General features: G+C 39.8%; 4 protein-coding genes across 8 annotated transcripts in view; 1 reads left to right on the top strand and 3 right to left on the bottom strand.

Moving 5' to 3' along the window:
- The first annotated feature begins 1,833 nt into the window (after positions 1-1,833).
- spcs3 (signal peptidase complex subunit 3) lies at positions 1,834-13,558 on the top strand. The gene is made up of 5 exons (XM_028450104.1): positions 1,834-2,048; positions 2,181-2,254; positions 2,838-2,914; positions 3,924-4,039; positions 13,367-13,558. The coding sequence occupies exons 1-5, from the start codon at positions 1,906-1,908 to the stop codon at positions 13,497-13,499; spliced, it is 543 nt and encodes a 180-aa protein (XP_028305905.1). The 5' UTR covers positions 1,834-1,905; the 3' UTR covers positions 13,500-13,558.
- A 650-nt stretch (positions 13,559-14,208) lies between these two features.
- kdm2aa (lysine (K)-specific demethylase 2Aa) lies at positions 14,209-60,184 on the bottom strand. 4 transcript variants are annotated; one of them, XM_028453258.1, is made up of 26 exons: positions 59,611-59,650; positions 59,263-59,311; positions 58,711-58,849; positions 57,239-57,317; positions 57,109-57,155; positions 50,137-50,315; positions 49,383-49,489; positions 49,219-49,312; positions 48,121-48,274; positions 47,133-47,248; positions 46,056-46,182; positions 44,691-44,908; positions 44,546-44,623; positions 43,195-43,325; positions 42,961-43,084; positions 41,918-42,046; positions 41,057-41,140; positions 28,255-28,287; positions 27,289-27,394; positions 26,618-27,190; positions 25,635-25,737; positions 21,572-21,808; positions 18,624-18,787; positions 18,404-18,550; positions 17,449-17,667; positions 14,211-16,529 (listed from the first exon to the last, which is right to left on the bottom strand). In XM_028453258.1, the coding sequence occupies exons 2-26, from the start codon at positions 59,296-59,298 to the stop codon at positions 16,348-16,350; spliced, it is 3,606 nt and encodes a 1,201-aa protein (XP_028309059.1). In that variant the 5' UTR covers positions 59,299-59,311; positions 59,611-59,650; the 3' UTR covers positions 14,211-16,347. The 4 variants fall into 4 exon arrangements, with proteins under 4 accessions (XP_028309226.1, XP_028309301.1, XP_028309059.1 ...); XM_028453340.1 differs by lacking the exons at positions 59,263-59,311; positions 59,611-59,650 and adding an exon at positions 60,006-60,184 and having other exon boundaries at positions 14,216-16,529; XM_028453425.1 differs by lacking the exons at positions 58,711-58,849; positions 59,263-59,311; positions 59,611-59,650 and having other exon boundaries at positions 14,209-16,529; positions 50,137-50,311; positions 57,239-57,319.
- On the bottom strand, positions 51,365-54,421 carry LOC114467421 (uncharacterized). 2 transcript variants are annotated; one of them, XM_028453751.1, is made up of 6 exons: positions 54,302-54,421; positions 53,821-54,123; positions 52,773-52,936; positions 52,449-52,592; positions 51,702-52,000; positions 51,365-51,576 (listed from the first exon to the last, which is right to left on the bottom strand). In XM_028453751.1, exons 1-5 carry the CDS (start codon positions 54,408-54,410, stop codon positions 51,770-51,772), a joined length of 951 nt encoding a protein of 316 aa, XP_028309552.1. In that variant the 5' UTR covers positions 54,411-54,421; the 3' UTR covers positions 51,365-51,576; positions 51,702-51,769. The 2 variants fall into 2 exon arrangements, with proteins under 2 accessions (XP_028309552.1, XP_028309628.1); XM_028453827.1 differs by lacking the exons at positions 51,365-51,576; positions 51,702-52,000 and adding an exon at positions 52,173-52,343.
- A 10,331-nt stretch (positions 60,185-70,515) lies between the features above and the next one.
- Positions 70,516-72,089, bottom strand: part of stx3a (syntaxin 3a) — a 13,849-nt gene continuing 12,275 nt past the window's right edge. Inside the window, exon 10 of the mRNA XM_028453959.1 lies at positions 70,516-70,593. Coding sequence (XP_028309760.1) covers positions 70,516-70,593 — 78 coding nt within the window. The remainder of the gene's footprint in view (positions 70,594-72,089) is intronic.

Genomic DNA, 72,089 nt, shown 5'->3' on the forward strand with positions numbered 1-72,089 from the left:
AAAAAACTATCAAAAATATACAGATCACGCTTGAACACTAAGTTTAATCACTTATCAATCACTAAATGGAAAGCTGAACTCTCAATCACCACGAACACCGATTTCTGGACAGAAACGTGTTGTAATACTTTTAAGATGTCATCTTCCTGGGGATCGTGCTACCTTGGATGGGGTGGGGCACGCTGTCCTCCGTGCTGTGCTGGGGGGGCGTCTCTGCTGGCAGCATTGGCATGGGGTGGTGGTGCCTGGCTGGGGGTCCTTATGTTCGTCTGCTTATTGGTCTGTGGCTGGCAGGGTGGCCCTTCTTGGGCAGTTGATGGTGTCCTCTCTCATCGGGGGCCAGGGCCACCTCTCTGTGGAGGGCGTTGTATCGTTGTTTCCAATTGACATAAGTCACATTTGTAATCAATATCTAACTGGGTTAGAGTTATTATTGGGAAGTCCAAATATTGTTCTTTTGATTGTTTCTTTAGACGCCATCGTTACTACCTTTGCTTTCACATCAGCTCATGTCTCTCTATCTCTTCAGTTTGACACAAACCATTTTAGTTGATCCTCATATTGTTTCCTCTGATGAATTCAATTGTACTTTAACTGTTGATTTATGTTTGTTTTGTTGATGTTAATCAGGTTATGGATCAGCCTTTGTTTGTTTGTTATTGATGTTTTCTGATTATATATTGTTGTAGCCCTGGCTGCCTCCGTCTGCTCATTGATATGAATACGTATTCCTTTCATTGAGTGGGTACTAAACATGATTTTTTTTCTCATACTTTGAAAAGAAACTACATCTCAAAAGTATCTTACCTAATTCTGTTAAAAATATATGTATGAGATAATTGCATTTGCCCTTAGCTCCAAAGGCTAAATAAATTAATTTTAAAGTGTTTTATAATTTGTCTCTGTATGTTTTCTTACATCAAGCATTTCAAATTCATTTGAGAAATTGATAGTTTTGTGATTTTCATAGTGAGACCTTGAACATTTATTTATTTATTTTACACAAATGTTTAGTTTTCATTACAAGATTGGATCTTGGTTTGAAAATACATGATTAAAGTAAAGATCAATTTTAATTTTGGCAAAAACGTTCTTTTACAAATGTACAATTTTAAAATCATGTAAAATTTGTTAAATCTTTCTTAAAACTTTATAGAACTATTGCATCATAAAGACGCGTAAAAAAACAAAACCTCGTTAAATAATAATGAATAAAGGTTTAAAAAAAAAAAAAAGACACTGCTTCTGCTTATTCAGCGTTGATCGTTTTCCGGCTGCGGCTGTTTTCCGGGAACACATCAGTGAAGCCACCTTGACCCTTCACAATAAGATGACGACTGATACAAGTGTTTGTAGTCCAGATTAGAAAGCCACAGGTCAGATGGATCAGATGGGTTCAATCCCTGGGGTGGACATTTGGGTCTTTTCTGTGTGGAGTTTGCATGCTTTCTCTAAAAACATGATGTTAGTTTGATTTGTCTGTAGATTTACAGTAGGATAGATGTGAGTGTGTGAATGTGTTGCTCTGTGATGGACTGGCGCCCTGTCCAGGGTGTACCCTTACCTAGCGCCGAGTGTGAGCTGGAGATAGGCACCAGGAGACCCCCACTACCCTGAAAAACAGGAACAAGCAGGTCTGAAAATGGATGGATGGATACCGCTGGCAATAACAAAGTTCTGAGATGAACCGGAATACGAATAAGTGAGTTTAGTTTAGTTTAGTTTAGCTAGGCTGGCTCTTTGTGGGGACATGGGACTCCTCTACAGAGAGAAGAAGAACGCTTTGGTTTCAAATGACTTTTGTTTTGAAAAGTGTGAAAGGGAAGTGACTCTTGTCGTGCGTCAGTCTTTACTTCCGTGACATAGCGCTGTGTGTGTGTGGCTAAATCTCGTGTGATCCTGAAGATGAACACGGTTCTGTCCAGAGCGAACTCTCTGTTCGCCTTCTCTCTCAGTGTCATGGCGGCGCTGACGTTCGGCTGCTTCATTACCACGGCCTTCAAGGACCGGAGAGTGCCCGTGCGCGTGCACGTTTCTAAAGTCATGCTGTGAGTCAGCGTTAGCTTACACACACACACACACACACACACACACAGTGAGCAGGTGTGCTGTTACCATGGTCACCATGGTCCTATCTTTGTGTCATGGCTCTGAATGTGTTTGTTTTTTCTTTCCAACAGGAAGAACGTTGATGACTTCACAGGACCAAGAGAACGGAGTGACCTGGGCTTCATCACATTTGACCTCTCAGCTGATATCCTTTACCATATATATAATATATAGGCCTTTATCATAGATATCTACAATAATATAGGCTTTTACCATAGATATCTATGTCTCTTACACCAGGGGTCACCAACATGGTGCCCGCGGGCCCCAGGTAGCCCACATGCACCATGTAAGGGGCCCTCAGGCCTCTTCTAACAGAGCACTATATTAACCAATGAGCTTTGTCTAAAATCTGATTTATTTGTCAAACTTCTCAAACTCAGAGATAAATACAGGTCAGAGCAGTAATAGAGTACATACTGCACTTAATACGTTTTTGTATTATATTAACCGTCTTTAAATATGTTGAAGTGTTGCAGATAGGATTTAAAGAAGCTGCAGATTGTGATGTGTATTAAAAAAATGCAAAGTGGATTTTTTCAAAAATAATAGAAAAATGTAAAAATTTTACAAATTTTAAATGAGTATAATTGCATAGTATACGACAAAAAAAAAAGTGTTGCATGTTCAAACATGTTATGTTTTTAAGTTACTGCTAATTTTCCTTCTTATTTGAGTATTTGAGTGAAACCATATTTATGTCGTGTAAACACTTTAACTCTAAACACATCTACAGCCCATCTTTGACTGGAACGTCAAGCAGCTCTTCCTCTACCTGTCAGCGGAGTACGCCACCAAGAGCAACGTGAGACACACACGTACACACACTCCAACACACTGATTACCGCTACTGTCCGGTGCGGTAATCAGTGTGTTAAGGACCCACAGAATATTTTGTACTATAACGATCTGAAATCTGAAACCAGATTCTGAAAAATTAAAGTTTCTAATTTCATCAGAAAAAAAAAGTTTTGCGCTTGCATCGTTCTTCTGTAATCATCAGTTGAATAGAGGCAAGTTTCACACAAATCACCAGTTTGTGACAAAAAGCTGAAAAAAATGTCTTTTGCCGGAGGTGACACCTCCGATGTCGGGGTGAAAGTTCGATGTGTGGGTGTGTGTGTGTGTATGTGTATGTGATGTCTGGGGTGGGTTTGGACGTGCTCTGGCCTTCGAGATTAAACTGAGGCCAACTGACATTCCTTTAGAGAAGCTGTATTATGGGAGTATGGGCTGTATGCCACCACAGTTTCCTTCTATAAAACTATAAAAACAACACTGAGATCAGGCTTTTGATAGCAACATTATTATTATTTTACTATCTATGTCAGAGTTGAATGGATTTCTTACTGTATTTTGGCGTTCCTCCAAGTCTCTCCCCCATCATTCTGCAGTGTCACCGTTTGGCCCCTTTTGATGGTTTTCTCTCACCATCACCACACTGTCAATAGTCCACATAGTTCCACACATGCTCTGGTTGAGTGTGAGCTGGTGGGAACTTCAGCATCAACTCTCGTAGCGCCATTTTCTGTCTCGTAACCTCCTTTCCTCTCCCTCTGAGCTCTGCTCATCACAGGTGATCTCTCATCTAAAGGTGCTCTGCTGCAACCTACAGGTCACCAGTGGTTACTACATCACATTACAGCTTAGATTTGGATGAGGGACCTCCGCCAGGGTGTATTCTAGTAATCTCTGTCATAAAACACAAATGACAAGTTTTCTCGTCAATGGCATTGTGTGTTAAGAGCGTTTGCCTGTCTGTGGATTGAGACGTACGCTTTTTTCTCATCTGTCTGTCTGTCTGTCTGTCTCAGGCTCTGAACCAGGTGGTTCTGTGGGACAAGATTGTTCTTCGAGGAGAAAATCCCAAACTGAACCTCAGGGACATGAAGTCCAAATATTTCTTCTTTGATGACGGGAACGGGCTCAGGTACCACATGCGCGCACACACACACACAGCTCTGCTTCTGCTCTGTGTGGGACCGTGGGAACGCTGCAAGTGTGACATTATTTTTATCCTGATCAGTTTTTCATTGGTAAATGAAGCATTGTGATCTAAACGGCGGAAACAGGACCTGATTAATCAGTCATGTGATGAGTTATAGGTGAATTTAGCTGAAGACATAATAAACACAGGCAATGGACATTAAGCCATTTTAAAGTGTTTTTGATATATTTATTATCTAAAGTGTGTGGACTGAGGCAGATATAAACATTATATTTCCGTGTGTGTCTGTTGTGTAGTTGTTCTAAGTGTACACAGGGGGGCAGACCTCACCTGCTCAGTAACTGATCCTCCACACAACGTTTAAGTCCAGTTTTCACACGTTCATAAAAAAACATCTTTGTTTTGCTCCTCCTTAGATGTGAAGATAGATGATTTAAACCTTGGAAACATTAATTTATTAGGGGGCATGCACCAGCGGTGCTAGGAACGCTATTGTAATCGTAAGGATTTCTATTATTATTATTATGTTTCCCCCGGTAAAAGTGGTGCTGCAGGCTAAACCGTGCAAGGTAGGGCGGTGCCCTTTGGTGGTTGGGTCCAGACCTCCTCGCGTACCTTAGACGCAAAAATTCACATATCTGCCAGCAGGTGGTGCTATAACAAAGGTCAATGCGTTTTGGCCAGTAACTCCCACATCGTTTGTTGCGAATTTAAAACCTTCATATCCACAGATTCCTTAATAGTACAGAATCACCTGGGCTTGGCCACGCCCATTTCCGCCGAAACTTTTGTTGGAGCAAAATCGCAAAAACTGGAAAACCTACTTCTTCGAACTCTTCCTTGGGAGTGAAACTTGGCACGTAGAGTCTTCAGTTGGACGTGATATACAGTTATTAAAAAAATTTGGTTAGGGCAAAATATGCTCAAAATACTAACGAGTAAAGTTTTCTAGCTAGCTATTAAAACGTGAATCTCGGTCAAAATAAATGCTAACACCAAATCTGAGATCCATGGTTGACATGTGACTGAGGAAATGCGTCAAATTTAAATAATATAGGCCACTAGGGGGCGCTACAAATAACGAATATTTATAACTCTCAAATGGCAAGACCAATTTTTACCAAATTTGAAGGGTATGATATTGTGTCCCTCCTGAGGCCATATCTCAAATTTATTCACGATTGGTCAAAGTGGGCGTGGCTTATTACATCATAACATATAAATAAACAAACATTTATTTCTGCTGAATTATTATGTTGAGGGCAGTGAAATTTACAGGGTAGATATAGAAGACCACACAGACCACCCATACCAAAAATGGCACCACTAGGTGGCGCTATAATTGCAAAAACATTTTGGCATTTAACTTTCACAATTTAATTCACATCTTCAGAAATTTCATATCCCATAGTTCCCTATATAGAGTCACTACACATCAAAACCTACTTTTTAAAATTCCTCTTTGGGGTTTTGTCCAATCAGTGTGAAACTTGGCACGTAGAGTCTTCAGTTGGACTTGATCTAAAGTTGATAAAATAATTTTGTTGGCTCAAAATATGCGAGAATAATTACTGAGTAAAATTTTCTAGCGAGCTGTAAAAATGCATAACGGTTGCATATCTTGGTCAAAATAAATGCTAACAACAACAAATCTGAGATCCTTTGTTGCCATGTGATTGTAAGGGTATGAGAATTTTTTTTTTTAATTTACGCCACAAGGGGCGCTGCAAATATGGGAAATTTATATCTCTTAAATGGCATGACCGATTTTTACCCAATTTGGTGGGTATGACCATTGGTCATTCCTGGGACCATATCTCAAAGTTAATTGCGATTGGTTATAGTGGGCGTGGCTTATTACTACATAACATATAAATAAACAAACCTTTAGTAATATGTTGAGGGCTGTGAAATTTACAGTATAAAGCCCGACGATTAATTGTTGATGAATTGTTTGAAAACACTGACATTCTATGTATACAGGAAACTTTACTTTCGAAACAAGACCTGGACAAACTTCACTCTATTAATTTTGACTTCCACGGGGCAGGGGAGTCCTCAACAGACTTGAGTTTGGGGATAGTGCATGGTAGAATATCTGGAGGTGTGGCCATAATGTGGCACAAAAAATATGATCCAGTTATTAGTGTGATCAGACTGAATGTTGATTGGTGTATAGGTGTTAAAGTTACCAACGACAATTAAGTTTTTATTATTCTGAATGTTTACACACCATTTGAATGTCATGATAATGAAGCTGAATTTCTATGAAAACTTGCATTTATTGGCTCTTTTATTGAGGAAAGTGAATGCACTTGTATTTATGTAATGGTTGACTTTAATGCCGACATCTCTGATGTGAAGTCCATGTTTGGCCAGCATTTAATTAAATTTTGTGAGGACAATAAGCTAAACTTGTCAAGTAAGGTTCTCTTACCGAGTGATAGCTACACATATGTCAGTGAAGCCTGGCATACAACTTCATGGCTTGATCACTGCATAAGCTCTGCAGATGCTCATGAGGGTATAGTGGACTTTGAGATTCTGTATGGGACGGCAACTGCGGATCACATGCCTGTCTTTGTTTCACTAAATACAGAGAGTCTACCTGCTATAAGAGCTAATGATAACAAACTAGGGATGGGAAAGTAGAGTGGGCAAAGCTCAGATTGTGATCTACAGTACTATTAATATCTGACAGAAATCAATCTTGAATATTCCCATTCCTTACAATGGTTTAACGTGTGCCAATATTAATTGTGATAACCCGAATCACAGGGAGGATGTGTGTAAGATGTGTGATTTAGTTGTGGCTGGACTAAAAGACTCAAGCATACCATTTTGTAAAAGAAGTGTCAAACAAAATGCCCGACCCGGAAGGAATGAGCATGAGGAAACGCCACCAGCAGCCTAAAGTGGCCTTCACAAGCTAGGTAGCTGCAGGTAAACCAAGGACCGGACCTGTAATTGAGCATAAAAAAACAGATGGATAAACAATTTAAATATGCTGTGCGGTACATAAAAAGGACGGAGCACAATCTGAGGGCTGACTCTTTAGTCTGAAAACTGTTGCAAAATAATGTGCAAGACTTTTGGAAAGAAGTCCAGGTCATAAATGCTTCTAAAGTTCCTCTACTATTTACTGTTGAAGGAGTCACTGAGCGTGATAATGTTGTGGCGCTGTGGAGAAAGCATTACAGTGATATATTCAATTGTGTAAAAAGTAAAAACTTTAGTATTGGTGACATACCCAATGACAATGTGGTTGTCACTACTGAGGAGGTAACTGAAGCCATTAGCAAACTATTAATGGGCAAATCTTGTGGTTCAGATCAAATCACAGCAGAGCACTTGAAATTTGCGGGTCATAGAGTTATGGTATTACTTGCTTTATGTTTATTTATTTATTTATTCAGTTCATTTCTGACATGGTTGCAATCACAGAAATTCACTTTGACATTCAGAGCAGAAATCACATTGTCCGTTTTTTTTGCATGCCGGAAAGGGCGACGGAAAAAGGCAGTTTGCTTATCTAGATCCGTCCCCTGCTTTGAACACAGAAAATTTTACATCAAAGCTCGTTTCTTTCCTGGTCAAACATTCTTATCTTCTTCATACCACAATTTCATCTTTTCATTTGTTTTTTTTTTTCCTTTTTTGTGTGATGTGTTCTCATCTGCAGTCATTGTTCCTGTTATTACTCCTCCTCACTCTTGTTGTTATCCGTATCCCCTCGGGCTTTCTTTTCCAGACGTTGTTTACATTCCTCCAGCTGTGTTGATCCTGTATGCGTGTAGGAATATCCTCCGCGTCTTCTCCTTAAATCTTGTCAGATTTTCGGATTGTTGTCTCTGCATCAAGGTTATTCCAGAGGTTCATGGCTCTATACACAGTACTATGTTTCCCAATGTTGGATTTAACCCTGTCTAGTTTAAACACGTTATGTCTGAAGTCATAGGCATTTTGTTTGTATGTGAAACATTTTTGTATCTCAATCTCAGTCTTTTATTTGTATAGCGCCAAATCATAACCAATGGTATCGCAAGACACTTTACAGTAGAGCAGTCTTAAGGACGGACTCTTCATTTTATGGATACACACATATGCATATATACGTATATACACATACATATGTATCCCACACCCAACATGAATTCATCATGGCGGCAAGGAAAACCTTCTGTTAAGCAGCAGGAACCTTGTGTGGATCCCATTCCTATGATGAACAGCCATCCACGTTATGCTGTGTTGGGTGTGTGCAGAGAAAAGGGTGGAGACAGAGTTGTTGAGACTCTGTAACTCCACACTGAGGATCCCACGGACCTGCAAGACAAAAGCCAGAAGGAGTACAGGAGCAAACACACAAGGGAAGAAGCAGACATAGAGGGAGTGTTTGAAAGAGGAATGGGACCCTCTCCGGTCCCTCTCTAACCTAAATGACCTCTCTCTTAACGCCCTCTCCAACCTCTCTCCAACCGAGCATGCCAGACCCCCCCCTGGCAGTTTATGCCTATTGCATCTTAATTATGAGCTATGAGCTGGTTCCTAACTAAAAGCTTTACCAAAGAGGAATGTTTTGAGCCTAACCTTAAAGGTAGAGAGGGTGTCTGCCCCCCGAACCGTGGTTGGTAGATGGTTCCAGAGAAGTGGGGCCTGATAACTGAAAGCTCTTCCTCCTATACTACTTCTAGAGACAAATGGAACAACGAGTAGTCCAGCATTTTGAGAGCGTAGTGTTCTGGGGGGATTGTATGGCACTACAAGCTCCTTGAGATAGACTGGTGCCTGTCCATTTAGGGCTTTATAAGTGAGAAGAAGAATCTTGAATTCTATTCTATATTTTATGGGAAGCCAATGCAGAGAGGCTAATACAGGAGTAATGTGATCTCTTCTCCTAGTTTTAGTCAGTACACGTGCTGCAGCATTTTGAACCAGCTGAAGTGTCTTAAGCGACTTGCTCGGGCAGCCTGCTAAAAGAGAATTACAATAATCCAGTCTAGAGGTAACAAAAGCATGGACTAGTTTTTCGGCGTCACCCTGAGACAGGATAGATCTGATTTTAGCAATGTTACGGAGATGAAAGAAGGCAGTTCTTGAAGTTTGTTTTATGTGAGAGTTGAAGGATAAGTCCTGATCAAATAGAACCCCAAGGTTTCTAACAGTTGTGCTTCGTGCCAGAGTAATGCCATCTAGGGCAGTTAGGCTAGCATAGGTTTCTCTAAGGTGTCGCGGCCCCAGTACAATGACCTCAGTCTTGTCTGAGTTGAGAAGAAGAAAATTTTGGTCCATCCAGGCCCTAATGTCCTTTAGACAGGCCTCAAGTTTAGATAGCTGATTTGTCTCACCTGGCTTCATTGATACATACAGTTGGGTATCATCAGCATAGCAGTGAAAGTTAACAGAGTATTTTCTCATAACATTACCAAGGGGGATCATATAGATACAGAAGAGGATTGGACCTAGCACAGAGCCCTGAGGAACCCCGTAGCTTACTTTAGTGTACACAGAAGACTTATTATTCACGTGTACAAACTGGTATCTATCAGATAGGTAGGACTTAAACCAGTTTAGGGCAGTCCCTGTGATTCCAAGTAATTCCTCTAATCTCTCTAGTAGAATATAGTGATCTATAGTGTCAAAAGCTGCACTATACTGTACTACCACATCAGACTGTATCTGATGTGGTAGTTTTTTAAATGAAGCCCTAAATGCGTGTATTTGTGTGTTGTAGTGTATTATTTCTTGTAGTTTTAGGTATTTTGCCTTTTCAAATAATTCGTTTGTGTGTGCGTTGTGTGGTGCTTTATGTAAAATTCTTATAGCTTTTTTTTGTAGTTTAAATAGTGGTTCAAGATACGTTTTGTAGTTATTTCCCCATATTTCGGAGCAGTAATTTAAATGCGATGCTATGAGTGAAGAATAGATTGTTTGAAGTGATTTGGTTTGTAGGATTTGTTGAAGCTTCCATAGGATGTAACTGCTTTTGGCAACTTTGTTTTTAACTATTTGTATATGTTTTTTCCAGGTCAGCTTGTCGTCCATCCACACTCCTAGTGCCCTATATTCTTTTACTTGTTCTATTATTTCCATGTTTAGTTTCAGTCTTATATCTCCTGTTATTTTTCTCTTTCCAAATTTGATGAATTTTGTTTTACTGACATTTAGGGCTAGTTTATTTACATCTAACCATGTTTGAATTTTTGTTAGTTCTTCATTTGTTGACTCTATTAGAGTTTTAATGTCTTTGCCTGAGCATAGGATGGTCGTATCATCTGCAAACAACGTTAGTTTGAGGCTATGTGAGACTTTGAAAATGTCGTTTATGTATAAAATGAACAGTTTTGGCCCTAAAATTGAACCCTGTGGAACACCACATTGTATGGTTTGGCATTTTGATGTGTGTTCTTCAAAGTCAACATATTGTCTCCTATTTGTCATATATAGTAGCTTTTAATCCATTTTAAGGCGTTGTACTTTATTCTGTAATTTTGAAGTTTTCCTTCAAGAATATCATGATTCATTGTGTCAAAGGCTTTTTTTAGGTCCAGAAAAATTCCGAATACAAATAGTTTTTTTTCTAATGCTTCTCTTATATTCTCCGTGATGTCAATTATAGCCATTGCTGTTGAACGTCCTTTTCTAAACCCATATTGTCCTTCATGTAGTATATTATTGTCTTCTATAAATTTGTTGAGTCTAAAAGAGCTTTTCCAGAATTTTCGATAATTGTGGTAATATTGATATAGGTCGATAATTAGTGAAATTACATTTTTCTCCACCCTTGTAAATTGGTCAGATTTTTGCAATTTTCATTTTTTCTGGGAAAACCCCATTCTTGAATGATAGATTACTTATATGTGTTAATGGTGGGGTTATTTCAGCTGTTATGGTTTTTATTAGACTCATAGTTAGATTATTAACGTCTCTGGATTTTTTTGAGGTACAGGTTGTGATTATTCTGTCCACCTCTGCTTCTGTTACTTCTTCGAGTACAAAGTACTTATCAATGTCTTTCTTCTCATTGTCAAAATGGTTCCATTTAAGTGTTGGGTGTTTATTTATCCCTTTCTCTATGTCTTTTCCAGTATTTATGAAAAAACTGTTGTTCTTGTGCTATTTTGTTTTTATTCTATTCTTTTACGTTGTTTATTATAAAGTGGTCTGCATTTTTTTCTTTGCCTTTGCGCATGGTTATGGAGTTTATAATTTCCCACAATTTTTTGTTTTTATTGTCTTTTAATTGTTTTTCATAATATTCTCTTTTTTTCTCTTAGTAAATTATTGACTTTGTTTCTGTATTTTTTATAACGTACTTCTGCTTTCAATGTTTTTTCTGTAACATATCTTTTATATAATGTGTTTTTCTTTTTGCATACGTTGGCTATTTTCTTATTAATCCATGGTACTTTGTTTGTTTTACTTTTGATTGTTATTTGTTTCAAAGGGCAGCATTTATCGTATATTGTTGTTATTGTGTCTGTAAATGTGTCATATGCTACGTTCACGTCTTCATTGAAAACACTCTCCCACGTCTCTCTTTTTATCTGTTGTTTAAAGTTTTCTAGTTGTTTTTCTCCTTCCAGTCTTCTGTATGTCAATGAGTTATGATTTTCAAGGTTCGTCTTCTCGTTAGTGTTTAGTATTGTAAATATTGGTAAATGATCAGAGATGTCATTTATTAATATACCACTCGTTAGATCTGAGTTTTGTATGTTTGTGAAGATGTTATCTATCAGTGTTGAGCTGTGTTTATTAATTCTGGTTGGTTTCGTTATGAGAGGTTTTAATCCATTTGTGTACATAAAATTAGTAAAGTCTTCAATGTGTGTATTTTTTTAAAGGATTTAAAATGTTTATATTGAAGTCTCCACATATCAGTAATCTCTTATATTTAGTTTCTTCTATCATTTTAGTTAGTTTCTCATTAAATATGTCTATTTTACAGTCAGGTGCACGATACAAACAGATTAATATCTTACGTCCCTCTGGACTTGTAATTTTCACTGTTATACATTCCATCACTCCTTCCACGGTTAAACTCATCGATTCTATAATCTCCATCTCAATATTTTCTTTTCACTGCAATGTTAACTCATGGTATATTGTTCTATGCTGTCTGTTGTACTTGTGCCTGTAGTGAAGGATAAAACAGGGAAAATCTCCAGTATTAACAACCACAGGCCTGTGTGATATCAAAGGTCTTTGAAATTGTACTCGTGGATAGATTCAAGAAATATGTTATCATCACTGATGAGCAATTTGGTTTTAAAAGTCAACATGGAACTGATATGTGCATCTATGCCCTGACAGAGGCTGTGAGGAAGTACAGAGGACAGAACTCCACCATGTTTATGTGCTTCTTGGATGCATTAACCATGGCAAACTGTGAGAGGGGTTCCTCCCTACCTAACCCTAGGTTTTTGGTACACGCATCAAACAATGCAGGTTAGATGGGGAAGTGCGACATCAAGACCTTTTTTTGTGACTAATGGGGTGAGGCAGGGTGGGATCTTGTCACAGATGCTTTTTAACCTTTACATGGACGATCTCTCCCAAAGATTGAACAACTGTAATACTGGCTGTATGATAGGGAACGGCTGTTAAACCATCTACTTTACACTGATGACCTGCTCATCATGTCACCCTACTCTGCAGGCCTGCAGCAACTGCTTAAAGTGTGCACTGAATATGATGAACAATATGACATCAGGTTTAACACTATAAAGAGTGTGTGATGATTGTGAGCACTAAGGAGTGTAAGGCTGTATTTCCCATGTTCCACTTGTCAGAAGAGGAGCTGGTGGTTGTGGAAAAAGTCAAATACTTCGGTCACGTGATCAGGAGTGCTATTTCTGATAATGATGACATTCAGAGGCAGTACTGTAAATTGTATGCACAAGCTAACATGCTGGTGCAAAAATTTAGTATGTGTACAACAAATGTAAAAATAGCTTTGTTTAAAGCCTACTGCACACCACTCTACACTGCCCACTAGTGGTGCTGCTACACAAAGGCTACATTCCATAAGCTACAAGTAGCATACAATGATGCTCTCAGGATTCTTTTGAAAGTTCCTCACTGGGAAAGTACCAGTCTGCTGTTTATACAGAATAATGTGACCACATTAAATGCTGTAATAAGAAATATAGTTTATAAATGTATGATAGGTTCATGGACTCACATAATGAAATGATAATTGCTCTTATACGGAATGACCAGAGCAGTATCAGGTACAGCTCAGAGCTCTGGAGTAAGTGCTTATATGGACTATAATAGTGATATTCTCTGTTACGTTTGGTTGTGTTACAGGGCCAATAAAAATATAACCCTCACGCTGTCTTGGAACGTTGTTCCCAACGCCGGAATCCTGCCTCTGGTGGTCGGAAGTGGACAAGTCAGCCTCCCGTTCCCAGACATGTACGAGACTACCAAGAGCTACTGATCACACACACAGTCCAACAGCTGTTCTGTTTTGTAATAAAAGTGGTTTTGGAAACTGTGGCATGGTCTTCATTTGTTTGAGATAAACAGAATTCAGACTAAATGTTCCTGGAGGTAAGCTGTCCTGCTTGTAGCCCCATCCCAATCATGTCAAAGGTGATACGATCCGATATAACGGCTATTAAAAATGGAACGATCACGCTGCATTTTGGATTATCTATATATTTGATTATCTACAGGGCTTTAAATTAACACCAGCTAATTGCGGTGGGTAACATTGTAGCGTTACTAGCTATTTTGGCTGGTGAAGAAGGAAACAGATACCACTGCATCTGTTTGAATCAACAGGCTGCATGGCTACGTGTTACGTTAGTGTGATTGTTATGGTTTGGTATCAGAAGACAAACGAAATGGTGCAAAACCAACAATAAAAGCTGAAATTAAGTTAGAAACAAACAAACGTGGTGAGATATATTAGCAAAACGTGTCATGGCAAATTTGCGGTTGACCTCATTTGGAGACATGATTTATTGCTCTGGTTGAGTGATGGAGTCCAGGCGAGGCATTGATGATTTTATAAAAAAAGGTTTATTATAAAACTAAGTAAAAAAAAAAAAGAGTACAAAGTGGAACAAAAATTGGTGACCGCCCGGCCAGGCGATCCGATGACAGAGTGAAACACAGTTCTAACTCAACACGTATATTCCCCCCTCCCTCCTCCCCCCCAGGAGATACAGAGTACAGGCTGGAGGTGATAGGAGAGAGTGAAAAGAGACAGTTTCTTCTTTGGGTCAAAACAACCAGTTCTGGTATCTGCTGGTTGTCATGGGAGTGGAGGTGTGTGTGTGAATGGATGTGTATGGGGTGTGTATGTGTGACTGTGAGTGTGTGTAGGCATGTGAGTGCGTACACAGAGGGTGCCTGTGCGTCTCGACGTGCTTTTGAAGAGATGGCCTGACCCAGAGCTAGAAGCAATGGAAAGTTACAACCCAAGGCTTAAGGATTAAAATATGAGTAAATATATTATTAAGCATAACTAATAATTTTGCCATAACACATGTTTTCTCTACAGTACATGTAATTCTTATTGATTAGTGATTACTTCTATTCTTAACATCAGTGTTTCAGGAATCCAATTTTCATCTGAGTGAAGTTAGTTTATTACGTTAGGAGAAAATACTTTATAAAAGGTTCATTTCTCCGACACACCAAAAGTTCCATATTGCACCTGCATTGTTTTTAAATTAAATGTTTATATTTTCACCATTTACGCTTGAATCTATTCTATGGCTCATAATGTAGTTTATTTTGGCTGGAAAAGCATGTGGTTGGTGTAAAATGTGTTTAGCTGATAACTTTAAGGATCTACTCGCCTACTAAAATGTTTAATTAAAGCCCTGATTGTATGGTGAAGGTAAATAAATTATCTGTGGAAATTGTAGGCCCATTGGTTCTAATCTCACTGGTCCATCTCTGGGATGTTGATCGGTTACTGCTCCTCGGGGAGGGGTTAAATACACAGAACACAGCTTTACATATATGACAATAAAGTTTGTTACTGTACTTAAGTAGTTCTTTCTGGTATCTGTACTTTACTTGAGTATTTTGGAGACTTTTTACTTTCAGTCCTTTTTTAAACATATCTGTACTTTCTACTCCTTACATTTTAAAAATGAGCTTATGTTTAAGACCTTCTAAGTTGACGTCACGACGTAAAAAGAAGCAAAATGTTGTTTGAGCTTTTTTCTGTTAGACAGGTCCATTAGTTTAACGGTTAACATTTTCACCTTTTTAAAAATGTTAAACTCAGGGTTTGAGTATTTGGATTTTTTTCTTTAAACTTTTTACTTAGAAATTTCATCAGGTGTTCAAAAGTAACAGATTGTATTTATTTCCATGTACCAGTTTTCTACAAGTTATAAAAAAAAATAAAACTGTTTTATTATTGAAAGGACATTTATTCTACTTTTTACTTCAGTACATTCAGTCGCATGTACTTTTTTTTTTTACTTTTACTCAAGTAAGGGAGGAAATTTAATACTTTTAACAGAGTAATTTTTTATTATTTTATATTTATACTTGAGTACTGAAGACTAGTACTTTTGCCACTTCTGAGTATAATATATATTCTATGTTAAACCAGTGTTTGTTTTAGCCGTGAGGTAGTCTGAGAGGGAGGAGCTCACATTCTTATAGGGTAGGAGGAGCCAGGATTGTCAGGAGGAGGAGTTTGATAACGTAAGAAAAATCTAACTGTCCCGTTTAAAGCTGACTTTTTACACTTTGTTTCACTGAATGAGGCTAAATGTAGCTAAACCATTAGAAAGTGATTTTTCATAATACTGCACCTTTAAGTGGTTCAAAGAATAATTACAGTAGGTTTTTCCAACTTTGGGGTTACCTGAAATGTCTAGTAATTGATAAGAACAAAAATGCAGATTTTTATATATATTTTTAATTATTACATTTGTATTGTTTACTGCACACAATATCAAACACTTTCACTGTCTCAAATATAAATGTAGTTCAAATAAAATGCAGTAAAAAAAAATCTCGTCTCTGTGCACGTACACTGTATAAGAAACACAGTGAAAAACTAAATGTTGAGAACAAAATGGGGTCACGACCTGAAAAAAGGTTGGAAACCACTGAGTTACAGTTTAAAGCGCTTTAAATCATTCAAAATGAGAAACACCAAAAAAAAGTTAAAGACCCACTGGATTAAATGATACGTTTGTTTTTTATTCCGTCTGCTCAAAGTCTTAGAAAATGTTTCTGTGACACGTGTGATCTACTAAAATATAAAGTGTTGCTTTACAGCTGTTAAACAATGACGAAGGTGGTGCACATCAGTCCAACCTCTGGATCAGTTTTTCCTCCATCATGCAGTAGAGGGCCACGTGGGACAGGTCTGAGATGAAGGCGTCACACGCCCTCCTAGTGACACCTTTACAGCCTCTGAGATCCAGGAGCGTCAGAGAGGACAGACGCTTCAGGAAGGTCAGACAGCTGTCAGTCAGCTCACTGCATCCTACACACACACACACACACACACACACACACATTACTCCACCACTTTGATCTATTTGGTTGATCTTGGTGTTTCTGAGTATGAGAAAGCTAAATATTCAACTCTTAACTCAAAGGAGCTTCTTTTTTACCATTTCTAGCAAAAGATAATGAAAAGTATAGATAGACCAGGACATAGGCTTTTGGGACATTGATAGTTAAATTGCAGCATAGAACACATCTCACAAAAAGTGTGAAAAAGGGATGTTTGTTCTCTTGTATTGTTGGAGTATGATTGTACTTTGGGGGCTTAGTCTTCCAAAGTCATTTAGTTTGGTGGTGAAGGGGTGTTCACCAGTGCTGAGTCATTAATTATGATTGCATCAGCCTTTGGTTCCATGTCAGGTATTGATGTCAATCATCCATATTGGCCAGATCTGCACATATTTATTGCAAAACATACATTTTCAGTACTGACAGGAGGCTAAAAGTGTTCAGCACTTTGCTTGTATTTTAACTTATTTAACTTCTATTTTCTATGCTTGGGACATGTTTTCAGTTTCAGATGATTTAAGAATGTTTTTTCATCCGACAATTACATATGAAAACATATCAGAGTCAAATGTTTATTGAGGATCCATCGCTGTTGAAAGGTTGGCTTTCAATTATAATTGTAATCGTGTAATTGGTAATTAATTACAATTATGACATAATTATAACTGTAATTATAAGTAGAAAATCTGTTGCTGTTATAATAATCTAATTGTAACTAGTACAGTGCCCATCGGAAGTATGCATTCAAGTATTTTTGAGAAAGTAATTGTATTTGACTTTCAGGGAAAAATAACAATTGTAATTGGAAAAAATGTGATTCACCGTCATCATAACTGGGTTGTAATTGAATATGGATAATTAAAGTCATAATTGTAATTGATCCTGACCTGCCAGTGTGAGGTGTGTGATGTGGTTGCGAATGTGAGTCCCTGGAGCAGCCAGGAGGCTGATGGACGAGTCGTAGATGTTCCTACAGTGAGAAATGTCCAGTCTCTGGAGCTGAGGCATGTGTCTCTGGATCAGCCTGAGGGACGACTCACTCACACACACACCTGACATACACAGGGTGTGTGTGTACCTCAGCCTGCTACGGGATGACTCCAGCCCTACACACACAGTACACACACATTATAACACAGACGTTAAAAAGCCTGGTACATGCTTCAGCGTCAGGACCTACGCCGTCATCGTGATGCAGAGGTTGGCCCGCATCGCTATGCAATTCACCGCCATGCCACTAGGGGGTTGTGTGTGTGTGTGTGTGTGTGTGTGTGTGTGTGGTTTCAGAGGAGCATTAAAAAAGCCCTTGTTCATCTTCCAGTCACAGAAAAGAATGTTTTTTAAGCATCTGAAAATGTTATTTTTTTATGGATTATTACTAACCTACTGTACCTAACCATGTGTATTTAGTCGGACACAGACATGAAAACAACAGTTTCAAAATGTGCACCTTATTGTTCAATATAAACATATGCAACATGCAAACAAAGTATAAAAGTGTATTGAGCGCAGTCACGCTGGGGTCTAGGGGGCCCACCCCGCCCCCCCGTAGAGCAGAGAGGGAGCAGTGAAATAAAACTCATTTCAAACATAACATCATGTCTGCTCCTCTGGCCTCCACAGATACACTCACACAGGTTCTCGGTTCTCTCTGTGTCTCAACCCGCTGAAGAAACAACTCTCGCATCGCTACGCAAAAAGTTGAAACATGGCGGTGTGACTGGAGAAGGCAGTGACCGGGGCTGAGGTTTGGAGCTGACCAATCACAGCGCTTATGTTTATGTCTAAACCTACGCAGAGAACCATATATCAGGATTAACACGCACACATTGACTCACTGACCTGGTGGGAGGATCATCTCTTTGATCTGAGGGTCACTCACACCTTCACACCAGCGCAGGTCCAGCAGACGCAGGTGGGGGAGTGTGGGGGAGACCATGGCTGACAGACAGGTCCAGGACTGACCAGCAACCCTCAGCTCCCTCAGCCCTGCTCACACACACACACACACACTGAGGATGCAGTGAGAGGAGCACAGAGCAGGTGGGCGTGGCCTGTGTACCTGGCAGTCTGGTGAGCAGACAGGTGAGCTGCCTCTTAGCCAGAGGAGTCCAGGACAGGTCCAGGGAGGAGGGCTGACGTTTGACGATGCCGGCCAGGGCCTGGTTACTGAGGGGGCTGCAGCGGCTCACGTCCACGTGGCTCCACAGACGTTTGTCACAGCTCCTGCCAAGGGCGGGGCCAATTACATTTTGAAATTACAATTACGTCTTAAATTATCCATGTTCAGTTACAACTCAATTATGATTACTTGGACCAGCATTTTTTCCAATTACAATGATTATTTTCCCCCTGAAAGACAATTACAATTACATTCTCAAATACTAAAATTCAATTGCAATTAATCACAATTACTAAGCCATTAATAAAAAAAAACTCTTGTTAACCATGACCTTCATCTTGCGTTAGCTTTCTGTTAGCACCACTAATGCTAACGGGTCAGTTTGAACCATGGCTTTAAAGGCAGGGGAGGCAATTTTCAAAAACTAGCATGATTTTGAAAGTAGCATCCTCCAGTCCTACACTTTTACCCCCTCCCCTCTATAAGCTCGCCCTTCACTCACATGCATGAGCACCGCTGCTGTGGACCTCAGCTCATTGCTTATATTGTGTAGAAACTTTGCATAATCTCATGTCTCATTCAGCAGTAAGTAAACACTAAACTTTATCATTATATATGGTAAAAAACGTGACTAACTGTCAGCAGTGATGATCTTTGAGTGTGAGCTTGTGCACGCGAGGGGTCGAGAACGAGCAGGGAGATGTGATTGGTTCATAAAAAACTAACCGTCTTTTTTTCAATGTTTGAAGTTTTTACAGGTTTACAGCTGCTACAGTTCTTTGTTCCTTTTTCAGAGCACATGTTAATGTATGGTTAATGTATGGTTAATGTATGGTTAATACATGGTTAATGCATGGTTAATGTATGGTTAATGTATGGTTAATACATGGTTAATGCATGGTTAATGTATGGTTAATGTATGGTTAATGTATGGTTAATACATGGTTAATACATGGTTAATGTATGGTTAATGTATGGTTAATACATGGTTAATACATGGTTAATGTATGGTTAATGTATGGTTAATACATGGTTAATGCATGGTTAATGTATGGTTAATGTATGGTTAATACATGGTTAATGCATGGTTAATGTATGGTTAATGTATGGTTAATACATGGTTAATACATGGTTAATACATGGTTAATGCATGGTTAATGTATGGTTAATGTATGGTTAATACATGGTTAATACATGGTTAATGTATGGTTAATGTATGGTTAATGCATGGTTAATGTATGGTTAATGTATGGTTAATGTATGGTTAATATCAGTGGCGGATGCTTTAAGACTACAAGGGAACCTCAGCTTCCCCTAAAATCAGTGGTCAAATATGTAGTGTTGTGTGTACATTTCATTGACTAAATATATGACAGAACACATGTATGTTTAGTTCAGAATCAGCTTCTTATAACAGGAAACTGACAGTGACAGCGTGACGTTCTTCATTCATTACCGCAGCGTCACAGTGTTAATAAACAGTGGTGAAGTTCAGCTTCAATTGACTTCAATGGGACAGGATTTAGGGGTTGATCCACTGCAGTCAAACTAGACGCTCATTGGATAAATGCTCGGTTATGACGCACTTAGTCCCGCCCATCGGACGCCGGGCTTCACAGGAGGTCTATGGAGCAGTGGGCTGGATCTGTCTGTTCCGGACGCTGGAATAATGGATGATGATTGGATGATCTGTCTCAGGCTAATTCAATTTTGATTGACAGCGAAATGAGCCAATCAGAGAGTATGACGTTGTAAGCACACAGGCGGGTTTTTCAAATATTTCAGTCCGTTGCTCTGTGTTGACACGGAGACTTTGCTGATCCTCTCATAGCGAATCAACTTCTGACAAACCTAGTGTCTGTTTTTGGTGTTTGTGGAGACTGTTACTGCTTGTGTTGTGAGACTTTTGACCAAACACTCACACTCCAGCGCACAGCAGCTACGCGTGTGCGCGCGCGTGTGTGATAATCTACAAATAGTTGTTGACAACAAAATGTGAATTCTACTAGAATTCACATTTAAATAAACAGATACATTTTCTGAAGTAGGCAGAAAATGAGCTTCCCCTGCATGAAAGACCAGCAACCGCCACTGGTTAATACATGGTTAATGTACGGTTAATGTACGGTTAATACATGGTTAATGCATGGTTAATGCATGGTTAATGCATGGTTAATACATGGTTAATGTATGGTTAATGTACGGTTAATACATGGTAAATACATGGTTAATACATGGTTAATGTATGGTTAATGTATGGTTAATGTATGGTTAATACATGGTTAATGTATGGTTAATACATGGTTAATGTATGGTTAATGTACGGTTAATACATGGTAAATACATGGTTAATACATGGTAAATACGTGGTTAATGTATGGTTAATGTGTGGTAAATGCATGGTTAATGTATGGTTAATACATGGTTAATGTATGGTTAATGTATGGTTAATGTATGGTTAATGTATGGTTAATGTATGGTTAATGTACGGTTAATACATGGTAAATACATGGTTAATGTATGGTCAATACATGGTTAATACATGGTAAATACATGGTTAATACATGGTAAATACGTGGTTAATACATGGTAAATACGTGGTTAATGTATGGTTAATGTGTGGTTAATGTATGGTTAATGTATGGTTAATGTATGGTTAATACATGGTTAATGTATGGTTAATACATGGTTAATACATGATTAATGTATGGTTAATACATGATTAATACATGGTTATTGTATGGTTAATACATGATTAATGTATGGTTAATACATGATTAATACATGGTTATTGTATGGTTAATACATGATTAATGTATGGTTAATACATGGTTAATACATGGTTATTGTATGGTTAATACATGATTAATGTATGGTGAGGGACGTACCATTTGTACCAGGCCTTACACACAGTCATGCAGGCCAGCAGCTCAGCTCTGCTCAGGAACCTAAACACCGACACCCACATCTCCCTCTCACCCCCCCTCTCACTGCCCACGTTCTTAAAGGAGGGCAGACTGAGCAGAGACGAAGGTGACAGAGCGCTGGACGCCGCCACGGCACCTTCATCATCCTCTGAGGAAGACGCAGAGCGAGCAGTGGCAGCTCTATCACGCAGACGAGGCCTGAAACAGAGATAAACACTTCACTTGTAGAAATCAGGGTTGGGGTCAATTATAATTGTACTTGCATAATTGATCATTAATGATGACTAGTACAGTGCCCGTCGAAAGTATGCATTCATGTAGGAGCATAAGGGGTATATTTGCATATTTTTGTATCTTTCTGTTGTGTTTTTGTGCATTTTTTGTATAATAGTTTTTTGTTGCCATTGCAGTGTGATTCTGGAATCTTTTTGTGTATTTTTGTATCTTTTTTATTGTAGTTTTGTGCATTTCTGTTGTTATTTTGTGTATTTTGAGTCATTTTCATATGTTTGTTGTTGTTTGGTGTATTTTTCTGTAATGTATGTATTTTGGAGCCTTTTTGTATATTTTTATGCATTTCTGTTGTCATTTTGTGTACTTTTTGTATAAATATTGTTTAGTTTTTAGTTTTATTTTACTCATTTAGTATATTTTTATTATAAATACTGTGTGTGTGTGTGTGTGTGTGTGTGTGTGTGTGTGTGTGTGTGTGTGTGTGTGTGTGTGTGTGTGTGTGTGTGTCAGCCATCTCCTCCGTGCGTTATCCATCACACATGCACACACGCTTCTTGCACATAAACCATCGCAGGTTGTTAAGAGAGACACGGTAACTACGGTAGCCAGTTAAGTCAACTATTCATCATCATGTATGTCTATGCTGTACAACCTCTTGACTAACAGAGAAAGTCTGTCACACCAGAGCCACCACTGGATAAGTCTGTGTAGAGCCCTGATAATAATTAATATGTTGATAGGGATATAATATTAATAGTGAAAGTAGTAATAGTAATAAAAGTAATGTTGTAATGATATTAATGGTAATAATTGCAATAACAAAATATAATGTACTAAATACAATATTAAATAATAAACAATATTAAATATTTACAAGGTAATATAATGATAATAATACAATGAGAACACCAGTAACTATAATAAAAAAATATATTAATAATGAAAAAGAATATGATGGTAATTATAAGAATAGCAATAACTTCAATACAATAGTAAAATTATACAATAGCAAAATAATAAAATAAAAATCCAGTAACTATAATACAATAAAAACATAAAATAATAAAGTAATAGCAATAATAATAATACAATGAGAATACCAGTAACTATAAGATAAAAGAATAATACAAAAAAAGAATAATATAAGAATAGCAATAACAATAATATAATACTGTGTGTGTGTGTGTGTGTGTGTGTGTGCGTGCGTGCGTGAAAAAGGGAGACCCGAAAGTAACACAAAAAATAAATGTTTTACAACACCAAAGTCGCAAATCTCTCTCAACGGCTCTGTGTGAGTTCACCATGTACATCCCGATGTAGTGCACGCACGCGCATCAGCCGTGTGTGTGTGTGTGTTTACATTGCAGCTGCTAGCATCTTTCTTAGCACATAGTAGAATATGAAAAGAAACACTCACCGTTGCGCAGAACAAACAATAATCATAGTGGACCATCCGCTCACAATAACGTTACATTCCTCTGTCTGAAGAAGCAGAATGTTTGCGATAAGATAACGACCATCAGCACAGGCACCGCCCACACTCATGTAGACGAAGGAGGAAGTGAAGTGTGTGACCCGAGATTTAAAGTAAGTTTGAAATCACGGGAATAATATTAAATAACTATGAAATATTAACTTATTAACGTTTTTAATATCTTTTTTTTGTTTTTAACCCAAACAACTGCAACACGGTGACGTCATGAACCCGGAACCGGAAGTGGCGCACTCTTACCGAGGGAGCCGTAATTATAAAATTAATGTTTTGACCGTTTTGCATCACCAAATTACTCCAAGATAACAGCTGCACACATTTGGGGTATTTGGAACGTGGATGAATAGCAGTTGATTCACAGTCCATCTGTTTCGCCTTCAAAATGGATGCCGGAAGTCATCTCTCAACACATGGTGCGCTAGCGCCCCCTCACACCCTGAGGTCAAAAGCTGAATAGGTTTCATTTCGGGGCCCTCCAGAAGTGAAATAAAATTAAAATAAACATTTTGAAATGACCAAATTACTCCAAAATAACAGATACAACCACTCGGGGTATTTGGAACCCGTCGACCGAGTTTCAGGTCCAACTGGCACTGCGTCAGGGAGATATTTGCTCCACACACAAACTCACTCACACACATCCACACACACACACACACACACACACACACACACAGACCTCCCCTGAATTATAGTATAGATTATGGCATAATTATAACTGAAATTGCAATTGAAAAAAATGTTGCTGTCATAATTGTAATTGTAACTCCACTGTAAAGCTGTTCTAAATACATTTAATTACAGTTACATCTTGGGCTGCAGACCAGGGTACACTGCCACTACGTTCACTCTGTGGGGTCTTAATACACAATTCAGATTTATTTCAAAAAGTCAGATTTTTTGTGTGGTCGTCGTTCACATTACATTAAAAAAATATTACATTAAATAATAATAAATATTGAATTCTTTTTCGATCAGTTTAGAATATGAATGAAATACGACCCTGAAGTGACACAAAATAGGTCCAAAGGTGACCCATGACCCTACAATGTTTACGTTAGTAAATGTGGAGGCGTTTACGTTAGTATATGTGGAGGCGTTTACGTTAGTATATGTGGAAGCGTTTACGTTAGTATATGTGGAGGCAATTTACGCTAGTATATGTGGAGGCGTTTACATTAGTATATGTGAAGGCGTTTACGTTAGTAAATGTGGAGAAGTTACATTAGTAACGAGGCGTTTACGTTAGTAAATGAGAAGGAGTTTACATTAGTAAAAAAGCGGGCGTTTACATTAGTAAATGTGGAGAAGTTTCGATAGTAAATGTGGAGACGTTTACGTTAGTAAATGTGGAGGCGTTTACGTTAGTAAATGTGGAGAAGTTACATTAGTAACGAGGCGTTTACGTTAGTAAATGTGGAGGAGTTTCGTTAGTAAATGTGGAGGCGTTTACGTTGGTATATGTGGAGGCGTTTACGTTAGTATATGTGGAGGCGTTTACGTTGGTATATGTGGAGGCGTTTACGTTAGCATATGGGAATACGTTTACGTTAGCATATGTAGAGGCGTGTACGTTAGTATATGTGGAGGCGTGTACATTAGTATATGTGGAGGCGTTTACGTTAGTATATGTGGAGGCAATTTACGCTAGTATATGTGGAGGCGTTTACGTTAGTACATGTGGACTCGTTACGTTAGTAAATGTCGAGGCTTCTAAGTTAGTATATAAGGAGGTGTTTACATTAGTAAATGTGGAGATGTTTACGTTAGTAAATGTGGAGGCGTTACGTTAGTAAATGTGGAGGCGTTTACGTTAATATATGTGGACTCGTTACGTTAGTAAATGTGGAGGCATTTACATTAGTATGCATGGAGGCGTTACGTTAGTAAATGAGGAGGCGTTTAGGTTAGTAAATAAGGAGGCGTTTACGTTAGTAACTGTGGAGGTAATATGGAGGCGTTTAAGATAGTAAATATGGAGGTGTTCACGTTAGTAAATATAAAAAAAATTTAAATAAAAATGCTATTTTTATGTCGTGCATCAACAGATGTGCACAGTAAAGTGCACATTTGTAAAAATTTAGAGGTATCCCCCGGTGATTTAATCATGCTGCTGCAAAGTAGTAGCATTGCTGCTTTAACTATAGCCTGCTTCATGCTACCATAACAAATGGAGCCGACCAATACAACACACATCAAAATAACGATATAAAGAATAGTTTAGTCCGGTAGAATGTTTTATATTGCACTACGATATGTATTGTTATAGGGCACAGCATTCGTGTGCATGTGAGTTACCTGCCCGGTCCTCTCCGACTCAGGCCCCCCGCTGTGGGCGTTCCTTTAGCAGCTGCTCCTGGCCTGGAAGCCACAGCTGCTTCCAGCTTCGGAACAATGGAGCCTGAAAAAAAGAGGCTCAGTTAGAGAAAGAAAAACACTTCAGCATCACTCTGTCTCGAGGGTAGAGATGGAGAGCACAGTGGCCATCATTTATTATCCGTTTGTACATTCAGATCTGAGCGTACCTAATTCACGCAAGCTCCGATCAGATCTCACGTCTGGTCTGACCTTGTGTACGCAAACCCGAGTGTGTGGATTTGTGCTGCAGTACATAAAAATGTGACTGAGACTGAAAATAAAGTATTAAATGAGCCTCAGCTGTCATTTCAGCATAAGCAGACATACTTTCAGAACTAATAAATAAAATATAAAATAAAAAGAATCTAAAGAAATCCACATTATTACCAATACCTGCAAATAACAGGGATTTATGCTTTTAGGCTGTGGATGACTAACATTTCATTTAAACCATAATTTGTCTTTATTGATAATGTAAGTCAAACCTTAGCCTGAGTCCGTTCCAATATGGAAACTCATTTCACTTCCTCCATTATTCTATTTGTTTTTTTTACCTCAGCTGTGAAAATGATGATTTTCATCTCAGAAACGTTTATTTATTTGCCAATGTTTGTTTGACCTCTGGCTGAAGTTAGAGAGAAATCAAGGACCGTTGAAGGACTTCCACCCAAAATTCCTTCTATCCTCAGGGTTTGTGTGTCTTCAACGGTCTGTGATTTACTCTTGTAATAAAAAGCTGCTAAATGATGTAAAAATCAGGCTGAATGTTTCACTCCAATAGAAAACAATGGGATGTTTACAGGCAGTGGGACGGGGGGACATCATCAATCACATAATTTCAAGATGGAGGAACACAGGCTCTAAAACTAAATAATTATGTGTTTAGTTGGACATAGATCTACTAATAAGGACATTATTCTTACCCGTGTGTTTCTTGGCCTTGTGGGGGCGCTGCAGGGTCACGGTGAGGTAGGAGCCACTCAGCAGGTCATCGTTCAGGTCAGAAAACAGCAGAACTGGAGGCTCAGGGTCAGAGTCCCACTGCTCCCCCTCCTCCACCTCATCCTCCTCTTCATCCTCCAATGTCTCCATCTCTTCATTCTCCAGGTTAAAGTCCTGCTCTTCGCTGTCATCTTCATCATCATCGTCATCGTCAGTCCTTCGTCTCCTCCTGCGTCTGTGATGTTGTCGCTCTCTGTCGCCGTCTTCACTGTCGTCCTCTTCCTCTTCGTCCTCTTCATCATCGTCATCATCATCGTCTTCCGTGTCCTCGGACTCGTCTCCCCTTCGTTGCATCCTCGAGCCCCCCCTCAGTCTCACGCCCCGCCCCCTCCGCGCAGCCTCTTTCAGGCTCATGCCCTTCTTCAGTTTAAACGTGGAGGCAGAGCTTCCTCTGGGAACCACGCCCCCTCTGAGCAGGCCCCTCTTGTTGGCATTCAATGCTCTCTTAGAATTGGCCCCTCCTTGTGCATGAAGCGCATTTTTTCTTCTATGAACTGCACACACACGCACAAACACACGCACGCACGCACACATGTTAGTACGTGTCACCAGGTTAAGCCTGAGCTCTATCCAATCAGAATCAAATAAACACCTTCATGATCATCATCACTGGCTGAATCGTCTCCATCACGGCTGTGCTGCTGTCGTCTGTAGATCTTTGCCATACGAGCGTCCAGCAGAGCGGCAGCTTTCCTTTTCTGAGCACAGAGACAGGACTAACGTCAGCACTAGGGTCGGCACTGGCGGCAGCACTAACGTCAGCACTGGGGTCAGGACTGGCGTCAACACTAACGTCAGCACTAGCGTTAGGACTAGCGCCAGGACTAACGTCAGGACTAGCGTCAGGACTGGCGTCAGCACTGGCGTCAGCACTAGCGTCAGCACTAACGTCAGGACTAACGTCAGCACTAACGTCAGGACTAGCGTCAGGACTAGCGTCAGAACTAGCGTCAGGACTGAGGTCAGCACTGGGGTCAGCACTGGGGTCAGCACTGGGGTCAGCACTGGGGTCAGCACTGGGGTCAGGACTGGGGTCAGGACTGGGGTCAGGACTGGCGTCAGCACTGGGGTCAGCACTAGCGTTAGGACTAGCGTCAGCACTAGCGCCAGGACTAACGTCAGGACTAGCGTCAGCACTAGCGTCAGCACTAGCGTCAGGACTAGCGTCAGGACTAACATCAGAACTAGCATCAGAACTAATATCAGAACTAGCGTCAGGACTATTTTCTCCTGCAGGACGAATTGAATGCTCCAATGGGCTGGATTTGGCCCCCGGGCCATGAGTTTGACACATGTGGTCTAACAACTAATTGGTTAATAATAAATGGGTGAGTTTTTCTCATCTCTTTGGCTAATATCACTTAAATCAACACTTTTCGAACATTCCATCTACACTAATAAATGAGAAATGAAAACACGTATGATTCACGCTGAGGTTGGATTGAATCAGAAGTTTGCAAGTTTTGTCACCTGTGAGTTATTCATACACAACAATATAAAAAATCATTGTATAAAACTGATCAAAGTCACGTTTTTCAGAGATTTAATGAAAACTCACCACTGAGCAGCTGTCACCTCTGTCAGCTTTAGCCTGCAGAGAAACAAATAAAGAGAGAAAAACATCATCAGCTCTAGATTCTACTGTCCACATGATCAGCCAATGAAAAAGCACCGCGACACATGGCTACGCTGCTAACGATAGCATGATAACAAGGTGAAGAAAGGACGTCCAGTAAAATTTGGAAATTTACCGGGCGTTTCCATAATGTGTAATATGAATAAAGAATATTATGATCGCATTGTTCACAAAGCACTAACTTACATTTAACTAAGATATATTCATGATTTTCTGGATTTTTAGTAAACTTTCTAAAACAAAATGTGTTTTTGTATTAAAATAAAAAACATCACTTATTCCAGAACATTCCAGAGAAGTGGAAACTGAACAGTGTAAAATAGTTAGGTTATGATATCCACAGATAATCTAACCACTAAAGCAGACATGGGCTCGTCTATAAACGGTCACATTTACAGACCTTAGAGTCACTGTTATCTTACCAATAAACAGGAAGAGATTGATCACCTTTATAATAAGTGCTGAATAAGCACTAGGAGTGAGGCCCAAGGCCAAGACAGACTGACTTGATAATAATGTATAATGTTTTTCTGCAGTCAGTGTCTTCTCCTCGTCCCTCTCTCTGCTCTGTTTCAGGTGAAGCTGATGATGTCACTTCCTGATCTGTGGTTCACGGCTCAACTAGTCTGGAACATTCTGATGTTCTATCTCTCTATCCTGTTCTGTTGGTCCTTCTGTCCACTAACCACAACCAGTCCACGCAGATGGCTGCCACCTCTGAACCTGGTTCTAACAGAGATTTATTCCTGTTAAAAGGGAGTTGTTTCTTCTCACTGTAACTAAATGCTTGTTCATGTGGATCTTGTTGGGTTTTTTCTTTCTTATTATGAATTTTATAATTTGATAACTGATGACTGTTGTAAATTGCGCTATACACATAAAGTTGAATTTAATTGAAAATCATGAAATAAACAACGCAAATGATGAAGATGATGAATTTAGTTTGAAATAGTTTTTCTACATAGTAGTTGACAAGTTGGGTCAGACGATGCTATCTGTAGCAGTGCTTCTAGCCCCGCCTACATCCTATACCATCAAGAGTGGTCCACTGTCCACTACAATCATTTTTCCACTTTGTTCATTTGTCACTCATAAACTTATTCATTTTGGCTCTGAACCCTGTCTGAGTGTCCAGTGTGGATTGGAGACACTGTCTGCTCCACTCGGACCATTCTCCCCGCTGGCTGATACATGTTAGCATTGAGGTGCTAGCTGTTACATGTTGGCATTGAGGTGCTAGCTGTTACATGTTGGCATTGAGGTGCTAGCTGTTACATGTTGGTATTGAGGTGCTAGCTGTTACATGTTGGTATTGAGGTGCTAGCTGTTACATGTTGGTATTGAGGTGCTAGCTGTTACATGTTGGTATTGAGGTGCTAGCTGTTACATCTTAGCATTGAGGTGCTAGCTGTTACATGTTGGTATTGAGGTGCTAGCTGTTACATGTTAGCATTGAGGTGCTAGCTGTTACATGTTGGTATTGAGGTGCTAGCTGTTACATGTTAGCATTGAGGTGCTAGCTGTTACATGTTAGCATTGAGGTGCTACCTGCTACATGTTGACATTGAGGTGTTAGCTGTTACATGTTGGTATTGAGGTGCTAGCTGCTACATGTTAGCATTGAGGTGCTAGCTGTTATATGTTGGTATTGAGGTGCTAGCTGCTACGTGTTGGCATTGAAGTGCTAGCTGCCACATGTTAGCATTGAGGTGCTAGCTGCTACATGTTGGCATTGAGGGAGGGCTCGAGACTGCGACCAAAATGGTTGCATGTGCGAGTATATTTTCAGTGTGTGCGAGTGAAAATTTTATCTGGTCGCATCCGTGCGAGTGCGTATGGGTGACCTGATTTTGGACAGAGTGGCTGAGCGCTTCGTCACGTCCCACAGAGTGCACATTTCTCTCTCTCTCGCTTCGCGCTGCAGGTGAGGAGACGGTGCATGCTCACCGGTAATGCAACGGTGAATGCGCCGAGTATAAACACCATTGTGCTCCTTTGGAGTGTGCACGGTCCGCAAATGGAGCCAGGCATAACGAGCCCTTCACTGAGGGCAGCAGTAAAATGGAAGAACGCGCCAAGTGCAGCGATGGAACGTACACGCTCATCAGAATCAGTGCGGAGGGACCAGAACTGATGGACTATGCCAGGCCAGATGTTCAGCTGTGGTTCTCCTAGGGCAGGTGTCTGCAACCTGCAGCTCTGGAGCCTCATGTGGCCCTTTGACTCTTATGCAATGGCTCCCTATAGCTTTAAAAAAAACTATTGAAATTGTTGTCTATTAATGATTAATGACAAGTAAAATCATGATATAACAATTTGTTAACCTAAAAATAAATCACGTTGTACAATGACTCAGCACATTCCTACATCACCTCCTACAACATCTACAGACCATCAACTTTCCTGCACCTGTGGCTAACCTTAAAGGGATAGTTCGCCTATTTAAGACATGACGTTGTATGCAATCCTCACCAGCACCATAGTGCATACACATTGTCTCACTCAGTGGTCACCTCCCTGGTCCGAGTTCTGGCCGCTTGAAGTTGTTCAAGAAAGTAGTCCCGGTTAGTTTCCGGGGCCACAAAACTGTGCGTTTTTAATAGAAAAAAATATATGCGTTTGAAAGCTTGATTCATTTACATCACAAAACCGCCCACAAATACAATACCTCCAGTTTTAATCGGCACTATTTTCTCTTCCGTTTCCATCAATCCGCGCTGCCGTCAACGTCATCGGTGCGCCTAATCCCATCAGCTGTTGATAGCGCGACTCGCGGACAACATGTCTGACTCCGCCGATGGCAACCAGCCAAAGCTGTCTCATAGTTATATCAGAAACTGGAAAACGATGGAAGCTGAACGGTGATCCCGGCACATTTTTGTGGTCACAACCTGGGAATTTACAAGTTCGTACCATTGTTAATGTACGTACGTTTTACTTTCTCTTGCTTCGGTCTTCCGTCGTTGCTATTAGAGTGTGTAAACCCTATTATTGGAACATGCGAGCTGACGTTGACGGCAGCGCGGATTGATGGAAACGGAAGAGAAAATAGTGCCGATTAAAACTGGAGGTATTGTATTTGTGGGCGGTTTTGTGATGTAAATGAATCAAGCTTTCAAACGCATATATTATTTTCTATTAAAAACGGACAGTTTTGTGGCCCCGGAAACTAACCGGGACTACTTTCTTGACCAACTTCAAACGGCCAGAACTCGGACCAGGGAGGTGACCACTGAGTGAGACAATGTGTATGCACTATTGTGCTGGTGAGGATTGCAAACAACGTTATGTCTTAAATAGGCGAACTATACCTTTAAGTTTTAAATCCCTGGTAAGAAACTAAACCAACAAAAACACTATTTCTGGAAGAAAACACAGATTTTAATTGTGTGGGAACAGATTCATTTAACCACCAATGTACAGGTTAAATATGTATGTTTGATGTGTGGCAAGAAATGAGTAATTAGCATGTGTTGATCACATGATAATGTGTTATCATATTCATGTTACTTTTTGTAGCTTTTCATATACATTACCTAAAAAAATCTTCTTTATAAACATTGTGTTCATGTAAACTAAGATGTGTAAGAATTTGAAAATGCAAGATACTATTTAATTATTGATGTCAATTTATTTTATTTTATTTTAAACTGTTTTGAGGTTCTATTTACATAATCAATAAAAATCCAATCAAATTAAATCAAACATTATTCTAAATAATTTAACTGTATATAATGTAATACACTGTATTGTCTTCATAGAGAAGGTATTTATGGCTCCAGGAGGACTTTAATCCAGGTGAGATGAGGTTAAATGGTTCCTTGTAGAGTAAAGGTTACAGACCCCTGACCAGGGGAAGAGGGTTAGGAGACCCCACTATCAGAGCTGGACCCTCTGAATTTAATTCATGGGGTGAAACAATGCAGATGCTAAGTTGGTTATGCTAATGTTAACTTAATTCAAGTACAGCATTTCTGCTAAAAAAATAAAAATAAAATAAAATAAATTACCTGTTATTTCAGCCACTGTTTGTTGCAAAAAAACTTAATATTGACACTAAAACCTGAAAACATTTAGCAAATATATCATTGCCAATCTTTACTTCATACAAAATTATGGTACGCCAGTTAAGTCAACTATTCATCAGCATTCTAGGCTATGCTGTACACTCTCCCCACCCCTGCTCAAAAAAAAAAAAGAAAAAAAGGGTGCGACCAAATTCTCTGCAGCCACTAGAAAAGTTAGTGTAGAGCCCTGTGAGGTGCTAGCTGCTACATGTTTAGCATTGAGGAGTTAGCTGCTACATGTTTAGTGTAACCCTGTCGCTCTGCTGCTCCCCCTCCCACTCTGCCGTTCAAATTGTCATGAGACTTCTGGTCTCCTGGTGTGCTATGACATCATAGTATGACGTTACCCTTTAAACATGGCAGCACTGTTGGTATACGAGCGTGTGTGGGAACCGGTCAACTATACCCTTACAGTAGGGATGTAACAATTCACTCAACTCCCGATACGATTCGATTCACGAAACGATTCTCTCACGATTTATTTTACAAAATGGGACTGTCGTCAAATGATGACTGAAAAAAATTCCGGTACTATTTTCCTTTTATTTTTCATTGTCAAAAGAATTCCTTGATAAACTATTCAAAACAATGCAATTTCACCAAAAATAAATCTTGAATGAAATAAATAAAGGAATAATACAAATGAAGAAGCCTATTAATTTAAATTCTGGTTCTATAATAAACAATGCAAAACTGCATAATAGTTCTTTTTCTTTTTAAAAGTGCAACTGAAAATGTATTTTGTGCCTTAACAATTGGACTTTAAAAAAAAAAAAAACGTCATTGCACTGATATACGTCATATTTGTTTGGACCAGCAGAGGGCGCTGGTAACACAGTGGTCGGTTGGCATGCAGATATCTTGCAGTGAAGAAGAGAAGCTATGCTAGCAGACAGAGCTAATAGAAAAACGTGACTTTTACAGATATTCAAGTAATATTACAGATATTCTTTCGGTGCTTAAGGGATAATGAATCATTTATTAACATATTTAAGAGTAGAAGGCAGCCAGAAAGAAAGTAGCAGCAGACTCCGCCCGCCGCCTACACTTGTGGATAGCGCCCTCTGCTGGTTAAAAAAAGTACTGTGATTAAATTTTCAGAAAATCGATATCAACCGTGATACCTATGAATCGATTTTTAACTGCCTTACGATTAATCGTTACATCCATACCTTACAGGTAACTAATTAGCTTTTAAAGGTTTATTAAAAGCAGTGAGGTTAAAACTCTTATGCCTTCCAACCTTCTCTCGTTATCGCTACCTCTGTGGACATAGTTCGCTGTCTTAGAGGGGCTAGATCACAAGTGAACTGGTGAGTGATTGCTACAGTGCTAAATATTAGCATCTACTTAGCCTTCACTGATGTGTATAGGAAATCAACAATGTAAGCTGGTGCAGGACTCTGTCAAGGTGAATAGGCCACCTCCTGTTTCATGGGCTGTAATTGAACATCCACCATCACCACTTCCTGGAGGGCTTCATGTCCAGCGCTGCCTCGTCACTCTCCCAACTTGTGCTCCGTACAAAATTCCTGTGATCATGACAAACAAATCGAAACAAGATGTGCTAATTTCCAAAAAAACTCCATGATGAGACTGCCTTTAAGCAACGAGCCAGACCAATTGATCCACGGCACATTGAAGCTGTCTGAAGCCATCTTCAAGACCTGCTCGAAGCTGGTGTTATCAGAGAGTCTGAGTTGCCGTATGCATCCCTGATTGTCATTGTCCATAAGTGGAATGGTGATGTAAGGTTGTGTATTGACTACCACAAACTAAACCTGCAAACTGTCAAAGATGCCTATGCTCTCCCAAACCTTGAGGAGTCCTTCTACGCGTTAACAGGCTCAAAGTGGTTTACTGTCTTGGATCTGAAATCTGGGTATTATCAGATGCAAATGGCCGAAGAAGATAAGGCAAAGACAGCTTTTGTTACGCCCTTGGGGTTCTGGGAATGGAACTGAATGCCTCAGGGGGTAACAAATGCCCCCAGGACATTTCAGAGGCTCATGAAGCGGTGTATGGGGAAATTAAATCTTAGAGAGGTCCTAGTATTCTTGGACGACATAATTGTCCACAGTTGCCTTACATACTGCACACAGATGCCAGCATAACAGGATTGGTAGCAGTGTTATACCAGGAGCAGAATGGCCAACTCAGGGTCATTGCCTATGTAAGCCGAGGCCTGTCTTCCAGTGAGTGTTGATATCCGGCTCACAAACTTGAATTTCTGGCCTTAAAACGGGGTGTGACAATAGATACATGACTATCTTTATGGGGCCAACTTTACTGTGATCACAAACAACAACCCTCTGACATATGTTTTGACTGCTGCAAAGCTTGATGCCACAAGCCATCGGTGGTTAGCTGCACTTTCAACCTACTCCATTAAAATGCAGTACCGGGCAGGCAAACACAACTTTGAAGCTGATGCTCTGTCTCGGCGCTGCCATTTCCAGGTTCCAGATGAGCCTTATTCCTGTAAGGAGTAGGATCTCGTCCACCGTCTTGCAGAGCAAATAAAAGACTTAGAAGAAGCCGAAGAAATCTCTCCTGATGTTGTGGATGCCATTTGTCAAAGCGGCCTGGTGAGAACACACCACAATCCCATCATGGTTCCGACTGACGTCACTCTAGTTGAGTCATTCAAAGTCATTCCTGATTGTTTTGGAGAAGAGGAGTCATATGTCCCATCGCTAACCCACAATGAGTTACGGGAAGAACAATGTGCTGATCCTGCACTGCGTGAGCTCATCCATCAGCTTGAAACTGGAGAGAAAATTCCACCCACTGTTCGAGGGGAACTGCCTGAGCTCCCTTTATTGCTGCGTGAGTGGAATCAGTTGGAGCTGGAGGATGGTGTTTTATACAGGAAGCGGCAAGTAACAGACCACATTCTCTATCAGCTCGTCCTGCCTCCTGGGTTAAGATCGACTGTCCTAAAGAGTCTCCATAATGATATGGGGCACTTAGGAGTACACTCAAAAAAAAGGAAACTGGTGAGCTGTTACGTTAACTAAAGTGTAACATGTATTGTGTAAGCTATATTTTCATGTTTCCAAGATGAACATGATTCAATCATGATCAGGATGCATGGAATCAGACAACTAAACATGAATTAGATTCATTCATTTTGCCATAAAGTGCGGCAATTGCATTCCTATGGTGGGCGGGAAAAGCAAAGCGAACATTGCACGAGAAGACACCGGTCTCGCGATACTTCACAAGGAATCATGGGAAGAAGACCGTCCTTTGGCAGCACATGGAAATGGTAAGCCAAAATCCATTGTCATTTATATAAATGCAAATGAAATACTATATAGAATTAGCAGTAGTCCATCCGGGAACTGGCTGCCGTTCGGTGTGGTGCCGCGCTGCCTTTGGCGGGGTGGGGCGGGTGGCCGGGAGCCCGCCGTCCTCCGGGCTGTGCTGGCGTCGGGGGGGTGTCTCGTGTCGGCGCGTGTGTGGCCTCTGCTGGTGGCACTTGGTGTGGGTTGGCGGGACCTGGCTGGGAGTGCTTAGGTTCGCCCGATTGTCGGTTGGTGGGTGGCGGGATGGCCCTGCTTGGGCAGCTGATGGCGTCCTCTCTTGTCGGGGGGGGGGGGGGGGGGGGGGGGGGGGGGGCGGGGCCGCCTCCCTGTAGAGGGCGTTGTATCGTGGTGCCCTGCGGGCCTGTGCTGGCCCTGATGCGGGCGCGGGCTTCTCTCCTGCCCGGCTGCTCCCTGTTGCGGCGGGGGGGCGCTTCGGGCTGGCGTGCGGCGGGGGTCGCCCCCTGGACTGCTGGGGGGTGTGGCTGGTGCCTGGTTGCGTCTGGGGAGTGGGTCTGCTGTGCCGCTTGCCCGTCTGCACCATCTACCCTCTTCGGTGGCCCGCAATGTGTATCGGGGTTGGGGCGGGGTTGCTTGGTGCTTCGAGATGATACTGTTTGCTGGGGGGCGGCGCTAGCAGTTCCGGTGGTTGCGGTTGCCGTCGGCTGCCTGGTATGTCTGACAGGAAGCAGCAAGTAAGGCTGGGAAGCATCACATCTGGCACCCGGTCACTCAGCACTGGCGCCCCCCAGGGGTGTGTTCTCTCCCCACTGCTATTCTCCCTCTACACCAATGACTGCACCTCAGGGGACCCCTCTGTGAAACTCCTGAAGTTTGCAGACGACACCACCGTCAACGGTCTCATCCGGGACGGGGACGAGTCTGCCTTCAGACGGAGGTGGAACAGCTGGCTCTCTGGTGCAGTCAGAAACATCTGGAACTGAACCCGTTCAAGACTGTGGAGATGACAGTGGACTTCAGGAGAAATCCCCCCCCCCACTCCTCCCCTTACCATTCTGAATAACAAAGTGGCTACCGTGGACTCTTTCAGGTTTCTGGGATCCACAATGTCACAGGACCTGAAGTGGACCTCCCACATAGACACAACCAGGAAAAAGGCACAGCAGAAGATGTACTTCCTGCGTCAGCTGAGGAAGTTCAACCTGCCCCAGGAGCTGCTGATCATGTTCTACACCTCCATCATTCAGTCTGTTCTGTGCACCTCCATCACTGTCTGGTTCGACTAGACAGACACAGACTACAACGGATAATCAGGACTGCAGAAAAGATCATTGGTGTTGATCTGCCCTCCATCCAAGACTTATACCTGTCCAAGGTCAGGAAACGGGCAGATAACATCACTGCAGACCCCTCACACCCTGCACACAATCTGCTTATACTGCTCCCCTCCGGCAGACGCTACAGATCACTGTACGCCAAAACAACCCTCCATAAAAACAGTTTCTTCCCCCAGGCTGTCACTGTGATCAACACTAAACAGTCATAGAGTGTCAGACCTGTTTCTGTGAAATAACCCTGGAACTAAACATAACAACCCTGGATCAATCTGTCACTGAGAATGTTCATGTACATAAACATATACTATTTAATTTAAATGTTCACCTGCACTACTCATCACTGTACTACTACACTATTATCTTATTATTATTATATTTTATTATTATCTTATCTTGTTATTTTATCTAGTTTTGCACATATTAGTCTAACTACTGTTTATATTGTTTTTCTAGTTGATTGTTATTATTTAATGTTTACACTATTAGAGAGAGCTCAGATCACCAAGTCGTACATTACTTGGCCAATAAAGTTGATTCTGATTCTGATGTTCTGGAAATAAGAGACATGCTCAAATCAATTCCTGTACACTTTTATAGATTTAACTGAAGGTAGGTAGATTTATAGGAAAGATCTTGCTTCACTTTGAAATTGTACACATCATATAGGAAAAGGCCAGAGTACTCAAAAAGGGTTTACAATCTGGAGAACCACTGTATTCACTACTACTCTAATCTCTAAATTGCTTCAAAGTTGTGACTTCCTCTGAGTCTAGTTAAGTTGTCTAAACTTTGTGAAACCAGCTCTGCTGGTAGGTTGAGATGTGTTGCTAATGTTTTGTTGTTTGTTTTTTTTGTGATCGGCATACTTAGAAGGACAGCATTGACATTAGAAAAGAATGTCTCCTCAAAGGTCTTTGTGTCTACTTGAATGAAGATCCAGAAAAGTTGGTGAAGGAATACATGGTATGTTAATTTATCTTTTATGTTTGCTGAGGTTTTGATCATTTGGGATGAATGAGGTTTCCTCTGGGTTCCAATCAGCTGTAGAATTTGGAAAGATAAGGGCCGTTTCTCAATTCTAAGTATGCATACTCTGTACTTGTGAACTCCTGGATACGGACTCGTGAGAGCAAACTTGAAGAACGGACTTGCGGAGTGTGCAAGCATGGACTTTGCATACTTGTTTTGGAACAAAGCAAACTTCCTGACTTTGTTGTGTGGAGTATGTGCTCGCCACTGTAGACATTAAAGACAATAATAGGTATCATTAAGTAGATGTCATTGTTTTAAATATTATTTTGTAAACCAATAAAATATTTAGTGATAAATAAATATGAACGTTTTATGTATAACAACAATAATAAAATATTTTATATCAAAATAAGGTATTTGAATTCTTACTTAATAATTAGATTTTTTAGGTATTGAATTCATAGTAATTGTTAAAAAATAAATAAATAATAAAAATAAGCTAAAAAACTAATGAATAAATAATTCAGGATAGATTTTGGAAATACTTTAGGCCCACAAACAACAAGAATATCATTACTAACAATATTGACAATAATGATAATAAAAAATGATATAAAAATAATTCTTCCTTTTGAATAAGGCATTTTAATTCTCAATAATTACATGTTTTAGGTATTACATTTTTAAAGAAAAACACAATTCTGTCCTGAAAATTATTTCTTTAGGACAAAACAGAATCTGCACCACTTCAGGTATGAAATTAAACTCCTAATCTAATGCAATATTATTATTATTATGTTCAATATACTGTATGCAATGTTGCATGCTCTTGTGTATGCTCAAAACCTGAGCCACCCTCCAGAGCTAAAATATACATTCGAAACATTGCAGAAGATCATAATAGAACTAGATGGAAACAGACTATCCAGAAAGAAACAAGTTCTCAAAACATTACTTTGCCGTTTGTAAAGTTAAGAGAGAATCATTCTCACTGCAATTCACAGTGAGAGGATTTGTAGCGCCGTTAACGGTTACATATGTCCCTGACACTGATTGTCTTTTATTTTTCTCAGTTACATTTGAATTGTTTTCTATACTGTAAAGGCCCTTTTGAGACTGCCCATTGATGTTATTGGAAAAATGTCCCCTAAATGTGGTATGGACATGTTTTTTGTTTCTGTAAGTTCACCGGCACGTACAGGTGCAATACCTTTGTAAAACGTTGCATTATTGCTTAATTGGAGAAATACATTTTTATGGGAATATCTACTGTTTGTCTTTTCTTTCTACACTTGACACCAAGCAGTCTGTAGACTTTGATACTATTCACTGTAAACCTTAAAGTGTTTACACTTAAATTGTATTCTTTGAATGGCCTTAATTTAATCATGGAAAGTATTTCCATGTGATTGAATGGCTTTTTTTCAGCATTAACCAATTCTGTTGTGCTAACTAATTTAACTTGGGTTGGATCAACTTAATAGAGTTTTGTAATTTCACTACTGTGAAATTAGTGGGTCCAATACTATTATATTTAGTCAGTCCTAGCCCTGGGAAACAAGTTAAATCAACCCCAATGAATTAATTGACCTAACACATCTAAATTGAGTAGGACTCAAACATGTAAATAAGTTCAATCAACCCTAATACAAGATTAAGATTAAATCGGGGCTTTCGCCTTTAATTGGCCATGTAATGTTATTACATTAATGGAATTTGTCCTCTGCATTTAACCCATCCCTGAGGAGCAGTGGACAGCCATTTTGCGGCGCCTGGGGAGCAGTTGAACTAAGTCAAGTGCATCAAGTTGGACTAACAGAATTGCTAAATGCTGGAAAAAAAGCAATTTAATCATGTGGAAATACTTTTCATTATTTTTTTATGTTCATTCAAAGAGTTGTTTTTTTTAGTGTAGAGCAAACTCATCTGGCCGAAGATGGCAGCTGATGTGGAGCAGTTCATCAAAACTTGTGGCAGGTGTGTACGGTGCAAGGCACTACCAGAAAAAGCGGCTCCTCTCGTTAACATTAAAACTAATCATCCCCTGTTGCTACTTTGTAAGGATTTTCATGCACTTGCGCCAAACAACAGCAACACCAAAGACATTCTAGTGCTGACTGATCATTTTACTAAATTTGCTGTGGCGATCCCAATGCCAAACCAAAAAGCTAAAACCATGGCAAAGTGTTTATGGAATGATTTCATGGTCCATTATGGTATCCCTGAGCGCTTACATTCTGATCAGGGTCCGGATTTTTAATCTAAGCTGATTAAGGAGCTCTGCAGTGTTGCTGGCATCCAAAAAACATGAACAACACCCCATCACCCAAGGGGGAATCCCGTTGAGCGTTTTAACCGCACCCTCTTAAGTATGCTAGGAATATTTGAAAGAAAACAGAAGTCCAAGTGGCGAGAATACATGAAACCCCTTGTCCATGCATATAATTTCACTCGGAGAGAGGTGACTGGGTTCTCAGCTTATGTGCGAGAAAGACCCTTTATCTCTCACTCTGACTATGTGAAGAACTTGAGGTTGCGGCTAGAGCAGAGTTAAAGGCTTGCATCCAAGAATGCTATGAAGATGGCTGAAAAAACAAAACTTGTTTCGACCAGCGCGTGAAGCCTGCAAGTCTGGCAACTGGTGATTGAGTGCTTATCCGCAATGTTGGACTCCGTGGGAAGCACAAACTCGAGGATAAGTGGGAGCACCAGGTTGGGGATTTACCCAGATGGGAGGTTGAACATGAAGTAGGCGGCTCCTCTCACCAGTCTCAAGCTGATTGGCTGAGAAGGCAGAGGGGCCGCCACTAAGAGAATTGATGCTGAGTAGGAGGAGGAAGAGGAGCAGGAAGGAAGGAAGAGGAGGAAGAGGAGGAAGAGAGGCCGCAGAGGTCCTGAGACCCAGCATGAGGACCAGTGGACCGTGTGACAGCTCATCGCTGCCTGAAGACTGATGCAGACAGGTCCACAATGACATCATGAAAGACATGAAATGGGCAATGATCAAAGTAGAGGAGACACCATGGTTAGCTTGGGATAGCCACACACACAAGGTGCACGCGAGCACGCAGGAGTCTACCTCTGGGTCAGTGATGCCCTGCACACACTTGGGGCACTCCCAACAGCTGGGCAGGTCTTTGTTCACCACTCCTTCACCTTGGACCTGCACACACACACACACACAAACACACAAAGAGGCTGAACACACACGCACACAGAGTCTGAGCGTAAACGCACACACAAGCACACCAGGGTTGGGGTCAATTATAATTGTAATCGTGAAATTTGTAATTAATCACAATAACATAATTACAATTGTAATTTAAAAATCTGTTGCTGTTGCAACCAAAACTGAACTGTAACTGAGTTCATATAATTGACTTTGTAATTGTAATTGGCATAAACATTTAACACAAACCTAGTGAACCATGTTACAGGTCTATGTCTGACACGAACGTAGTTAAAAAAATATGTTTCATATCATGTTTTCTTATTACCCTTGAGAATCATTTTACAATTAAAAAAAGTCAAATCTAGAGGTATACTGACACAAAAAAGACTCAGACGCCCAAAACAAAAACTAAATTTAATGATTAGCAATATTTATTAGTGTATTTTATAGCTGACTGAAGGCATGGGTCAAAACCAACCCGTTGGCATTAAAGATGCTAACAGAAAGCTAACACAAGTGAGAGGTTACGTTTCATGAGGTTATTTATTAAAGGCTCCATAATTGTGATTAATTGACTTTGAACTTTCATAATTGAGAACGTAGTTGAAATCAACTTACAAGGGAAAAAAGGAATTGTTATTTTAATTGTAATTGGAAAAAATGCCAGTCATTGTAATCATAATTGACTTGTAATTGAACATGGATAATTGAAGATGTAATAGTAATTGCCCCCTCCCCTGGCCTGCAGAGCGTAGACAGAGACGTTACCGAGAGGCAGGCTGGATGTACGATCTGAGCACAGCTGGAGCACTCCATCAAAGTGAGGGAGGGGTCTCCTATCTCCTCCTGGTTGGGCTCTTTACAGATTTCACACACAGCAGACAGAGGGAGGCCAGGCTGCAGCGCACACGCACGCACACACACACACCATTTAATTATCCTTTACTTCTATCCTCAGTATTTTGTAACTTGTTGATGATGACGTAGCATAATAATTATAATTATATTCATATTTATATTTTATAATTTTTGGTGTATTTTACAACTGATTTAAAGCAGAACTAAGTCACTTTTTCACCTTAATAAATCCTTCTCATAGTCCCTGTGAGAGTAATACAAGTGTTTATGGGGTGTTGGGGGTCTTTCATCCCCTGCTCTCTCTGACCAGAAAACAGCACTTACAACTTTCCTGTCTCCGACCCGGTAGCAGACGTACTGCTTTATGGCAGCACAATACACACTAATGCTAAATTATGCACACGGTTGTCTACAATTTCACTTTTCTCAAACTTATTTCAGGGCGGAGCCAAGACCTTTGTCTGAGGAACGGAGCAACTCCATCAGTGACAGCTCAGCAGCAACACACAGTGTGTGTGAGTGCACAAAAGGCACTCACACACACTCGCAAACCAGCACTCTGTCAGGCAGCACATACACACACGTTTCCACACTCCCTTCCGTATCACTCTCACATCATTTATTTTACTTGTCTCTCTTCTTCATACTGTTCACATGGGACTATATGTGTGAAATCACCCTTAGTGTCATTGTTGCATTAGGATGTTTCAGTGATCAGTTGCTACTGTCTTAGGAGAGCAAGGGTGTGCATGTATCTGTGGGGTGGGGCCGGGGGCGGGAGGTGCAAAATGTTTACGACAGTGACATAACCAAAAGGGACCTTTAGGGGGAGCACTAAGCACAAGTTACTTAGTTCTGCTTTACTTTAAGACATGAGTCAAAACTGATCTGTTAGCATAAAAGATGCTAACAGAATGCTAACACAAGAGGAAGGGTAAGACGAGCTTCCTTACAGACAGGCACTGTCGCAGCACACAGGTCTGTTTGAGTTTCCCTGGTCCTCCAAACTTCTTCATGTCTCTGCAGAAGTTACACTCTCCACACTCAGGTCTCATACAAGCTTCACAGCGCTTACATCTGCACACAGAAATATCCCAATGCTGATTAAATCCTCCAAGTGCATCACCACATCCACAGACAGGAAGTCAACTATAACAATAACAATGAGTCTGATCCAGTGTGTTTACCTGACCCTGCGTCGCCTCAGAACAGACATGGATGCTGGTTTTTGAGGACGTGCCATGACGGGGGTGGAGGGAGGCTTGGGCCGAGCAGGTGGTGCTGGAGGTGGAGGAGGGGGGGGCTGGTACCATGAAGGCTGGAGAAAAGGAACAGAAACAGTAAACACACACACAAGGAAAAACGTCATCCTTTGTAGTGACATTAAAGGATCCTCCGCTATTTTTAGAAATGTGTCCGAAAACCTTCTATATGTCTTCATTTGTAGATCTAGGTCTAACATAATTGATTTATTACCATTTAAAAATAGCACTACTTTCCAGTTCTAGAGCCTGTGTTCCTCCATCTTGAAATCATGTGATTGATGATGTCACACGGCGCCACTGCCTGTAAACATTACATTGTTTTCTATTGGAGTGAAACATTCAGCCTGATTTATAGATCATTTAGTACAGGGGTCCCCAATCCTGGTCCTCAAGAGCCCCTATCCAGCATGTTTTAGATGTTTCCCTCTTCCAACACACCTGATTGAAATGACCAGGATCGTTATCAGGCTTCTGCAGAGCTTGATGATGAGTTATTCATTTGAATCAGGTGTGTTGGAAGAGGGAAACATCTAAAACATGCTTAATAGTGGCTCTTGAGGACCAGGATTGGCCACCCCAGATTTAGTAGCTTTTTAGATCATTTAACAGCTTTTTCAGTCAAAATAACTTGTGCTGCTTTTGGTTGCTCTAAAAAAATCAGGAAAAATGAAAGATGTCGATGTAAACCTCTTGTTTACAGAAAGAGGATAAACACAGTTGTGACCTGAAAATAATCTATGACCACAGGGGGCGGCAGTTCCAACTCTGAGGTTTGGTAGTAGACAATGAAGCAGGGAAGAAGACACGCTCTGGTGGCTGAAGTTAGAGAGTAAATCACAGACCTATCCTGAGGATAGGAGGACTTTTGAGTGGGAGTCCTTAAATATTTCACCTGTGTTTATCCTCTTTCTGTAAACAAAAGAGGCTTACATTGACATACTTAATTTTTCCAACCAAAAGTAGCACAAGTTGTTATTTTCACTGAAAAAGCCGTTAAATGATCTAAAAATGTGGCTGAATGTTTCACTTCAATAGAAAACAATGGGCTTTTTACAGGCGGTGGGGCCGTGTGACATCATCAATCATGTGATTTCAAGATGGAGGAACACAGGCTCTAAAACTGTAAAGTAGTACCATCTTAAAAAGGTGATTAAATGAATATAGTGCATAATAGTGTTTTATTAGACATAGATCTACTAATAAGGACATTTAAAAGGTTTTAGGACACATCTGTAAAAACAGTGGAGGATCGCTAAGAAGAATCAATGCTTGCCCTGTTTGGCCACGTAACGATAGGTTTTCCCGTGTAGGACAGTTTGGCGTTGTCGTTGGCGTGTTCCTTCAGCAGCGCCTGTGAGGAGAGGTCACACATTATCAGAGAAGAGCTGATGGCTTATGACACACACACATACACGCACCTTAATGTGGGTGATGAGTGCGGGGGCGTTGTGTATTCCAGCAGGGACACACTTCTTGTTGGAGGGCAGAGACTCCAGTTTACCCACCAGGTTCCACAGTCCCTCCAGCTCCAGGGGGGTCAGGTGGACTTTACCTGGGGGCTTGTCCGACTCTTTGTCTCCATCGTCCACGTCCTCCACAGCCCTGATCTGGCCTGAGTCTGGAGGTTTCTTCAGACCTTTATAAGATATTAAAAAACACACTTCAGTCAGAAAAAAGCTTAAAGGCAGGAGCAGGGTTGGCCTCAATTACAATTGTAATCACTTAACTGATAATTACAATTATGAGCTAATTACAATTGTAATTGAAAAAATATGTTGCTGTTGTAATCGTAGTTTAATTGTATTTGAGTTCAGATAACTGAATTTGTAATTGGCATGGAAATTCTATAAAAACTGTCAATTTGCAATTGAATTAAAACACAAACCTGATGAACCATGTTACAGTTCTGTCTCAGATATATGTAGTTAATAATTATTAAAATATGTTTCTGTCGTTTCTCTTCAGGATCATTTTACCATTTAAAATAAATATAAATCTATGGGTATAGTGACAGAAAAAATACTCAGACACCCACACCATAAATATTAATACCAATAATGTAATTGATTAGGAAGCCTAACGAGGAAACCAATAGATGATAAACTAATTAGATGATATATTTATTAGTGTATTTTACAGCTGATTTAAGACATGGGTCACACTGACCCGTTAGCACTAGAGATGCTAACAGAAAGCTAACACAAGAGGAAGGTCACGTTTAATAAGGGTTATTTATAAAAGGCTCAGTAATTGTAAATAAATTTAATTGAACTGTAGTAATTGTATTAGACTTGTAATTGTAATTTTAAATGTAATTGGAAAAATGCTGGTCAAAGTAATCATAATTGAACATGGATAATTGAAGACGTAATTGTAACTGTAATATGTAGTTGACCCCAACCCTGAGAGTGACACTAGTGAACATTAAAGCTGCAGTATGTAGAATGCACTCTGTTTCAAAACCGAAACCTAAACTTAGCCTCCATTACCAGTATCTTTTGTGATCGCTCTTAGGGCACACATGTTTGTAGAAAGACCTCTGATTGGCTGACAACCAGCATCACGCTCCTGGATTTATAAACTTCATTTACAGCCAGGAGAAGGAGAAGAGATTCACTATCCACTCGGAACACTTTGATTACAATATGCTCAAAAATGATTATGGATTTTTGACCAAATGATGCCAAAAATGACTTGCATACTGCAGCTTTAAGTAGCGAATAGATCAAGTGTACAAAATCTGAAATCAGTAATGTAGGAGAGATTATTCAGGGTTCACCTACCAATGCCCAGAGAGTGTTTTTGAAACTCTGGGGTGAGGTAGGAGGTGTTGGTCAGGCTGAAGACATAGCGATCCAACACGTACCAGCCCATCTCATAGTAGAACGGGTAGCGGAACTTCCCTGGGACCTGTGGAGCAGAGGGAGGGGCTTAGCTTCTAACTCAGAGGTTCTTGACTGTGGAGTCATGAAACAGTGGGAGGGGGTGACCAGATGCCTGAGAATGAGAATAAGATTATTTTCTGTACAATTTGAGCCCATTTTTGCATATTTTTATCCTTTTTCTACAACTACACCAAACTCAACACATTTTAACCTATTTTAATCACTTTTTCTTGCAATATTTTTGCTCCTTTTAATGTATTTTTGCGACATTACTTGCATTTCTGACACTTCTACATCACATTTAAATGCAATTTTTACACACGTTCAGCACTTTTAAACCCTTTCCACCACTTTTACACCTAATGTCACATATGTTGACCCATTATTGTCACTTTTAACCTCTTTTCACAATTTTTTGCCAATTTAACCACATTAACCATTTATCATGCCCATTATTTGCCAATTTAAACGAATTGTTCCAATATTGACACTTTGAATCCTTTTTACCACTTTTTCTGTCTGTTTTTGCTCACTCTAATTTAACCAATTTCTGTGGCTTTTAAAATCACATTTCACCACCTTTTCCACCATTTTTGGTCACTTTGAACCCATTTTATTTGTGATTAAAACCAGGATTTCCACCTTTAAGATGATTATATACTATAAAAATCTGTTTATATATGTATATATATTTTATTTATTTGTAATCATTATTATTATTATTATTTTTTAATATTTTGTACCTTATTTTTAGTGGTACATTTTCTCTGTGTAGTCTTGCTTTTTTGTGCGTGTATAATTATTATTAGTAGAGTTGTTTTTAATATGCCGTTCTAATTACCCCTTGGGGTTTAATAAAGTATTTTCTGATTTTTATTCTGATAATATGGCCCAAATAATAGTAAACTTCCTGGATAACAGGGGATATTATTCAGATGAATAAGAAATAAATAATCAGAGGCAGCTGTAACGTACTCGTGTCCTGTCCTCTATGTTTGAGATGTTCAGCTGCATTGGAATGTTAAAGCTGTGGAGAAAGTTCCCTCCAAACACCATGGAGTCCACGGGGGTGTAGACAGCATGGATCCACCCTGAGCGAGAGCACACACACACACACACGCACACGCACACTATGAGCTCTGATCATCATCATCATCATCATCTCGGGATGGGCGATATGGCCTTTTTTTAACATCTCAATATTTTGCCCTTGCCTTGAGATGATGCTTTGATACATACAATTGTACCAGAATGGCACTACTCAATGTAATTGGGGTTTCACATAACTATTATAGCATAGTGTACCTGTTAGTTTCTTTTTTCAGAGGCAAACCCCATAGTAAATCTAAAAAAATCATTAACTTAATTAACCATTAAACCATTATTTTACAATATTTCAGTTAGTCAGTTAAAGACACATGTCACACAGAGACAGAAAAACAATATCATCATTTATAAAACTAATTTTATAATAAAATACACATTAATAAAAACAACTTGAGCTGATCAAAGTGCTGTACAGTTTTTTTTAATTATTGCAATTACCTATCAATTATTTATTTATTATTACTGACAATTGTGAATTTATCAGAAACTATTACCCCAAGTATTATAATATAACAGTTACCACTACTAACACACACACACACTGTAATGATGACCTCTGGATCTCTACAGAGCACACGCACACACATTCTGAGGCAAAACCATTTCCAAATTATTAAACCATTATTTATTTTTTTACTAACTTCATTCAACTCTGTTGTCGCTGCAGGGACCGAGCTGGGGGGGTTAAGATAGACAGATGAGAAAAAGATATACTGGCTCTACAGAAGAAACTTTTAATGTTATGTGAATTATATTGATATTACGATATAGTCCTATGCTTTATCTCTTAAATAACTATATTGATATTTATTAAAAACTAGATATGTTGCCCAGCCTTAACATCATCATCATGTACCTGAGGGGATGACAAAGGTGCAGCCCTGCGTCAGTTCAACCCTCTGACAGTCTGTGGCTCGGTCACCCAGGAAAATGTCTCCTTGTTTCCCCGACAGCACCCAGTTCTCATAAAGCTCCTGGTTCTGAGGGGTTGGAGGGATCAGCCAGAACACCTGGAAAGAGACCAGGGTGGTATTGCACAACACAAAAGTGGGATAAACACATCCAGGATAAATGAGGAAGCGTGATTAGACTAAGTCTGGTCAGCACCATCTTGGATAAATTGGTTGCATGTTTGCTGAGTCATGATAAAGAGATGAAGCATAGTGAAGCTGTGGATGTTTGAGATAAGTGGGTGTTCACTGTTTTCCTAAGAAACTGACGATATTATTCCCTTTCTCGCTGTTCTGTCTCATTCTCGTTAGCAGAGCTAACAGCGGTTAGCTGTGTGTGCATTTGCAGGGACAAAAAGTGCACCGTAGCAAGAGAAGAAAAAAGTATATATTTTTATTATTATTAATAATAATAACAATAACTAGGCAAGACATGTATTTGCAAGGCGAAACGTATTTGGAAAATGAAAACTGGCTAAAATGCCAACCTGTAACTGGATTTGTTTTTTATACTAATTATATTGAAAGCAATAATGCAGAAAAACAGAAGACTGACATTGACCTTAAACATGACCTTGAGTGAAGAACTCCAACGAGAACAATGTCTTTGCCAAATACAATAATAACAACAATGGCTTAGATTTATATAGTGCTGTTTTCAAGAAGTCTCAAAGTGCTTCATAGAAACCCTTATTCATTCACGCCAGTAACTCATATCAATCATACTGGTGGTGGTAACCTAAAATGTAGCCACAGCTGCTTCAGGTTTTTAAATCGTCCGCAACAAAAAACTTGAATTAATTTAAAAATCGATTAATTGCTGAGGCCTACGATCACTTGACTTTTTCTAAAAGCGATACCGACACAGCGTCTGTCTGGTTCCATCGGTGTTGATGGATCCATCACTACAGAATGCTCTACCTGGGGGGACTTTAGAGTAAAAACATCCAGATGTATATTGTACAGTATTTCTATAGATATATTTCTATGATATCATGCTGTACCTTACTCCCTCTGAGGATGTGGTACCATACTGAGGTTCCTCCAAAGTCCATGTGGAAGTCAGTGTAGCAGCCTTCAACACTCATCAGACAGTATCTGCACAGATACAGAGCAGCCGTTAACTCAGGCCCTCTCTTTAGAGGTGTGCTGTGGATCCGGTCCTTACTTCTGTACTTTGGGGTAGTGCATGTCAGTGATGGCGTTGGTCGAGTCTCTCTGTCTCTCTTTGAGATGACGAGGCCACATGTTGTCCACCCAGTCTATGAGGTCCACCTGCACACACACACACACACACACACACACACACAACTAGGGGTGGGAACCTCTGGGTATATCACAATAAGATACGCGATACCAAGCTCACGATAACGATTATCTCACGATATGACGATACTGCGATTATCTATATATTGGTCAGAAATCAATCTATGATAATCTATGATAACAAGAAAAAAAAAGATTAAGTGAAAACATTACATTTTTATTTTATATCTCGAAAAGACAATAAATATAAAAAGTGTCCTATGAACAGTGACACTATTTTAGTGCAACATTTCTGTAAATAAGTGTCAACATACCAATGTAAACTAATAAGTATCTCTAATAGTGCTTTATGTAAACAATAAATATGGTCTTTATTACCAGTGACATCATTATAGTGAAATATTACAGTAAACAATATATTGGTTCCTTCAACAAACAGTGACAACATTTCTGTGAAAACATACCTGCATATTTTAGTGAAAAAGCAGAAAATGTTTCGAAAAAAAAAAAAATGGAAAAAATAAAATATTAAAAAATTGATATGTAGCGCGAGCAAATCAATCATCAATTTTGCAAATGAAAAAAATTGTGATATATCGCTCAGAGTGTGTGTGTGTTAAAATGTGTTTGTGTGTGTGTGTGTAGTGTGTGCGTACCGTGGTGGGTCTCTGAACCAGGTTGTCCATCCTGGTGTGGCTGAACTCCAGGCTGATGACGTTGTAGATCTTGTCCCTCTGAGATGGGGGGGTCTCATAGTAGCGTGTCCACTGGGCCATGGACATCTCCGTCCCCTTCTGAGTGCTCACGTCCATCACGTCGATCATCCGTCTGCTGCCTGACACCACGTTAGGGTTAGCATTGGAGGTCCAGCATCACTCCACCAACAAATTCAATTACATTTAAATCAGCATTGATCAATACTTCTCACAGTTATTGGCCAATAGAGCTGCAATCAACGATTATTTATTAATTGGTCAATAAATTAAGCGATAAATCAGATTAAATTTAAAATCCAATCACAGATGGTTACAGGACACACGCTTGTATGCGCTACAGCGAGTCTCTGAGTGCGCTAACAACAACTACACTATGGCCCTATAAAATCGGAATAACGGAATCAACCAATAAAAACGGAATCTACTGTTGAACGCGGAAATGGACAGAATCGGGTTAAAACAAGGAAATGTTTCGGGGACCGCTTATTATGGTGCACTGCCCGCTCCCCTCCTGTCCTAAGCAAAATTTTAATAATTCACACCACTAGGGGGCGCTGCAAACAGGGTTCCTACAGGTTTCTTCAAGTCAAATTCAAGTCTTTTTAAGTCCTTTTTAAGACCATTTATATAAAAATTTAATACCTATTTCACGGCATATTTCACAGACCTACCGGCAAAGAAAAACACTTTTTTTTGTTTGATCATTTATTTCTCAAACAAATGTGAAAATGTGGACTGCGTAAAGCATTATGTAATATTGCAGCATAATAGTGAGTAGGCCTACTTACGCTACAACACCACAGCACAGACCACAGACAACAAGCCAAACAGAGGTGTGAAAAACCAAAGAAATTTTCAGCAGACCACAAAAAAAAAAAGATTGCTTAACACAGTTAAGTTGTTTTTTTAACATTGCTAACATTAACCAATCTACTTATTCCATGCTGGGAATATGGGGAGTACACTCTTGAGCAATACACAATTAAAATAAACTCAACAATAAATAAGATTACGATCACACAATCAACCCCTAAGTTCTGCACTCTTAGCAGTGATCTCTTTATCAAGGAGAGCCATTTCTGCCAACTTCTCCTTATGGCCTCTCCGCAGGATGTTGGACCTGGTGATCAGGTCAGCCATTTTGCTCCCTGCCTTTGCTTCAGCCTCCTCAGCCAGCCTGTCCGCATCCCTAGCCAGACCCTCAGATACCTCCTGTATGCATCTTCGCTTCACCTTCAACTCCTGAAGACAGTCCTCTGCCTCCTTCCTCTTGAGAGCCTGGTCTTTTGCCTCCTTGTTCTTTCTATTGGTCTCAAGATGGATACGATACCTTGTCCTAGCTCTTGCTACACTTGCCAGTAGCTGTTTACTGAGTGGAACCTGGGTATCGGGTTGAGAAAAAAGAACCAGAGTCAGTGACAAACTCAAGAGACCAACTATGTATGTTGATTCTATCAACTTTTAAGTCAACAACATATTACTAGTCCAGGCAGGGGTCATCTTACCTGGGTAACACCTCCATGTTGTATGATGTAGTCACACACCAGTCTCCGTGTGACCACAGTGTCCTCCTTCAAGTTATCTGACTCAACCTCTTTATTGATGGAGAATCCACGTTCAACCGTAGCTTGGCCGTGGGAGAGGATGAGCAGCTTCTTGCAGAAGGCCCACAGCTCTGGATAAGGCTCCATGGCACTGCACAGGAAGACGTCCAGCCTCTTCTGCATGGGAGGAAAGGAGAGGAAGTCCTCACTCCTGCTCTCCAAGGACAGGAGACTGTCAAACTGCTGCAGTATGACGTCCCCTATGACAAAACAGATGAGAAAAAATAGAGAAAAACATTGATAAATCATTGGGCATTACCAGCAAATCAGATTGAGGATAAATTCTTGTGAAGTCTATAATTTGCCTCTTATTCCTACCTGCAGAAGTATCAGTTAGCTGTTTATCCTGAAGAAACCTCTGAACAAGCCCTTTCATGTGATTCCTGCATCTTTCGGGTTCTCTGTACATTACTGACGGATCCAGGCACACCAACTGCCTAACAGTCAGATACTTGAGGGGGCTCTTGTCCTGCACTTTCCTGATGATGTTACACAGTCCCTGCATGCACTCTCTCTTGAACTCTAGCACCCTGAGCTCTGCACCTTTGATGCTCTACAGAGAAATTAGCCATGAATATAGAACATGTCTTCACTGACCTGGTTCAGCCTAACCATTTGTTAAACGATCTTTTGAAAACATCACACTACCTTAAGGACCGACTCTGCACCTAGACCAATGCTGATGTCTTGTGGGCTGAGCCAGATGGTCTTGTCTGTAACATCCAGTTTGGTCAGCTGCAGGGCAGTGATATCGTGGAGGACTTCTCTCTTTATGAAACGTCTGAGTAGACTCTGTCAACAGACAAACACAGAAATGTCGGGTGTGGCACATTAATCACCAACATCAAATTGTCTGATGATGATGCACAATGTAGCCACTATTTCTAGACATCCTAACCACAAACCCCATGTTGTTAAAATGTATCAACTGAGCCCAATCAGTGGTTATTATAACGTTATGTAAATTATCACCATCATCAACTCGGTGAGATCCTTGGGGAGGAATGGGAGCACAGGATTATCTGTCTGATATTTTTTCAAGAAGGGAGTGAAGGTCCTGGCAAGTGCTGCGTAGAACTGCAATTTGGCCAAGATGAGTGGATCCTTTATGGCTGCTGCAACTGTGTCATAGGATGCTGACAAAGAGACAGACAGACAGAGAGGCAGGAGAATTTCAACTTAGCCATATTACAAAAACTATGACAAGGCCATACCAACACCAGGATTAGGACCAGAGGTGGAAGTAATTAATTACAAATACTCAGATCACTGTAATTAAGTAGTTTTTTGGGGGTAGTTGTACTTTTATGAGTAGATTTTCAAGTCTGTAGTTTTACTTGTACTTACTGTAAGTATTCATTAATCCATGTAATCTACTAAGTTACTTTTAAAATCATAGTTGAGTACTGAGTCCAATTTTAATTCCTATCCAAAGCTTTTATCTGCATTTTTGTAGCCAGTAAGGTGATCTGATAGCAAACAAGCCGATGGAAACCGGGTCATGAGGACGGAAAACAAAACCAAACAAAAAATGGACGTTAATGATTGATCTTTCATTGATTCTGAATGAAGAATTTAACCAGTTAAAATGGATTCATGGATATTTAATCAATAGTCGCGGCTCCTCATGTCATTTAGTTTTTTGTCTGCCGGAGACATTTACTGAATAAGGAAATAAAAACTTCAAATGAGGGAAAAATGAGGGAAAAACACTTGTTTTGTATCTTATCAATGATTAATGATGAATAGATTGTTGGTGTTTTAACTTTTGGTAAAGGAAAACACACAATTTCCAGCCCTAGTCTGGAGAAGTGACTGTGACATCAGCCGTTAAAAGGAACTAATACTCTGATTACTTTGGACTTTTACTGGAGTATTTCTCTAACACCAGTACTTTTACTCTGAGAAATATTTTAGCAAAGTAACAGTACTTGTACTAGAGTACAGATTTTCAGTACTCTTTCCACCACTGATTAGGACACAGTCACAGACCTATTCACAGCATTTAAGAAGGGCCTACCTGTCCCAGGGTTGGAGAGTCTCTTTGTTTTCACAGCTTCCATGTACAGGAGAAGTGATGGCCAGACAGCCAAGGCTCTCTCCACAACCGGAAGGTTTTCTACCCAACGATGGGCACAGAAAGACAGGGGGAACACACTGGACTTGGTTATGGTGATGTAATCCTCTCTCCTGGCAGGCACATTGTGAAACAATGTGTGCATTGCTCTCAGCAACTTGTCCAGCTGCCATGCACTGAACCCACACTTGAATGCGTTGTGTAGCGTGTGTAAGCCACAGCTCCCCACACAAATGAGCTGAACACCTGAAGGTTTCATTGGAAACTTGATATTAAAAAACAAATTCTATGTAGCAATGCTCTGTAGCACGTTTAAATAGTTTATTCAATGTAAAAGTGCACAACAAATAAAATTAATTTTTATAATTACAAATGGGTCATATACATACTCACACACACAGTAATGGCATTATAAACTCCTCACCTCCGTACTGCTCAGATTGATCTTTCTGGAAAATGTCGAAGAGTTTCCAGTTCACACTGGGCCCATCCATTGAAATGGACACCAAGTGTCTGAGGTCCAGTTTGTCCATACATACCTTAAAAAGGGTTGCATTTGATTACTCAAGATGAGCAGCACACATTGTTAGAGAGAGAGACACACACACACACACACACACACACACACACACACACACACACACACACACACACACACACACACACACACACACACACACACACACACACACACACACACACACACACACACACACACACACACACACACACACACACACACACACACACACACTATACTAGTACTACACGTCATTATACTATAAGGCACAGTTGTATACTTGGGTCAGTTATATTTTAGATTTTCAAAAGAGCAAAAAAATTTACTGAATCAATTCCAACATTTTTAGAGTACATGACACATCTGTTCACTTGTGCATCTGTGCTATGAAAAAGGACTGATTAGGAACCTTACAGACGACCATTTATGTATTCTACTTGTACCAACATTATTCTTTCCATAAGTTATTAGAATTTTTATAGTGATTGTTTTTTATGTATTTTATATGTTGCTTTGGATAAAAGTGTCTGCCAAGTACATAAACATAAAAAATAAACATTGTTAAGGCAAGTACATAATTGGTCATGTGACATTGCTTTTACAGGACGATGTGTGCCCACAAAATTATATCAATATAGATTGAGAAACATTTAGAATAAAAAAGGTTATGCTTACTTTGAGATGTGACAGCAGGTCTTGTGCAGTGGAATGTCCCATAAACTGGGAGCCCAGGTATCTGGACTGAACCTGTCCCTCGTCCCAGAAGCGAACATGCACATCCAGCTGTTTGTTTTTGTTGTTTCGTTGAGGCTCTCGTCGAACATAAGAACGAACGGCGATTTGTTTACTTTGGACACCAATTCCTCTTTGATGTGAACCGCTAAACCAAACTTGGCTATGTATGCCGTTTTGTCGGACCCACAAGTAAACGTGGTAGCGATGTCGGAATCTGGGAACATGCTTTTGAAAAGCTCTGAAATACCCTCATTTCCATTGTAGGACTGATGTTTGGCGATGGTGTTAAGAGTCCACAACACCTCTGCTTTCATTGTAGGTGTGAATCCAAAAGTTGTGCGCAGATCCACTCTACCGTTAGTTTCGGTCGTAACTGGAGGGGCTGTGCTAGCGCAAGCAGCTGGTTGGTTAACGTTATCTTCTGCTTCAGGCACGTTAACAGTTAGCTGGCTAACGTTAGCAGGTTGAAACACTCCGTCGATGGAAAGTGTTTTCTCCTTAGCTTTGATAGAGTTGATGTGCTTACCTGACTTGGCATGAGACTCCAAAGCCTTCACACCCATGTTACCAAGCTGAATCTTTTTTTTGCATACTGTACAAAAAGCCTCAAATACGTTGTTGTCCACCGGTTTTAACCAGTGACAAAATGCTTGTTTATCTTGCCACGCTTCATTAAATTTACATTTCCCCATAACCTCAGCATGAAGTGGGTCTACATGCGATGTGCGTCCCAGTCGACGTTGACGAGAGGACGTTGAGAGAGAAGTTTAGGTCAGTCTGTCGCAAAGTGAAGTGTTCGGGTCCGGGCGGCGTTGCGTTCTCAATTATTGGTTCCGCCACTGTTTATTTAGGCTATTACGGTATTTAATCAAAATAATAGTGGTTGACAAATGGAAACTTTAGAGAGGTAAATGTGATACCTGAAGTTACTGCACAAATTTCAAGACCCAGATATCAAAATTCCAGACTTTTTCAAGTCTTTTTAAGGTATTATTTCCCAATTCATAAATTCAATGCTTTTAAGACTTTTTAAGACCCCGCGGGAACCCTGTGCAAATATGGGAAATGTATATCTCGCTCCTGTATCTCAAAGTTAATTGCGATTGGTCAAAGTGGGTGTGGCTTATTACAGCATAACTTTTATTATTGCAAACTTTTATTTCAGCTGAATTATTATGTTGAGGGCTGTGAAATTTATTTGTGTGTGTGTGTTCCAATATTACTGCAGGTCCCACATAATACCTCATTTATATTTGAAAAGCATGTTTTGAAATCAGTCTTTTGAATAAAATATGATTTCTTGTCTCTCTATATAATATACCAAGTATGATTAACTCTCTAACTACATTGATCATCACCTTCACCAATTCAACTAATAACTTTTAGCTTTAAGGTAAAGCTGGAACAAAGATTAAAAAACAACAAAACCAAACCCAACTTTAGCTTTACTTCACAAAATTTGTCCCTCACAAAGTTATACATTTTAAAATTGTCCGCACCAGTGGTGCTCGCTCGTGCACCATGCGTTCCCCCTATGCTGTGAAAAATAGCCTGGTGAGAACCCTGTACGGTGGCCCTACAGGGTCAAACACACAGGGGTTCTGCTAAACTCTACCTCTTTAAGTCCACTTTCACACTGTGAAAAAGAACATCTTTGTTTTTCTCCTCCCCATATGTGAGGATTTCTTTTCTTGCCAGTGTTTGTTTGACCTCAGTGGGCGGGGCCTCTGAACCAGGAATATTTAAGGGCGTAACATGTTAATGACAATCAAATTCAACCAAAGCATTTATCAACACCTGATCATTGGTACACTGTGATGTTGGTCCTGTCCTACGACACAATGTGAACTCACATCTACACACGTGTACACGCGGTTGATAAATGAGGGCCACATTGTCATGATCTGAAAATAGTTTCCTGGAGATATTTTTCATGAACTCTTTGTTAGTTGTAAAGGTGACGATGATCATCTCACCCACAAACATCTTGACATCATTGACGCTGAAGTCAGGGTCAGGAATCCTGTAGAGCAACAATAAGACATGTGTTCACGAAGCTGCTGAATTAACACATGACAACACAGAGGGAAAAGGGGCGGGGCTTACTTGATGCCGAGTCCATCAGGCTTCTTGAAAAGGATGGGATCCTTCAGGCCGCCTCTCTGAATGAACTCATACGTGAAATCTGAAACCGTGGAGATTCACAGGCTTCAGTCTCCTGCTAATGTCTAGCACAGGGGTTCTCAACCTTGGGGTCGCGAGACACTGGGAGGGGGTTGCCAGATGCCTTTAAGAAGCTAGGAATATTTGAGAACAATTTGAGCCCATTTTTGCTTATTTGTTTACCAATTTTCTACAACTACACCAAACTCACCATATTTCAACCTCTTTTCATCCCATATTTTTGCTCCTTTTAATGCATCTTTGCTACATTTCTCCCATTTCTGACACTTTAACCAATGTTGGGGTCAATTACATTTTTCAATTACCCATGTGCAATTAGACTTCAATTACGATTACAGTGACCAGCATTTTTCTAATTACAATTAAATTGCAATTATTTTTTATCCTCTGAAAGTCAATTACAATTATGTTTTCAATTACAATTAATCACAATTACTGAGCCTGAAATAAATAACTTAATAAAAGTTAACATTCGTCTTGTGTTAGCATCTCTAATGCTCACGGGCCCTAAATATCGGTAAAATACACTAATAACTAATATCAATCATCTAATTATTTCCCATCCATTGGTTACCTTGTTAGGCTTCATAATGAATGATTATATAACTTTTAATATTGATGGTGTGGAAGTCTGAGCCTTTTTTTTGTCAGTATACCCCTGAGATTTCTATATTATTTTTAAATGGTAACGTGTGAAAGCTTGATATGAAACATATTTGAATAATTATTAACTACATGTGTAGAACTGTACATAGAACTATAACATGGTTCACTAGTTTAGCATTAAATTATAATTGGAAATTTTTATCAAATTTTCATGGCAATTACAATTACAAAGTTAATTATCTAAACTCAATTACAATGTAATTACAAATACAACAGCAACACATTTTCAATTAAAATTATAATTACGTCATAATTGTAATCAATTATGTCATTACAGTTATAATTGACCCCAACCCTGCTTTAAACCCATTTTATTAGTGATTAAAACCATGATTTCCATCTTTAAATGACTATAATAATAATAAACGTTCCTGGATAACAGTGGATATTATTCAGATGAATAAATAAATGTGGTTATCACAGATTCATAGAACAATGGACCATCATTTTACTGACTTTATGGATGGACCCCAAAAATCTCTCCCCTTTATTCCCCCTTATAGATGGTCCTGTCTCCACATGACTGTTCTTCAATGTTCATGTCTGTGTTCAACCACCTTCAGCTACAGTGGGGGTCCCTGCTCTCTGGGACCTTTATTTTTGGAGGGTCCCCGCTCTCTGGGACCTTTATTTTGGAGGGTCATTGGCTGAACAGGTTGAGAACCACTGGGTCTATCAGGCAGTTTCTACCTTAAACTCTGAGCATGTGCACAACAGTGCGCTCTCACCTTTTCCCTCCATACGGAGGATCCTGTCAGAGTGGAACCTCTGACTGCTGACCTTCTCCTCCAGGTCAAACGTCCTCCTTCCATCAATCTCCTCATCGGAGATACAGTCGTCATGGTAACGCCTGCGGGTACCTGGTCGCTAGGAGAGGCCACAGAGGAGTGGAGATTGGTTACGGAGATATAAATGTAGGAATTGATTCAGAAAAGCTATAATTTTATGGGGGGAAACAAATTGATTTTTATTTTGGTTAACTGGAACAGAACTTTTGTGGCTATAAATATGTACTTAGCTCACTAGAATTAAAACTTTGCAATTGTATACATTAATACTAGTGCTTAAAACATTTTTTTACAAAAATAAATAACATTAATGAAGCGCTGACATTCCAACAATGCACAATATAAAATAAATATAAGGTTCAACTTGTTGTACAGGCCTTTAACTGACTGGGCTGCTGAAAGAAAGTCACATTAATAAATATAAATATATAAACTAGCCCTAATGGAAGCGTCATGGACAACCCTTGACCTCTGTGTTCCAGTTGATCTTACCAGTCTTTTGCTGTGTCCTGGCTTGGAATCGTCCATTGTTGTGTTAAATCTTATGAAAGTATAAACAGTGTGAGATGAATGCTGTAATATAATATGTAATATCTACTACCCTCACTGATATCTGCTCTGAACAGATGTTTCATGAACAAACCCTGGAAAGATAAAATATTGTAAAAGTCCTGAAGCATCAGCTCCACAGAAAGAAATGAAAATACAAGCTTCTCTTCGTAGCTTTGTTGTCTTTATCCACTAATGTTGCCTTCGAACAACTTTCCAAGAATAAAAACTCGATTTTAAACCTATAAGAACACGTAGTTGTTAATATTATACAATAAAACAGCCTCCTGCCTCTTCTTTTCTGTCGTTGGACTCAGTCTGTGTACGAGCAGCCGCCATTTTCTCAGCCAATCACAAAAACCCGCCCACAACAAGCGCTCTAGACCAATCAGTGCAACCCGCTGACCGGAAGTTGGTTGTGAACCAAACAATGATTGCGGTGTTTGTAGGGACAACCAAACTATCTGAACGTGTGATTGGACAGGAGAAAATCGGGAACCAATTAGATGCACCTATCTAAGATCCTATTGGTTGTTCCACGTGAGCATTGTTCTCTGTTCTTGGATGAAAACACAATCAATCAGAAGTAAGTAGCAGTAAGCACCGCCCCCCACCCACGGAGCAGCACATTATCAACATTCACTAATGAAGTCCGTACGGCTCTTAGTGTTCCAGTCCAGTCTTACCCCCATAGTCAGAGCCGGTGCCGGTACTTCCTCAGGTGTCCGTAGATGTGAATCGTTCCCCAGCTCCGTTAGCTACCGTAGCTAACGTAGCTGCTGCTCCTCAGGCTCATGTAACGGACCGGAAGTTGCTGCTTTCCATAAAAGGACAGCCGGAAACAGCGCCGGCGTCGCCGATTGGCCGAAGCCTTCTGAACGGCGAATGTGATTGGCTACAAGGATCTGTCTGTCAAATGGCGGCTGTGACGTCAGGGCGAAAAGTGGGAACGGCGTGCACGCGCAACACAGAGTCATCACGTAAAATAAGTTTAAATAAATCTTTCCGTATCGCGTACTTTTCAAATCTTAATTGGAAAATTTATGGTTTTTAGCCAATACACTTTACATGTTCCAAACAAGATAAAGCAGGAATAGGAAACTGGCGGCTCGGCGGCCACATGTGGCCCTCGGTCTTATTATGTGCGGCTCCCAAAACAAATCCCCAAAAATTGTATTTCAAGAACTTGGAAGGAATATAAATCCCATGATAATACACAAAATAACTGCCAAAACACACAAAAAATACACAAAATGACAGGTAAATACATAGATGCAGAAAATTACAGAAAAATCCCCAAAATTACAACAAGAATGCACCCCCCCCCCCCCCCCCCCACACACACACACACACACAAACAGACATAATGACTCCAAAAACACAAAACTGACAAAACAACAAAACCACAGGCAAAGACAAAAAAAGGACCCTTTTTTTAATTCCACGTCAAAGTTGGGTGAAATATCCAGAATTTGTGATCTGTACAGGATTTTGACAGAGGATTACTCAAAAAGTACACAGTAAAAGTGCTCAATATTATTCATGCAAGTAGTCTATGAAGTGCTAAGTTAATCAAAATATGAATCATGGACTACTTATGGAAAAAAGTGTAAGGTAGTGTGGCTTTCAGTGGCTATTTAAAGTGAATGAAGAAACATCTCAGGCAGGAAGTTGCAAAATCTGTGTCCATTTTATTTACAGTGCCTCCCAAACATTTACAGAGTGCTGGTACCATGATGTGTCTTCCTCCAAAGACCAAGCACAAATGGACCAACCCCGAACAAAGCACACACCTGCCTTTTATTCTCAGGCCCACCCATTGGCCCATCCCCTTACTGGGCGTAGCTCCTGGTGAGGTCACCAATGACCTCACCAGTCTGGAATATAAAACCAGGAAATGTTGACAGCACTCCCCTTTTAGGTGCCACATGGAGCAGGTAAGGATGAATGTAGTTTTGTAAATGTGTATGTGGAACAGAGTGTGTGCTGTTCAACTACAGGGACAAGTGGAGTTTAAGACTCACTTCGTCACACACCCCCCCCCCTTACAAAATTCAGACCTCATAGGAACGAGACAAGAAATCAGCCACACCATTCTTATTTCCAGGCCTGTATCGGATCCTGTAACAAAAGGGCTGCAAAGACAAATACCATCGGGTTATTCTTGCATTACTGTCCCTCATTTTGTTCATCCACTGTAACGCTCGATGGTCCGTTTCTAAGATAAACTCATCTCCCATCAAGTAATATTTTAAAGTGTCTAGTGACCATTTCACCGCCAAGGCCTCCTTCTCCACCATGGAATACCTTGTCTCTCTGGGAAAGAGCTTACGACTTATGTACTGCACAGGTCTTTGGTACTCTCCATCACCCTGCAGCAATACAGCTCCCAGTCCTACTCCAGATGCATCTGTCTGCACAATGAAAGGATGGGGGAAATCTGGACATTGAAGAACATGCTCATTACATAAACAGTTTTTGAGGTCTCTAAATGCAGAATCACATTCAGGGGTCCACTTTATCTTGTTTGGACTCGACTTGCGCGTCAAATCACTAAGGATGGCTGATCTTGTAGAAAAATCCGTAATAAAGCGGCGATACCAGCCAGCTAATCCCAGGAAGGATCTAACTCTGCGTTTGGTTGTTGGAGGTGGGTAGGACAGTAGTGCTTCAATTTTACTAACCTGAGGTCGTATGACACCACCCCCGATGATATACCCCAAATACTCCACTTCAGTCTTAGCAATGTGACACTTTCGGGCATTCATCACCAGTCCGGTCCTTTGGATTCTGTGAAAAACATCACTCAAGTGTTCCATGTGATCTTCCCAACTTTCACTAAATACCACAATGTCATCGATGTAAGCCGCCGTGTGGCCATCTGCACCTCTAAGGACTTCATCTACCAGCCGTTGAAATGTAGCTGGCGCTCCGTGGAGTCCAAAAGGCATTGTCCTGAAATGATAAAGCCCACTTGGGACTCTGAAGGCTGTTAAGTCTTTGCAGGTGTCAGATAATGGCACTTGCCAATAGCCTTTGCATAAATCAAGAGTAGTGAGAAATTTAGCATTGCCCAAACGCTCAATTAAGTCTTCGACTCTGGGCATTGGATATGCATCAAAGGCTGAAACTGCATTTAGCTTAGAAAAATTAACACAGAATCTTTGTCTTGGGTCATTTTTCTTTGGGACTAAAACAACAGGACTACACCACTCACTTTTTGAATGTTCAATGACTCCCATGGCCAGCATATCTTCCACCTCTTGCTTTACAGCAGGCAGCAGCTTAGCCGGGATCCTGGATGAGGTGTCTCTGATGGGCTGCTGATTGGGGTCCCGGAGCCTGATGTCATGCTGGATGAGATCTGTGCAGCCTGGTTTTGTGCTGAACAGAGCTGGATCCATGATTTGGTGTAGCTCCTCCTTCCGGTCTGACGAGAGGTGGCCAAGATCGGGTAGTGACTGGTCTTCCTTTAATGAAGGGAAGAACAGCTCCTGACATTCCTCTTCTTCAGCCACTGACCTAGCCCATAGCTGCAATGAAGACGCTCTGTCTTTTGCTATTAATTCACGCAAAATGGGCAGGTCCCGCCCCAGTATAACTGGGTAGGGCAGTTTGGACATAACACCCACTGAGAGTAAATACTGCTGGTCCTCAACTTGGATGTTAACATTAGCAATAGGATAGTCCACATTGTCTCCATGAACACACCACATTTTCATTTTACCCCTAAAAGTGACATCTTTAGGCAGACAGTCTTCTCTAATGAGGGTGCGGCTACTGCCTGAGTCTAACAGCGCAACATGTGGTTTGTCATCTATAAAAACACAGACAGTTCTTTCCTCATCAATAATTAGTGGAGACATCTCTTCTAGGACACACCGAGGTTGCGGGCCCAAACACATGAATGTCTTACTGACCTGCTGCTCGGGGCATTCTGACCTAAAATGACCAATTTGACCTCAGGAGTGACAGACCAGAGGGCTTTTGTCTTTAAACTCTCTAAATCTAGGGTTGGGGTTTGAAAACTGAGGTCTAGGGGTTTTACTTCTAAACCCACTCCCACCCATAGGTTTACTCACTCCTGGAGACGGAGGAGGTAGACTGGTTCTAGTAGAAATAGAGGTTTTGAAAGAGCGCCGTGCAGACAGGAATGCTTCTGCCAACTCTGCAGCTTCTCTTGATGTTGGAGGGTTTGCGCTCCTTGATCCATGTGCGCAACTCTGGGTTGAGCATTCTCAGAAACTGCTCCTGCACAATAGCATCTCCGATCTGCTCCCTCGTTCTTTCTCTTGGTGTCATCCACTTGTCGTAGAGATCTTTCAGCCGGGACTGCAGCTCCCTGGGTGTTTCATCCTCATTCACCTCTGTAGATCGGAACTGCATCCTGTAGGTCTCTGCACTTATTTCAAACTTCTCCAGCACCGCTTTCTTCACTTTGACATAGTCCATTGTTTCTGTGACGTCCATAGCCACATATGCAGCTCGTGCCTTGCCATTTAGAAGTGGGGCCAAGTACAAATCCCACTCTCCCTTTGGCCATTGGCAGGCTGTGGCAATTCTCTCGAACGTTGTCAAATAATGATCAATGTCTTCATCATTTTGATATGGCTGCATTTTAGGACCTTTCCCGCTGGGGATCCTCACCAAAGCTGGCAAAACGGGGGGCCCTGCCTGAGCTGCTGCTCCTTCCACCACAGGCTGCTGGTCTGGATGCTCTGCTTTCACCTCCTGCTGGAGCTGGTCCACCCGGCGCTCCATGGACTGCCACCGGTTCTCCTGCTGCAACTTGTCCTGCTCCCATCTAGCATCATGCTCATTTTGCTTCCTCACCAGGCCGTGGAGCAGGTTTGCAATATCAGCCATGCTTGGAGTTGGCTGTGGGGCATGCTCAGTCAGTAGCTCTGCTCCCAATGCTCCTTCCTGACTCCCATCTGCATGGTCTTCTTCTGGCACTTCATTAAGTTTACTCACATGTGGATTGCGTTTTGGTGGCATCTTCTTCAGTAACTGGATCCCACCACTGCCACCATTTGTAAGGTAGTGTGGCTTTCAGTGGCTATTTAAAGTGAATGAAGAGACATCTCAGGCAGGAAGTTGTAAAATCTGTGTCCATTTTATTTACAGTGCCTCCCAAACATTTACAGAGTGCTGGTACCATGACGTGTCTTCCTCCAAAGACCAAGCACAAATGGACCAACCCCGAACAAAGCACACACCTGCCTTTTATTCTCAGGCCCACCCATTGGCCCATCCCCTTACTGGGCGTAGCTCCTGGTGAGGTCACCAATGACCTCACCAGTCTGGAGTATAAAACCAGGAAATGTTGACAGCACTCCCCTTTTAGGTGCCACATGGAGCAGGTAAGGATGAATGTAGTTTTGTAAATGTGTATGTGGAACAGAGTGTGTGCTGTTCAACTACAGGGACAAGTGGAGTTTAAGACTCACTTCGTCACAAAAAGTTTTTTTATTTTACATCAAAGTTGGGTGAAATCATCCCAAATGTTTCTTGTCTACCAGCAGCTCTGCAGGGCGGTCTCATTGTGATTACCGTAAGTGTTGGTATATTCGCACACAAGAAAACAACGTGCAGCTGATTTGACCAGACAAACGCGAACCACGGCTGGTTTGACCACCAGTATGGTGGACTACTCCCAGCTCCCTCAGCGGTTAATACCAGCATACAAAGACCCCCATACTGGTAGGGTCCACTATGGTCAACCCATTTACCCACTGTACCCAGACCCCAATACTGGGGTGGTTTACCACTACCAGTCCACACCAGATTGACAGTTCTGCACCGTGAACCCAGATTTCCAGTACCAGGTCTCTGAATGCTCCCAACCCTCTACAGAGATGGACCAGGACCAAGAACTATTCAAGGAACTGGGTCAGAGTATGGACCAGGACGAGGACCAATGGCTCTTTGCTGGTCTCAAAGGGAGAAAGGAATATATGTCAGATAAGACAGAAAGCTTGGAGGAAAGTTCCATAAAGAAGTGAGTGAGATGGAGGACCAGGGTGATACGTCCTCTGTCAAAGCCAAAAAGCATCTGGACAATCTCTCATCAGAACAGAAGGAGACTGAAGTCCAGGAAGAACCAAAGAAAGGAAAGCGGAGAATGAGTCGTCAGTTTTTAAAGTTCACTTTGGATTGGACAATAGACACTTCATTCTTTTCACTTTAATCTCTGTTTCTACTCACTTCACTTCCTTCCTTTCTCTACCACTTTGTCTTTCTTTCTTTATCATGTTACATGTGAGTGAGTGATTGTTTAGGGTTAGGGTGTACGGTTCTCTGGGTGCTCCCACATGAAAAAATGTGTTATATTTTGTAACTTTGCTCTATGCTGTACATATTATTTCAAAATAAAAAGGTTCAATTTAATTGATCTCTACTGTTTTTTGTTCTTGTAATTTGTGTTCTTTGTTCTCATTCTGTTAAAGCTCTCATCATATTTATTTGGCTTGTTGTAAATACATGTTGGACTTCTCTGTTGACCAGGGGTTCTCAACTATTTTTTACCCTTTTTCTACAACTACACCAAACTCACCATATTTTAACCTATTTTCACCACTTTTTCTTGCCATATTTTTGATCCTTTTAATATATTTTTGCTACATTAATCACATTTCTGACTATTCTACATCACATTTTAATGACTTTCCACCACTTTTACACCTAATGTCACATATGTTGACCCATTAATGTGACTTTTAACCTCTTTTCACCATATTTCATGATTATTTTTGCCAATTTACCCACATTCACCATTTACACAGATTCATAGAACAATGGACCATAATTTGACTGACTTTATGGATGGACCCCAAAAATGTCTCCCCTTTTTTCCCCCCATAGTTCAGTCTGCCAACAAAGATGATGGTGAACTTCTACAGCTCCATCATCCAGTCCATCCTCTGCTCCTCCATCACCATTTGGTACGCTGCAGCTACGGCCAAGGACAAGGCCAGACTGCAGCGTATCATCCACTCTGCAGAGAAGGTCATCGGCTGCAATCTGCCCTCCCTCCAGGACCTGAACCCCTCCAGGATTTTGAGGCGTGCAGGAAAGATTGTGGCCGACCCCTCTCACCCCGGTCATAAACTGTTTCAATCTCTCCCTTCTGGAAGGAGGTTTAGGTCCATCAGGACCAGAACCTCCAGACACAAAAACAGCTTCTTTCCCTCTGCCACCATCCACATCAACACACCCCAAGTCACCCACTGAACCCCCCCCCGATCACCACCTCCATGATGACATTATCTGCTGCACTGCATATATATATATATATATATATATTTATATTTATCCTATTTATCCTTTATTCTCTATCTATCCTTTATTTATCCCTCATCCTTTATATTGATCATTATTATTATTATTATTGTTGCTGGGTTGTTCTTTGCTTTTTTTAATTTTTTTTGTTGTTTGTTTTGTGCACCAACTACCATGACAAATTCCTTGTACTGTCCTTAAAACTGTACATGGCCATTAAAAACATTTCTGATTCTGATTATGATTCTGATATAGATGGTCCTGTCTCCACATGACTGTTGTTCAATGTACATGTCTGTGTTCAACCACCTTCAGGACTTAAAGAATGACTCATGACAGGGTAGTGAATTGTGTAAATATCTGTGTGGGTGTGGATCATTAAAGGGAACTATTTTTTATATATTGATGATGACAAACAAGTGTTGGAGCAGATTTTTTAATGAAAAACAGATGTTTTTATTTCCACTGGTGAAGATGAGGAAGTGTTTCCAACAACATTCTGTTTGAAAAGCATCTTAAACACTGAACAATATAGATTTGTTTATTATTTTGTAACACAAATCCAATGTGACAGTAATAACACCTTTGGAAAATACAGCTTTTCTCAATAATATGCATCTCTACACTTAATAACAAAAATTTACATTTTTGTACCAAACACACAAAAATATAAAGCAGTTGAACACCTGAAGGCAGTGTCAGATTGATTAAAAAGCAGCTTTGTACCTATAACTAGCACATCTCATATTTAATCTACTCTGGGACCTTTACAGCTTCTATCACCAATTATTGATTATCAGTTTAAATAAACACAGGTCCAGTAAAGAAAGCTACAGACCAACTGGTTACTACTACTATTATTATGATGATGATGATGATGATGATGATGATGATGATGATTATGATTATTATTATGTAGTCAGTAGCATAAGCATTGGCACAGTGCTACGGCCCATATCAATACAAATAAAACAAACAGTTTGACCAGGGTTGGGTTCAATTAGAATTGTTATCGTGTAATTGATCATTACTTACATAGTTATCTATTTATAAAAGCAAGGAATCTCTGTCTGTGTGTTCCTCAAATATCTCTGTAAATCAGGCTCAGACTGAGCTGAGACTTTCAACATGGCTGCTGCTTGGTTCAAGAGTGAGCAAAATCAAATTTGTTTGGACTGCAATGATACCATTAATTAATTCTTTCATAAAATTGTCTTAAACACAGCTTTGCAGAACAGCTCAACTGTGTAAAATCTACAGGAGTGACTGCACAAAGGGCTTTTAAAAATCACTAAAGTGGGTCTAATATCCTACAAAAACACCCCATAAATATTGACCAGCAGGTGTCCTCAGTGAGCAATGTTTGGAACTAAGGTGAGTAATAATAATAATAAAAATAATAAAATAAAAATAGGCTATCACTATATATATATGATAGCCTATATTACAGTGCTAAATATGAAACCTCCCACTTTTCTATAAAAGTAATACTTCCTACAGGCACTGCACTAGTAATTGTAATTAGTGAGGATGCAAGAGGTATAATTGTAATTGTCGTAGAAATTTCATGAAAACTGTCAATTACAATTTAATTAAAAGCAAACCTGGTGAACCATGTTACAGTTCTATGTCTCATACATACATAGTTAATAATTATTAAAATGTGTTTCAGATCAACTTTCTTATTACATTTTTTTAATCTATGGGTATAGTGACAGAAAAAATGCTCAGACGTCCACACCATAAATATTAATACCAATAATGTAATTGATTATGAAGCCTAATATGGAAACCAATAGATGATAAACTAATTAGATGATAAATAATATTAATTAGTGTATTTTACAGCTAATTTAAGACATGGGTCAAACTGACCCTTTAGCATTAGAGATGCTAACAGAAAGCTAACACAAGAGGAAGTTAATAAAGGTTCTTTATTAAAGACTCAGTGAGTGGGATTATTTGTAATTTCACTTTAATAATTGAGAACGTAATTGTAATTGACTTTCAGGGAAAAAAGTATCATTTTTATTTTAATTTGTCATCAAAATTGAGTTGTAATTGAACATGGATAATTGAAGATGTAACTGTAATTGAAAATTTTAATTGAGCCCAACCCTGAGTTTGACATCAACCAAAGGTTCTCAGACGCAGTTTTCCTCCTTTGGATTAGGGTTGAGCTCAATTACATTTTTCAATACAATTACATCTTTATCTATCCATGTTCAATTGCAATTCAATTATGATTACAGTGCCCAGCATTTTCTCCAATTACAATTAAGTTACTATTATTTTTTTATCTTCTTGAAGGTAAATTAGAATTACATTCTCAATTACTAAAGTTGAATTACAATTAATCACAATTACTGAGCCTGAAATAAATAACCTCATAAAAGTTAACCTTCCTCTTGTGTTAGCTTCCTGTTAGCATCTTTAACGCTAACAGGTCCTAAATCAGCTGTAAAATACACTAATAACTGATATCTATCATCTAATCTATTTCATATCTATTGGTTACCGTGTTAGGATTCATAATTCATTATTTATGATGTGGGCATCTGAGCCTTTTTTGTGGCAGTATATCCCTAGATTTATATATTATTTTTAAATGGTAACGTGTGAAAGCTTGATATGAAACATATTTTAATAATTATTAACTACATGTGTAGAACTGTACAAGAACTGTAGCATGGTTCACCAGTTTAGCAGTAAATTATAATTGACAGTTTTTATAGAATTTTCATGGTAATTACGATTAGAAAGTCAATTATATAACCTCAGCTACAAATATTATATACAATAATAATTGACTCCAATCCTGGTGTGTGTGTTAAAACCTGAGAACACACACGTTTCTACATTGAAAACTCACATAATCAATCCTACTGCATTCTAAACTCATCAACAATCACAAAGACTCCTCAAAGTAATCAATAATCCTCTGACCTAATAACATGTAGCGTTGATGAGAATGATCAAAGGATTTCTTTAATGACCACAAGAGTCAAAGAACGAAACTTTAGCATTATAATAACTTTTCTGTGAGGTTCAAACGTGTCTCATGCGTTATAATTGCTGCTGATCACTTTGATGTTTCCAATGTTTGGACACATCAAAGCGATCAGCAGACGCCTCTGAGGAAGACTGGCAATTCACAGTCAAAACATGTCAGGAGATCAAAAGAAACTTCCTGAAAAAAAGTTGCCTGAATCAGGGTTGGGGTCAATTACATTATTCAGTTACAATTATCCAATTATCCATATATATATACAGTATATATATATATATATATATATATATATATATATATAAATTGATCCTAAAGAGAAGTGACAGGTAGTGGGAAAACTTGATCGGAAACATCATTTAATAATTATTATTAATTACGTATGTGGAAGACATGGTTCACCAGGTTTGCGTTTAATTAAATTGTAATTGACAGTTTTTATATAATTTACTGCCAATTACAGTTACAAAGTCAAATATCTGATCTGAAATTACAATTCAGTTATTACAACAGCAACAGCTGTATTTTGTTCCAATTACAATTATGCCATAGTTGTAATTAATTATCCATGACACAATTACAATTATAATTGATCCCAACCCTGGCCTGAATAAATGAAACCTTAACATATGATTCAACATGAAGAGAAAATTAACTTGCTGGAATTATTACGGGGAAGTCTTTGACAAAACTGTGTCAAATATTAGACACAAAGTAATCAACAGACGCCTCTGAGGAAGACTGGCAGTTGACAGTCGAAACATGTCAGGAGATCAAAGTAAATTTTATGAAAAGTTGTCTGAAAAAATGAAACCATAACCGTGTGTGTGTATGTTACTACGGTACATACTTTAGGTCTGACACAAACATGTGATGATAATGATGATGATGATGATGATGATGGTTTCCTATTTGATGAAGCTGTAGAGGAAGGAGCCGAGGACGAGGGCCAAGATCACACAGCAGCAGAAGATCATCATTTGTTTCTGAGACCAGAGGAAAAACAATGTTAGTTTATTATTCATATCATCAATATTATCAATATTATTAGATCCAAACCTCAGCACCACATCATCAAAGCGATAAAGCTGGAGCTAATCACATGTTCCACTTCATTTAAAGTGATCCTCCACTGTTTTTACTAATGTGTCCTAAAACCTTTGAAATGTTCTTAAGAGTAGATCTTTGTCTAACAAAACACACTATTTTGCACAATATTCATTTTTTCAACTTTTAAAACTGGGACTAGTTTTCTGTGCGTCGTCATGTTGAAATGACGTCATTGATGACGCCAATCGTCCCTTTCAGTCCATTGAGTTCTATATGAGGTGAAGCATTCAGGATCATTTAAAAGCTTTTTCAGTCAAAATGTGCATGTAAATACAGACAACCAGGATCCACTGCTGCTCATTAATGCTGACCCAAGTAAAATCTGTCTGATGCAAAGAACTGGTGTTCTAGTCAGAAATAATTTAAGGTTTGGTTTAATGGTTTAAGTCTCGATTTTTTGCTCTTCTTCTCTTCTTCATGCCGTCTACGAAACACCAGAGTTGGAACTGTCGCCCCTTGACGAGTGCTGAATGGCTCCTTTTCTTGTACAAAAATGTACAACTGCTCAATATACGAGGCAGGAAAGGTGTATTAAGTTTGTATTAAAAATATGTTTTATAATTTATTCAATGCAGTTTTTATTATTATTACTTGTATTCTGTTTGGATAAAAATAAAGCACATGTTAGAAAAAACATGATTATAATAAAACTAAATACAAAAGTAAATAATTTATTTTCCAAAAAACCATGATTATAATATACATTGCAGTAAAAAACAGTTAACCTAATGTAACTTTATTTTCTTAAATTATAAGTCTAACCCAGTATGGGTAAATCTCAGTACGTAGCAGATTTTAAGAGGAACTCAATACGATGTGAACTGTGACATCGAGAAAACACGTGGCGTTTGTTGTGGGACCTGATGATTTACACATTAAACACTGGCAAGAACATTTTCTTGCATATATGGACTTGATTTATATAGAGCTTTATCACCACTGAAACAGTCTTTACATATCAGCTCATTCACCCAATCACTCTCACATTCACACACCAGTGGGACAGGACTGACATGCAAGGCACTAGTCGACCACTGGGAGCAACTTAGGGTTCAGTGTCTTGCCCAAGGACACTTCGACACATAGTCAGGTACTGGGATCGAACCCCCAACCTCTCGATCAGAAGATGACCCTCTACCACCTGAGCCACATATATTGTATGTTGTTGACCTAAAATGGAACAATTTTGAATATAATGTACAAAAAACATTCTGATTCTAATTATATTGAAATTTTTACCTTAATTAGAACATTCAGTTGTTTTCAAAGGTTTGAATTATTCTTTAATCCATTCCACATGTTTTAAAAATACAATAGCAAGAAAAACAACATTTTTTATTATAAGGTCAAAAAACATTTTAAATAAAATGTA

Source organism: Gouania willdenowi, chromosome 1, assembly GCF_900634775.1.
Source record: "Gouania willdenowi chromosome 1, fGouWil2.1, whole genome shotgun sequence".
NCBI lineage: Eukaryota > Metazoa > Chordata > Actinopteri > Blenniiformes > Gobiesocidae > Gouania > Gouania willdenowi.

Excerpts from the sequence above, each read along its gene's own strand:
- LOC114467421 (XM_028453751.1), bottom strand. The coding sequence starts at position 54,410 with ATGGACAAACTGGACCTCAGACACTTGGTGTCCATTTCAATGGATGGG. Across the intron at positions 54,124-54,301 it reads TCAATCTGAGCAGTACGGAG|GTGTTCAGCTCATTTGTGTG; the intron begins GTGAGGAGTTTA and ends TGAAACCTTCAG. Across the intron at positions 52,937-53,820 it reads ACTCTCCAACCCTGGGACAG|CATCCTATGACACAGTTGCA; the intron begins GTAGGCCCTTCT and ends TCTCTTTGTCAG.
- kdm2aa (XM_028453258.1), bottom strand. The coding sequence starts at position 59,298 with ATGGACGATTCCAAGCCAGGACACAGCAAAAGACTG. Across the intron at positions 47,249-48,120 it reads CACCTTTGTCATCCCCTCAG|GGTGGATCCATGCTGTCTAC; the intron begins GTACATGATGAT and ends GCTCTCGCTCAG. Across the intron at positions 41,141-41,917 it reads TACATCCAGCCTGCCTCTCG|GTCCAAGGTGAAGGAGTGGT; the intron begins GTAACGTCTCTG and ends GTGTGTGTGCAG.
- spcs3 (XM_028450104.1), top strand. The coding sequence starts at position 1,906 with ATGAACACGGTTCTGTCCAGAGCGAACTCTCTGTTCGCCTTCTCTCTC. Across the intron at positions 2,255-2,837 it reads CACATTTGACCTCTCAGCTG|ATCTACAGCCCATCTTTGAC; the intron begins ATATCCTTTACC and ends AACTCTAAACAC. Across the intron at positions 4,040-13,366 it reads GATGACGGGAACGGGCTCAG|GGCCAATAAAAATATAACCC; the intron begins GTACCACATGCG and ends GTTGTGTTACAG.